Source organism: Hipposideros armiger, unplaced genomic scaffold (genome assembly GCF_001890085.2).
Source record: "Hipposideros armiger isolate ML-2016 unplaced genomic scaffold, ASM189008v1 scaffold_304, whole genome shotgun sequence".
In the NCBI taxonomy this organism is placed as follows: Eukaryota; Metazoa; Chordata; class Mammalia; order Chiroptera; family Hipposideridae; genus Hipposideros; species Hipposideros armiger.
This window is the reverse complement of record NW_017731654.1, coordinates 1655060-1719016: the sequence shown is the minus strand read 5'-3', so window position 1 is coordinate 1719016 and position 63957 is coordinate 1655060. Positions and strand designations below refer to the sequence as shown.

At 54.8% G+C, this 63957-nt stretch overlaps 2 protein-coding genes across 3 annotated transcripts in view; both read right to left on the bottom strand.

Annotated features, from left to right (window-relative positions):
• Positions 1 to 8679, bottom strand: part of P2RX1 (purinergic receptor P2X 1) — a 15672-nt gene extending 6993 nt beyond the window's left edge. Inside the window, exon 1 of the mRNA XM_019659831.1 lies at positions 8305 to 8679. Within this exon, the coding sequence (XP_019515376.1) occupies positions 8305 to 8441 (137 nt within the window). The 5' untranslated portion in view covers positions 8442 to 8679. The remainder of the gene's footprint in view (positions 1 to 8304) is intronic.
• Positions 8680 to 14173: 5494 nt separating this feature from the next.
• ATP2A3 (ATPase sarcoplasmic/endoplasmic reticulum Ca2+ transporting 3) lies at positions 14174 to 48533 on the bottom strand. 2 transcript variants are annotated; one of them, XM_019659880.1, is made up of 21 exons: positions 48228 to 48533; positions 38416 to 38433; positions 38065 to 38147; positions 36446 to 36550; positions 36125 to 36263; positions 35754 to 35834; positions 35578 to 35663; positions 33534 to 33998; positions 31815 to 31903; positions 31532 to 31634; positions 30149 to 30280; positions 29623 to 29748; positions 28272 to 28490; positions 27826 to 28161; positions 25421 to 25641; positions 24239 to 24441; positions 23542 to 23627; positions 19766 to 19899; positions 19147 to 19264; positions 18524 to 18641; positions 14174 to 15696 (listed from the first exon to the last, which is right to left on the bottom strand). In XM_019659880.1, the coding sequence occupies exons 1-21, from the start codon at positions 48343 to 48345 to the stop codon at positions 15677 to 15679; spliced, it is 3000 nt and encodes a 999-aa protein (XP_019515425.1). In that variant the 5' UTR covers positions 48346 to 48533; the 3' UTR covers positions 14174 to 15676. The 2 variants fall into 2 exon arrangements, with proteins under 2 accessions (XP_019515425.1, XP_019515426.1); XM_019659881.1 differs by having other exon boundaries at positions 14174 to 15693.
• Positions 48534 to 63957: the final 15424 nt, after the last annotated feature.

Below are 63957 nucleotides of genomic sequence, written 5' to 3'. Positions count from 1 at the left end.
CCACCCCCACCCCACGTGCATCTCGAGGCAACTCTCTGCTCCTAAAGCTACATCTTGGGCTGGAGGCAGGAGAGCTTCACCTGCAGCCCCCAGCTGGCCTGTGCCTGAAGTGCCATTTTTTTCACTATGAAAATACTAATTCCCAGGGAGGAGACCCACGGAAGGACGCCTTCAGATCCTTTTCCAAGAGCAGGATTTTCTGGGTTCTGGAGGCCAAGCTTCTTGAACCCCAATCCTCATTCCAAGAGCACTCCTTCCTTCCTGAGGTCCTCCCACTGAGAAACGATAGGGCATGATGGTTGAGAGCCTGGCAGCGTCTGGCCCCCAGTTGAGGCCATTGTGGGAGTGGCTCAGGCTGGAGGCCTCCCAGCTTTCCTGGGAAATTCTGGCCTCCCCTGCCCAGCATTCAGAACACCTGTTCCTTTGGGGTCTCCATTTTCAATCTGGGAAGTTCAGCGGGGCTCACCTCCCTCCTAGCTGCAGGGGAGGGCACATGACCTAGGCTTGCCAATCAATGTTCCATCACCCTAGCAACGGTGATGGGTCTAAGAAGGGGCACATGCCCTGGGAGGTAGATTTTTCTTGGAACTACTGGGAAAGAGACATCCTCTCTGCTGAGTGGCTAAGGAAGGTGGCTACAAGACCAAAACTACCGTTAATCATCTTTGCTACCTCACGGAGAGAACAAGAATGAAGCCAACTCAGAGGGAAGCCAGGCCAGGACATGGAGAGGGGTGGGCGCCTACAATGTCTGAGCTCCTGGATCCCGCCTACAGGATGAAAAAGCGACTTCTGGACTTTTCAGTTACATGAGCTAATAAATTCCCTTCCTTTATTTAAGCCAGTTTGGGTGTGGTTTCTGTTGCTTACAACCGAGAGTCCTGGACAACACTTTTCCCCAGGGAGTGGTTCTCTTCCTCAAAGACTCTTTCATGGAGATTCATGTAACTCTGTGCGTGCGTGTGTCCATGGTTTCCACCAGAATATGTAGCTATGCATCTCCAGGGCAAAGCTGTGAGCGCACCTGTGGCTGCGCCTGACGGTGGGCAGGTATATTTATGCCCCCTTCACCCCTCACTCTACCCCCAGTCCACCTCTCCAAGCAGACCTCAAAGCCCCTCAGCTGTGCCTGGTAACAGACCTTAGTCTCAGAGTCACTGCCAGCTCTCTAGGGGCTGTCTCTCTGCTCCAGAGCCCAGGAAGGCAGCCCACCAATGTCCACCTCTCACCTCATATAGTCCACCTTTCTCTTTCTCCAAGCCCCTCCCCCAGCTCAGCACTAGAGCCAAGCCACCTCCACCCCCAAGCCTGTCACCTCCACCCACAAGCCCAAGCATGGTCACTGCTGCCCCCTGCAGGTCCCAAATGGCAACAGATGAGGCACGACAAAGGCCCCCAATTCTGTGTCCGGAGCCTGTCTCACTGCCTGCAGCCCCATCCCCCCCACCCTCCTTACGTTCCTTCCTCCAGGATGGCCTCTGACTTCATGCCCAAGCTCTAAGGAACCGCTGGGGAGTGATGTGGGATCTGCTCCATACTCCGAACCCCCCTGCAGGAGAGGCCACTGGCCTCTCTCATGGCACCCCCGACCCCTGATGTCTGGCAGCATTTCTTTCTCTCTTCGCCCATACCAACTCCTCACACTATAGATGGGGAAACCGAGGCCTGGGGAGCGTCTCTCCCCAGAGTCAGAGACAGACCCCAGGCTCAGGGCCCTCAGCCCAGGACTCTGCCCCCCTCCACTGAGCAGCCAGGCATCAGCAAGTCTACCAGGAACCAGGAGCACATGGGGCGGGGGGAGCAGAGGCACACGGAGGCTGCACAGTGGGGCTGATGCAGCCACTCCAGGGTGTCTGCCCCCCCTGGCTGTCAGTTCTGGGGGTCAAAGGGAGAAGTCAAAACTGGCATCAATGACCTCAGTTCTGGTAATAATAGAATGACCATGGCACCAGTCCGCCCTCCCCCCTAGCCCAAAGCCATGCTCATCTTGACCCAGGCTTGCGGTTCCCATCCTGGGGAGATCACCAAGTGGATCTGATACCAAAGACACTGGCATCTTCAGCAGTCCCTCCTCTTCCAGAAATTCTCTTTCCCAGTTTTTCCACCTTGTCCTCAGCAATGCCCTACCCCGAGTCTCTCTTCTCTAGCGGACCCTCATGGAAGGGGCCACATGGTGGAATAGCCAAGAAGGTGGCCTCTGGGTGGCACAGAGGCCACACGGTTCAGGTATCAGCACTGCCACTCACCAGCTGTGTGGCTTTGAGCTAAAGACTAAACCTCTCTGAGCCCTGGCTTTCTCAGTAAAACATAAGTGATGGCACCTATCTCAGAAACACTGCTCATTCAACAAATATAAGCAAGGCCCTACCGTGCACAAGTGGTGGGCTGGGTCCCAGGAAGAAAAAGACTCCAGGTGATTGAGGGATGCTCCCATGAGCTCTCTATAAAGAAGTTAGCATGCAGTAGGCACATAAATAATCCTCCTATGTTCCCTGTCTCCACTCCTCCTTTACTAATTCTTCTTTAAATGCCCATCTGCCCCCATCGCCCTGTCCTCCATTCTCGGCCCGGGCAGACCCTCATGTGAGCTGTCACCGACACACTGCTTTCCCCAGATTTCTATTTCCACTTCTGTACTCTCCCCCAAAATTCAATTCCACACATTCATTTAGTCATTCAACAAATATTTATTTATTGAGCCCCTATTATGTGCCAAGCACTGTTCTGGGCACTAAAAATACAGATATGAACAAAACAAACCAAAATTCTGCACTCAAGGAACTTATGCAAATGTCTACATCTCCCACTGCTTGGTGATACACATTCTTTCCCCCACCCTGGCCCCCCACCCCAGATATCTCACAGGTACCTCAAACTCCACTCGATCCCTTAGAAAACAGTCTGGCAGTTTCTCAAAAAGTTAAACATGGGAATAACCTTTTGACCCAGCAATTCCACTCTTAGACGTAGACCCAAGAGAACTGAAAACACATGTCTACACAAAAACTTATGCACAACTGTTCACAGCAACATTATTCATAAGAAGCAGAAGTGGAAACAACCCAAACGTCTATCTACCAATGAATGGATAAACAAAACGTGGCGTATCCACACAATGGAATATTATCCAGCCATAAAGAGGAGTGAGATACTGATACATGCTACAACGAATATGGATGAACCTTACAAACATTATGCTAAGTGAAAGAAGCCAGACACAAAAGGCCACACAGTGTATGATTTTATTTATATAAAATGTCCAGCGTAGGCAAAGTAGGATGTATGGAGGGGGAGTAGGGAGTGATTGTTAAGGGGTACAGGACTTCTTTTTGGAGTAGTGAAAAATGTCTGAAATTAGATAGTGATGCCAGTTGCACAAATGTGTGATTATACTTAAACCCACCAAACTATATATTTTTAAATGGTGAATGTTATGGCATGTGAATTATATCTCAAAGCAAAAATTCAGTGGGACCAAACTGAATGCCTCATCTCCCCATAGAACTTGCTCCTCGGGTGTCTTTATCTAGGCGGATGGTGCCGGACCTACCCCATTCTTAGGCTCAAAGCTTGTGCATCATCCTCACGCCCTCTCTGTCCTACATGTCCACATTTTTTGGGCCCCTCCATCCTTCCTGTCCTACCATGGCTTTCATCTAAAGACCCAGAGGGGTTTGTTGTGGGGAGGCTGAGAGGAGCTGGGGCAGATGCTGGGGCAGCTCCAGCGTAGGGCTGGGAAGACAGGTCACGTGACTGGTGGACCACAGCGTGTAACACAGGCCACTAGCAGGAAGTGACCAGACCTGGCACGTGCTATGGGACAGAGCAGCCTGGAGGTGGCGGGCAAGACCAGATTTCAGGCCTGGGAGGGACTAAGTTCAGAGCCAGGGCCCAGTTCAGAGGGTAGTCCACACACAGTCTACAGACAAGTCAGGCTGACAATTTGTGTTTTAAAATTTTTGAATGAGTCACCCCCCTCTGAAAACCAAGAGGCTCCTTTCAATTCAAAATAAATTCCAATTTCCCATGGCTCGTGAGAAGTCAGGAACTCTGACCATGCTGGGCACATGTGCCCCTGCAGCAATGATGGGCAGAAGCTGAGCAGCGGCACCCCTGGTGCAGGGTCTGCCAGGGTCATGACCTCTGCGTTCCATGCCCACTGCTTCTGCCTTGGCCTCATCCTCTCCTCTCACCGTTGCTGCTTCCTCACAGCTGCCCTGCCTTTGGCCTCCACCCCCACCCCAGCACCTGCCTGCCCCGGGGCCTTTCCCTGTTAGACACCCTTCCATGTCTCCCGTTGCCTGGAGAAGAAAACCCTATATTCGGAGGCCTGAGCCACTTGCCCGGGCTTACCCCTCCACCCCCTCTCCCGTGGCTCCTTTCATGCTTCCCCAGCCTAGTCCTACTGACCCTTTTGCTGTTCCTTTCCTGCCCCAGGACCTTTGCTCACACTCTGCTCTCTTGCAGGGGTGCCTGAACCAGGTGGGCATCATACAACCAGGCTGCACTAATCAGAGCATTCGTTTCTTTGGCCACAATGATTGGTTCTGAGATGGGCACTTGACCCAACCTGGGCCAGTGAGAGCTGGACCTGGGACTTTTGCTGGAACTCTGGAGAAAGAAACACTCTTGTGCCCTGGGGGTGACTGAGCGGGTGGGATGTCAGCCTGTCGTTGCCGGTGGCCATTTTGCCACCATGAGGACACAGAGCCTGCCTGAGAATGAAGCCTCCACAGAGGAAAATAGAGTCAAGAAGAAGAGAAAATCCTGGCTACTAGCTTCATTGGAGAACCCACGGGACCAACTTGAATGCCTCGTCTCCCAGACGACACTTAGAACTTGCTCCTCCTGTGCTCTCATCGGGGAAGATCCAGCCAGGCCTGAAGTCCGCATTGATTTTTCAGTTACATAAACCAATCGATATTCCCTGCTCTTCCTTTTAAACCTACTTTGATCAGGTTTCCATCACTAGGAACCAAAGGAGTTCTGGCTAATTCATCCTCATCTTCTCGCTCTCCTTCTGTCCACCCTCTGTCCCACCTCTGTACCATGGAGCCCGACACAGCACTAGGTATGGAGAAGATGCTGTAGAAATGTCCCCAGATGTGTTTCCCAACAGTCATTTGTAGCTGCCCTGATCCCTGGTTGTTGTGCTCCAAGATCCGTTTGAAGATCTCAGAAGCACGTGGTTTCAAGAACGCCACTGGGGCTCAGGGAAGGGGTGAGGACTGGGGTGAGAAGAGGCCCGGGGTGGGGGGTGCTGAAATGAAAGCCTCCAGGCCTTGGTTCAAGATTGGTTCCATCACAGTGTCACCTCCTCTGGGAAGCCTCCCAGGCTCTCCTTTCCAAGCTGCATTCACAAGTCCCCTTAGGACTTTCCTGTGTGCTGCAGCTAGACTTTTCTCTTCCCCTGGCCAGGGCTCCCCAGGCAGGGACATGTCTCAGCACACCCCTTGTATAGGCCTGCTAGATCATGGATGACAGTCCCACTGCCTGCACACCTTCAGTTATGGAGAGCTCATCACTGCCCAGGAGACAGCTCTAACTACAAATTAACCACCATAGTTTGAGCCAAAAAGAGTCTTTGCTCAGCCTGCCAGGGCCACCTGCTCCCTCTACTTGCCCTGGACTTCCTGCAAGAGTGTGACAGATAGAAAACGCAACCTGAGTCCCCCTCCTCAGAGACTGTGCAGGTTCTCAGCATCTAAGCCTCTTTGCCTCTGTCTCAGTAACTCTCTCTCCATTTCTAAGTCTCAAAGCCGCTGAGGGGTTGTGCTTCAATGTCTGCCCCTCTGTCCAGGTCTATCGTTGTGACTGCCCATCCCCTACCTGAGCTGTGCCTGGGGTGCGGGAGTGTGACTCTTCTCCTATGCTCCCCTCTGACCCCTGCAACACTCACGGTACCAGACATTGTGCTAGACAGGGGCCTTGGAAAGAGGTGTGTGTGGGGAGGGTGCGGGGAGAGGGGTAAACAAAGAAAGACTGTCCTTCCTCAGGAAAGAGAAATTGTTGAGCCTTTGTGCAATGTCTTTAGAGGAGTTCCCCCCACCCCTGCTCCATGGAACAGCTGGGAAACAGGCCTGAGAGTAAGACCAAGTCCAGGATGGTTTCATTCTGCTGCTGTGGGCACCTAGCCGAGCTGTCAGTGCAGCTGTGGCCAGTGGCCAGACGAGGGCGCCAGAGACAGCAGGAGTCAGAACCTAAGCAGGAGTGGAAGCCTGGGCTTTGGGGTGGAGTTGGGAGGTGTTTGGAGGGACTATGCCTTCCGTTCTCTGCTATGTGACATGGACAGTCAGTCCCTCCCTGAGTATGTTTCCCTTCCAGGGTATCAAGGCACACAGCTGGATTCAAATCTTGGTTCAGCCTCTTTCTGGCTGTGAGATCCAGGCTAAATCACTCAACGTCTCGGATTCTCACGGATGCTGAGGAGGCCACATCCATTTGGAAACTGAGTAGACTGTCTTGGGAGGGAGGGAGGTAGTGAGGTCCCTGTCACTGGAAGTATGTGTTCAGGACTGGATATGCTGCAGCTAGGGGTGGGGTGGCAGGACTGTCCCTTTCCCTCTGACAGTCTGTGACCAACACACAAGAGGGCGCTGGTGCTGCTGTCAGTGCTGACCTGAACGGAGACGTAGGGAGCCTTAGAGGACACAGTGAGGACAACATTCTCCCAGCCGCTTCAGGTGAAGGGTGAGCAGGCAACCTCTCTCTCCCTTAGAGGATCAGGAGAATGGGTAATGGTGGGCTTTTAGGCCTGTCCTGTGCCTGGCATCACACCATCAGTGCCCCATTCGGAAGGTTCTCAGAGCCCTTGTGAGGTGGGAAAGGAAAAGGCAGAGTCGAGGCCTGGGGGTCAGGAAGCCTCAGTTCTAACCAGGACTCAGGGCAGACTTGCCGTGTGACCTGGAAACCCCACTGCTCCTCTCTGAACCTCAGTTTCCCTCACAAACTCAAATGACATTGCAGATGTCAAACTGGTTTGTGAAGACGAGGAAGGCAGAGGCCAAAATGTGTGAGAGGGCTGGTTCTGGCACTGGCTCCACCTGACCAGCTCTGAGGCCTTGGGGGCCAGGTGAGGCAGAGGGAAGGCAGTTTTGGGGAACCCTGGGGGGACCAGGACTCTATTCAGCCTGCCTGGACTCCAGTCAGCAGTCCTGGTTTGGTCCCTCTGCAAAAATGGGAACATGGAGACCAGAAGGGCAGGGCCCTCAGATTCACACAACAAAGTCAGGCCGGGGCTGCTGGGTGCCCCCAGACCCCTCATCGGGGGCTGAGCCCCTCTCAGTGGCCCTAGGGCCTCCAGGAGTTCCCTGCAGAGTCACTGTGAGTGGACATAATACTCCACACACACACACATACACACACACAGGGGCACGTGCATCAGACACCCAGCCATCTCAGCCACAGGGCATGCACATGGGGGCACTCAGCCCCAGGACGCACCCAGCAGCCACACTCACTGGGCACACACGTAAAGACATGAGGGCACACATACCTACACAGAGCTCTGGGTTTGACACACATGCATCCATATACCATACACACACACGTGTATTTGCACAAGCACACAAATGTGCAAGCCCCTGGCAGGCCTGTCTTGGCTCCCAGGACAGCCAGGCTGATTTCAGGAAGATGGCCTGAGCATGATCCCCCAGACAGCCAGGCTGCAGGGGAGTCCCGCCCTGCTTCTGCCCCTGCACTCCTGGGACAATGGGACAGGTCCCAAGATGCCCAGAAAGGAGCTGTCATCCCTGAGACCAGAATGACCTCCAACCTGTGCCTGACATGCCCCCATTAAGGCACTAAGTCTTCCCAATTTGAGGATTTCTCTGCTCCAGGGGTCTCAGATATCCCAGGATGCTTCTGATTTAGGCAGGGCAGGTGGGAGCAGGGCCTGTCAGATGGGGTGTGGCCTTTGTCTCTGGATACGGGCCTGGCTTGACTGGGAGGTCAGAGGTAGAGGGACTCTGACTGGGGCTTCCTGGGGCCCTGGCTTCTCAAGCCACTCACCACTTGAGGGGACCATTAACACTGAGTCAGTTCCTCAGAACCCAGTGGCTTTGCGGCTGGTTTACCAGATGACCCAGGACAGGGCTTCCCCTCTCCGCCTCAGTGTCTCCATCTTGACAGCAAGTTCCCAGGCTTCCATTCCTTCTTAATAGCACCATGGGTTGTCAGGAAGGATGACAACGAATGGAGAGAAAGAGGGGCTCCTTGGGGCCATGGGAGGCATGCCAGAGCCTGGGGGACAGGCCCAGCCTGGGGGCTGGTGTTAGAGGACAGCAGGGAGGGTCCCAGACTCACCCGACAACGTAGATCAGAACAACGAGCTGGATCAGTCTGAAGATGATGCCCACTTTCTTGTTGCGCACGAGCACCATTCGGGGAGTGTCGTATTCAAAGAAGAAGGCAGCCAGCTCATCCTGGAGCCGCCGCGCCATGGTGGGCCAGGCTGGGGGCCGAGAGCTGAGCCCCGGCACAGCGTTTGCTCTCTAGGTGAGCCAGGCGTCAACACCCACGTCTACGGCCGAACTTCCAGGGGCTTCCCAGGCCCTTAGGTAGGGCAGGGCAGGGCAGGGCCAGAGGTCAGGAGTCAGAGGTCAGTTGGAGGCACTTGGGTTGGGAGGGAGAGTCCTTGGGTGGTCAGAGCAGCTCTTGGCCCCTGGCAGGCAATGGACTGTGGGCCAGCTGAGCCTGTGGACAAATAAATTCCCAAAGATAGATGGGGGTGTGGCTGGCTGGGCCACCCAGGCCCAGCCCCTCTGCCCCTCCTGGCTCCGCCTGAGCCCTGCTGGGCCTCCGGAAACGGGAGCTGTTGGCAGGAAACCACGGGCCACCATCACAAGGCAAAGATAAAGCTGTCAGCCCCCCACCCCCATGAACCTGGCGGAACAGGGCTGGGGGCTCAGGCCAGGGCCTGGGTGGAGTGGCCTCAGGCCGGAGCCCTCCCCAAACCAGGGACCCATCCCCGTATCCAAACATCCTCCCCATCCTACCTCTGCCCCCAGGTGGGGAGCTCAGCCTTGGCGGCCTACAGCCAGGAAGGCAGAGGAAAAATGGCCACTTCTGGTCCAGCCGCCTGACACTTTCCGAGCCTATCGCAGGACACCCCCACCCCTGTCCTTGTAGGCCATCTTCCATCCACCCCCACCCCCTCACCACCCCTTAGTCCAAACCTGACCTATGCACAATCAACCTCAGTGTCAGGCTGGCATCTCCATCCCCTGATCTCTCCTCTCCCGCCATCCGTCCTGTCCCAGCCACACCTCCACCAAAACAAGCAGAGGGAGGCAGGTGCCCATACAAGGCAAGGGCCACACCTGTACACACCACCATCGGGCTCCCTGAGGCACAACTGGGACAGCCTGACATCAGACAGCCTCGGTTACCCTCCCTGGTTCTGCCACTTGCTTCCTGTGGGGGCTTGGGTAAGTTGCCTGCCCCCTTATCTGTGAAATGGGGATGGTAATGGAATTTTCCTCCTAGGTAGAGGCCCCGTGGGGATATGTCCTGACAACACCAAGAACAGAGAGCTTGAGACCACTAATGAGCTTGGGATACAGCCCCTCTACAGCCCTCAAACCCAACCCTGGCTTTCAATGCAGGGGCCCCCAGGATAGGGTCCCTGTTAGCTCTCAGAACTCTTAGAGCTAGAGGCCTCTCTCAACCGTCAGCCTGTTTTTTTGCAGATGAAGAAATTTGAGCTCAGAGAGGAGCAATGAGTTGCCCAAGCTCACCCTAGGATACACTGAAGGCCCCAACTTAAAGCAGGAAGAGCACCCTGGCCAGCCCTCAACCCAGGCTGAGTGTCTTCAGGGCTCCCTCTGAAGATGGAAAGTGAGGCTGGGTGTCCTCAGAGTCCACACTTCCCCCCAGTCCAAGCTGCCCCACCCTGAAGGCTGATAGGAGTCTTCTTCCTGGCAGGCCTTTAGCTGGGAAATTGCTCTGGGCAGGGAGCCAGGCCCCCGGTTGGGAACCCCAACTGCCTGTCTGAGCAGAGCTGCTTTCTGGACAGCAAAGGGCCCCACAGAGGGCAGGCGTGCACAGCCTCATCCAGCACCCCAGGCCAGTCACCCCCCCACACACACACACACTCCGTCAAACAGATCAGCCTCATTCCACGCAGAGTTCCTGCCAAGCTCAACAGTCTGTCTGACGCCACCTTCAATGGGGATAGGGAGAACCACATCCTGGGCTTTTCTAAGGAAAAAATCCAGAGATGCTGGGAGCCAGAGCTGTGGTGGCCACATCTCCTTGGCCCAGGCTTGACCCTAGACAAAAGGGCCTGTCCCCTTCCCAACTGACCCCATGGCACTTGGAATAGCAGGCCTCAGGACATGAACTGTTTGCAGTGGGGAGCAGGGTGGGTGCTGGCACTGTGTCTGAGCCATTTCTGTGTCCCAGTCCACCCACACTCTCCTGACATGCACACCACACTCACGAGGTCAGCAGGTGCTAAGTGAGGGCAGGAGACGGGAGAAAGGGAAGGCGGGGAGGGAGGGAGGAAGTCAGGCAATCATTCTCCAGTCTGTGTCTGTCCCCTTCATACCATCACCATGACTTTCTCCTCCTCTTCCTCCTCCTCCTCTTCCTCCAAGGAGCCAGGCTTACTGACAGACAGAGGCACCCATGGACAGATGGCTTCCCCTGCCTGACTAAATGTAGCAGCACTGTGGAGAATGGAGGGGACCCATGTGCATTCTGGAGGCCAGCCCAGGCCTGCAAGGGGGTCCTCAAGGGGGTGGGCACAGGCTCCAATGGGTCTCCTTAGCCACTCAGACAGACTTGCTTAGCGGACACACACGTGCTCCTGTTACAGCCTTGGTTCTGACCCTGACACTCAGAAAACAGACTGGCAAGGAGGACTGTCTCATTCCAGGTTGTCGTCACATCCAAAGCATGCCCCAAAGGAAAAGGAATAAAAGCAACTGCATTTCTCTTCCGAAACGTCTTTTCTTGCTAATAACTCCATGGGAGTAAGACAGGTCCTGGTTGGGTCAATGTCTCTTTCACTGGTTCTAAGAAGCATCTTTCCATCTGAGCCTGTGCTTTTCCAACACTGGCCCCAACTCCAGCATCCCAGGGACAGACACTTGTATTTGTTCTAGGCATTGTGAGGAGCAGGGGTGGCCAGGGAAGGGGTCAGAGTTTACAGGGACACAGTGCTTTCACATTCAGCAGGTTTTCTTTAAAACAGCCCTATGAGGTAGGTACTAGAATCCCCATTTTGCAGATCAGAAAACCGAGGTTCTGGAAGTTGAGTGCCTTGCCCAAGGTCACTCGGCAAGTAGCTCTCATGTCTGTTGGTGGCTGGGAAGGAGGCTCCCCAAAGTCTGAGAGCCTGGCCCAGAGCCCACCCCAAGGCTCCAGCACTTGTGTGTCGCCAGATCTGCCTTATAAGCCCAAAGGCCGGGTGGCTGGCTTGGATGCTGGGCCGGGCCTTGTAGGGAGACAAGGCAGGGCTGCCAAGCTCTCGGCCCCAAGACAGCCTCCTCTGTCTGGCTAAATTTAGCGGCTCTGTGGCGTGTGGAGGCAGCTTGTGTCCATCCTGGGGGCCAGCCCAGGCCCTCAAGGGGGTCTGCACAGACTCCAATGGGTCTCCTTAGCCACTCAGAGTTCCAAGGTTACAAGGACCACACCTCTGCCCGTAGGGTTCAGTCCAACACCCCCAAACCATCTAGGTGTCCCTTGGTGTCCCAGGAACTCACTCAATGCCACACAGCCTCTCGGATACTGGCTGGAACAGGGCCCTGGGCCAGCATAACAGAGATTGTCCAGGGGAGGTTGGGGAGTAGGCCTCCACGGTGTGGCCACAGCAGGGACCCCGGGGTTGGCTTCTCCCCACTGCCGCATCTTGTCTTGCTTCTCTGGCCTTTTCTATCCCCCAACTATGAGCCAGGACCGGCTGGCGCTCCTCCTTAAGCATAGCCAAGGCATCCCATGCCCCTGGTTCTTCTCCTTTTGGGCTGTTTCTTCTTGGTCCCCAGCCTCTCACTGCCCCCAGAATGTGGGGACTCCTTGGGCTGGCCTAGGTCCCCACCCCTCAAGCAGTGAGCACCCCTTAGAAGGCTCATGTCCTCCCCTCCTCCTGAGGATGCTGACACCTCTATACCCACATGGCAGCAGCCTGCCCACCCACCTCCTCTGGCTCCTTTTTTTTTGTTTCCTTCTAAATCAAACTGTATTGAGGTATAATTTGCATACAATAAAATGTACACGTTTTAGGTAGTTTGACGCGCTTTGACAAATGCATGGAACTCTCCCCCCACCCCCCCTCAGTCACCCATGTTCCCTCCTGCCCCTCTGCTGTCAACCTTTCTTCAACCTCCAGCCCCTGGTGATCTGCTTTGTTGCTACAGATTTGTTTCGCCTTTTCTAGAACTTCATGGAGGTGGAATCACACAGTATGAGCACTCTTTGTCTGGCTTCTTTTACTCAGCCCCAGGCTTTTAAGCGTCATCCATGCTGCTGCATATATGGGCATGTTCCCTTTGATTGCCAAGGCGTATTCCGTTCTATGGACACTCCACTGTTTATTCATCCTTCCCGCTGATGGACATTTGGATTGTTTCCAGTTTGGGGCTACGATGAATAAAGCAGCAATGGATAGTTGGGTTCAGGTCTGTGTGGATGTTATGTCTTCATTTTCTGTTTTTGACCCTCCATTTTTCCCAATGTGGCCCCAACAGGGTCCCACCTACCGAAGGGGTGCTGCATGGGGGCCTGGGGAGTACAAAGTCCTGGCCTCAGGGGGAGGCCATGGGTGTTTTGGCAGCTGCCACCCCCGAGCCAGTGGGAAATGTGCCGGGGCTTGCCCTGGAATTCCCTCCAGCCCCTGGCGAGCGGCAGTGAGGTGGGAAACCTCTGTTTACCTTGGCCACTCCATCTTGGCCTGTCCGGCTCCACGCTGTGGGTGGACGAAGCTGGACTCGGGCAGGCCTGGCTGTGAGCCTCAGCGGCTGCTGGGAGCCCGAGACAGCCCGCCTTCCATGCAAACCCTTCGGGCCCACCTTAGCTCCACGCCCTGCCTGTCCACCATGATGAGGCCAGCCAGATGGTCAGACTCTCAGATGGCCTCGACTCTGTCTGCAGGATGGAGCCCTAGCACCTGCCTGGCTCACCTCACGGAGCTGGTTGAGGACCCTGGAGATGAGGATGAAAGGCTTTTGCAGTCTGACAGGTCTCATAGAAAAGAGAATCCTGCCCATCCCTGAACTATGCACCAAATCCTGACCCCACACCCCCAATAAAACCTGGGAGCTCCTAAGGGCGGCCCTGTCTCCTCTGGTCACAGCTGGCTTCACAGATGTGTGACCTATGCAGTCGCATGGGGCCCTGTGCTTAGAAAGGCCCTGCATTTGGTTTAATGCTCTGCTGTCATTGTTATAAAATTCTTAAGGTTTGAACGAGCGGCTCCACATTCTCATTTTGCATTGAGCCCTGCAAATTATGTGGTCAGTCCTGCCCCTAGCCCTGTGGGCGGGGCCCGCGTCCCCTTCCCTGGGTAGCTGGTTAGAGGACTAGGTACAAAACCTTCATGAGTCTTCCCTCCAGAGGGTAGCAGGGGGATGGGGGGACATGGCTAGTCCCTTCCCAGAGCCCCTGCTCCCAGGGGGCAGGGCCACCTGGGCGAGTCAGGGGTTCACATTAACCCTGGACAGTGTGAGCTGAAGGAAGCCTTGGGGAGGTACATTTGGGGCTGGGCAAAAAGTGGATGGCATATGGGGTTCAAGGAGGGGACAGGATCAGAGCAGGAGAGAAACCTCAGGGAGACACGAGACTCACAGAACAGCGAGGGATGGGGGGCTCCTCCATGGGTTGCAAAGGGCCCCCGATATTCAGGCTCCAGGCCAAGGCATGGCGCCCTCCCAGCCTGTTTCCTCAGTGGTGACGTGTGAATTGTAATATGTGTGAAGGGCTTTGAATAGATGCACAAACTGTCAAGTGCTGTCCCCGGAAGGCACTGGCAGTGGAGTCTGTCATTTGTGTGTGGCTCGGTAAGTCAGTGCCTCCTGCGCCTAGTCCCAGGGAACGACAATCTCTGGCTGGTGATGTGGGTGTCCCAGACCTTTGCTCACATTTCCTGGGGTGGGGATGAGTACAGGTGATGATGGGTCAGGTAGCCATCAGACGGGCAGAAGGTGGGACCACTCTCCAGGAACACAGACGCTGATGGTCCTCCAGTGCCCCAGGCACCCAGAAACTTTATTTCTTTACCAAACTGCATGTCAACAGGTGGGTACAGGGTCCTGCCCCCACCCCCTCCTGCTAAGACCTCCCTTTCCCCAGCAGGAAAGCAGAAAATGTCTGCAGGCACCAGGGGAACCCCACCCAACTCCGCTTCTCTCACAGCCCCTCCAGAACCTGCAAGCCAGAAGAGGGAGCAGGGGTCGGGGAGGGGGGCCACAGAACCTGGAGCCCATGTATCTGCAAAGCAGGCTGAGGGGCTTCGATTCTGGGGACCAGGGCAGGGGTGTGAGTCTTGATTTACATATAAAATACTTGCTTTGTACGATCTGTAGGAAGGGTGAGGACACAGTCATTTACTCACTGCTTTCTTCTACAACTAATTTTTGCCAAAGGGGCAAAAGCCGAGTTAAGAGAACATTTCTGTCCATCAAACGCTCTTTTCCTATCATCTCACATGACCCAAATGGACACACGTTCCTCCAGCAAGGAGGGAGGGAGAGGAAATGCGCTTGTGTAACTAGCCATGCTGGGTGACATCCTTTCAGCTCATGGGTGTGTGGGTTTGGGGGCAAAGAATGAGGCCAAGAGTCCAGGGACTCAGAATGACTCAGCTGGGCAGACCTCAGGATGACTGAGCATGGGGTTCAGGTGGGAGGGCACAGTGGTCAGGGACCCAAGGATGTCTAGGGTTCCAGGCGCCAGGCACACGGAGGGCAAATCTGGCTCCTCTGCCTGGCATACCAGGCAGCACTGAGGGGGCTTATCTGTCTCGTTTGCTTAGGACAGAAACAGTCCAGGAGTGAGCCAAGCAGAGGCAGGCGGGCAGGGAAAGGGGGTCCTTGCCCGGCCCCTTCCCCCACTCCTGTGTCCCTCTCCCTGACCCTTCAACTCCCTGCACACATAAACAGAAAGAGGCTCAAGCACTCATGAGCCAACTTTGTGGAAATAAGGGTGGGAGGGGGGGAGAGGGGGGACTGCCTGCCCTTGCTGTGCACAACTGGGCCCAGATGTCACCCCTTCCACTTCCAGCTGACCAGGCTCCAGACCAGGCTCTAAGCAAGAGATCAGAGCTGGAGAGTGCGGTCTCCAAGAGACTTCCGTCCGTAAGGAAGCACTGGTTACCAAGGAAATACCCGGCCTGCAATTAAGTGGGAGCAGGCTCCAGAGTGTGCTCATGGGTTTGAGGGCATCGGGCTCTGCATCTCTAGATGGGCTGCCAACTCTGGCTTCTGGGCAGGCCCCTCCCAGACCAGAGCTTCAGACATGAATTTCCCACGAGAGTCCCAGAGACATGAAGTACAGAGCCCCTAGACAGATGGAAGTGGGGACAGAGACCTCGGGACCGGGCCTGAGGGTGGCCATTCCAACCTCAGTAGGGCCCGGTTGAGCAAGCAGGTGAGCGTGGTAGCAGGGTGAGGAGTGGGGCAAATGCTTGGGCTCCGTCAGTCTGAGGCACACGCCGGAGATTCCACTCTGTTCCCAGCACTCACTTGCGGTCCTTTTCTTCTGGAAGAAAAACCGAGAGTATATAATGATGTATGAGGGGAACATACATCCAGGCTGGCTCCTTCTGGCCCTTCTATCTTTCATGTCTCCCAGGACAGCCCAGTCTCCCACGGTTACACTCAGTCGATCCCCAGCCTCTCTGCATCTCCCGAGCTGCAGTCCCACGTAGTCAGCTGCTACCTGGACACATTCCCCTGGATGTTCCCTGGGCCTCCTGTACTCCATGTGTTCCATCAACCCCCCAGCCCACCCCAATGCATAGTCTACTCTTGTTTTTAGTTTGAAGAACCACCATGAGATCCAGAAATCATGGCATCCTTGACCCCTCCCCATCTCACATACCCAAGCCTGCGGATTTCACCACTTACATCTCCTGAGCTCGTCTGTTTTTCCGCTGCCCCCAGGTCCCAAGGCCTCTCAGCCCTGCCCTCGGCCTCCATCTTACCTCACCAGCGCCCTTCCTTCCGGCATTACACTACAAAACCAGCACATCATCCCCTTTGATGGCTCCCCACTCCACTCAGAATGAAGCGAAAGCCTGCCTGGTATCCTGGGCCCTCCCAGATCTGTCCCCACTCCGCTTCTCCAGGACTTCTCTCCTCTCCCTCAGCGCAGCTCACAGGTCTCTGCCTGACAGCTGCTCAGTCACACCTGGGAGAGCCAAGAGGTGGGACAAGAGGATCCCCCTAAGCCCCCGGTACTGACCCAGCATCCACAATTCTCGCCAGGACACATCCCTCATAAATCACAGGGAAGCCACGAGCATCAGGCCTCAGCAAAACTTCCCTAAAAGGCCACCAAACTGGCTTGGGAACATAACAGGGTCCCTTCTCTCACCCCCGCCCCGTCTGGCTTTAGGAGGCCCGAGGGACTGCAGCCGCACAGGGCAGAGTTGTCTGGGCTTCCAGCGACAGCAGGGCACCACCCTTTAAAGTCAAATCTCTCTGGGACCATGGTCAACATCTCAGGTTAATGGCAGAAGTGGAGATGTTGCCTGGGACTAGCTCACGCTGGGCCAGGACTCAGTGGCTCCGCCCCTCACCAGCTCAACGCAGCTCGCCAGCCTCTCTGCCTCCGGTCTCACCTCATCCTATCTGTCCTCTATGGTCACCCCAGTCCCTCCCATGCTTCCAGCATTCTGGGGCTCCCGCTGCTCTGAGGATAATGTCCAGGGTCCTTACCTTGGCATTTGAGGCCCTTGCCTCACCTCTCTACCCTGCACACCAAGTCCTGGCCCCACTGGAGATGCCAAGCCACACTCATTCTCCCTTCTCAAACCTCCACTCAAACCCCGCCTCTTCTAGAAACCACCCTCTCCCCAGCCCTAGCCCTTACAACCTGCCCCATCTTGCTAGGGGCCCGCTCCCTCCGCCCAGGCCTGGAATCCTCTACTGTCCAGCAGCCAGTGCTGGACAGTGCCCAAGACACAGGCTCTCCTCATCGGATGAGAAATTTTCTCACTTTCAAGTTTTCTCAAGAAAATGTGCTGAACCCCTTGGCAGCTGTGGCCACTTAGGGAAGGCTCTTGAAGGAGACAGAGAAGCTGCCCATGTCCCCAGGAGGCCTGGCTTCACAGGTGGGTCAGTGTGGTCAAGGCTGGCCAGGGCGTTTCCTGGTAGACCACTCCTGTGCTTCAGCCAGAGCTGCGGATTCCTTGGGCTCCCATGGGTGGACTTTCAGTAAACAGACCCATTTCTCTGTCGTCACCTCCCCAGGAGAGTCCACAGAGGGTGGGCCAGAAAGAATCACAAAGCGGGGTGAACGCCTTCTCTGGCTCCCCCTATCGCACCCGTGGGCTCCAACAGGCTTTGCTTTGGCTGAGCACCATCATCATGGACCCCTCACTCCCACATGCCAGGTCACCCTCCGGACAGACCTGTGGTGGACCAGCTTCTCCAGAGAGAGAGAAGACAACTTGTTTTGGCCTTTTTAATAAAATATTTGCAGCACCCAGGAGGGCTGGCTAGCGTGGGAGATGGGGGACGATTGACTGCCTTGGTCCCTGTGGAATTACAGGCATGGGATCTATTTATAGCACCGAGGCACCCTCCCCTGGGACCGAGACACATTCTTGCCAGAGGTGGCTCTCAGGGACCCAGCTACCCCAGCACAGGCCTCAGCCATTGCTGGGCCGAACCTGGGCTTCTGTAGTGGCCTGAGCACAGGGCGACTGCCTTGGCTCCGATGCCCAGGAACCAGAGTTTCTCGTCCCCGCTTCCTCCCTCTCCGGGCAGCTCTCACAGTGAGAACGACACTGCACGGCGGAATCGCCCACCTTCTGAGGCCCCCCTGACAAAGGCAGGGAGATGGACGCCATGCCCCGGGCTGCTCCTCTACACGCCGCCCCCCACCCCAACCCCTGCCATTTTGGCCTCCGTTCTGGGTTAAGGCAGACCCAGAGCTGTGAACTCAGAAACAGAGAACCGCCCCTCCACTCTCCCACAAGGTGACACGAGAGGCCAACCGGGTATGGTCTGGGGTCTAGGAGGCCTGGGAGGCTGTCCTGAGGATGCCTGGATAAAGACAGGCCAAGTTCAGAGAAATCAGAGGGCAGGGCCCAGTGAGCCTGGCTGTGCAGAGCTGGTGGCAGTGAGGACATCGAGGCAGAGTGGCTCTGAGCAGCGCTCCTGCTGGCTGACCAGTGAGCCCAGGGCCCCGACCCTTGCAGACACCTCAGGTCCCAGGCACCAGAGCCCCTTCACGCCCTCCACTTGATGACCCAAGAGCACCTCCCCACATACAGATGGGGGTACTGACACTGGCCCGGCCCTCTGCAGCCTGGGAGCAGAGGCAGGCAGGGCAGGAGGGGCTGGGGCCTCCCACTCACCATCTATGTGGTTCCGGGATAGGTACTTGAGGGCCTCATCAAGCAGGATGACAGGCAGAGATATCTGGAGCACCACCACCCACTGGTGCCCGCTCAGTGGAGTCACCTGGAAGATGAGCTGGTGGGGGAGGTTTGGTTAAAGGAAGGACTGCCCAGGCTTCAATGGACTCTTCATGAACACGTCCAAGAAGCCCCTTTAGGTCCCACCTCTAGATCTTTATCCACCCCCTTTCCTCTGCCTGAAGTGCCCTCCCCAGCCCTAACTCACGGGACCAAATCCCATCTGTCCTGTTGGGAAGTGGGAGGGGTTCTGCACCGGGAAAGAACATAATCGCCTCCTGCCCCAGCCTTGGGAGATGTCCCCACTTCTTCTGTTCCCCAAGTCTGGGGGCTCCCAAAGGTGGGAACACATCTGGCGGATGGTTGCTGCCCCAGGTCCGTGCACAGGCTGCGTGAAGTCAGCACCTCAGCACCCCCGCCTGCCTCTCCCAGTCCTCCAGGGGTTCCTATTGCAGGGGGGACTCAGAAAGGCCCGGCAACCAGCCCTGGGACATACGCCAGAGGATTTGGACCCTGTCATCCTAGGAGCCAGAGAAGGTGAGTGTGGCGGGCAGGAGACTCACAGGCAGCGGTGGCACCAGCAGGATGAAGAAGTGCAGAGCCATGGACATGGCCACGGCCGCCAGCAGCCAGGGGTTCAGCCAGGGCGGCATCCGCAGCAGGGACTGGTTCTCCGAGACACTGCCAAGGGCACAGGGCACTCACCTTGGGCCAGGATGCAGACAGGCCCTGCTGTAGGCACCCATCCACCCTCCATACGGAGGTGCAGGTGGTGGCCTGAGCCTCAGAATTTCCCTAATTGGACCTACGGGCTGGAGCACTTCTGGGAGGCCAGAGCACCCAGAAGGGGCGTGTCACTGCTGCCCACTCAGCCCCCAGGGGCCTGTCCTGGGTCTTAGCCCCATTTCTGTCCCTCAGTCCTGATCCTGGCCCCTCTATTTTATCAGACCCCAATCTTGGCCCCGTTTGGTCCCCTGGATCCCAATTCTGGCCCCACTGACTCTCAGATCTCAAGCCAGGACCCCTGATCCTCAGACCCCAATCCTGGACCCCTTGACCCCAATCCTGGATATCTGACTCTCAGATCACAATTCTGGACACCTATGACCCAAATTCTGCAGCCCACCTGACTCTCAGCCCCACCCCGTCACCCCCAGCTCCAGGCCCTTTTGCCCAGCCCACCTGTTGAGGGCGTTGCACATTTCGATGGTCACCAGCACAGACAAGGCCATGGTCGTGGGGAAGCGTGACTCGAAAACCTCACAATCAATGCCGGCAAAGAGTGGGTTGTCCTCGGAGCACTTCAGGAAGTTCCTCTGAGGGCACCGTGGTAGGGTCAGGTGGGGTCAGGGAGAACAGCGGTCAGAGGAGCGACTGGTGTGTGGGAAAAGGGAAACCTCACTCCGCCCTTGGCCCACATCTGAGGACCCAATATAAATAGTGAGCAAAGCACTGCCATGGGGTGGGCGGAGGGAGGGGTGCTCACCCAGGATTGGGGGCAGGTGGCCTGCACTGTGCCAGGGAGAAGGGAAGACCGTTCAGGGGCAGGGTTATGGTGGGATAGGAGAGCAGCTGGTATTAGGCTGGGGAGGACGGCCGGGAGCCCTGGGATCAAGGGGAGGGTCCAGGATTTATCCTAAAGGTGCACAGGGGTGGGGGTGGGGGTAGGCTAAGTATTGGAGGTGCAGGGGTAGGGATGGTGATTAACTGAGATCACTGAAAGAGTAAATGCATATGAAAACCAATAAGCAAAATTATGCTTGAATACAATTCACCTTTGGTGGGCAGAAGATGAAGGCTACAGCTGCCCTACTCAGTTATTAAATTAGTTTCTATTCATGCCTCCTTCCATTTCTGCACTGAAATTGAACTCTGCCAGTACCGTCTTTTGCTTATGACATGAGCTAATGAATTGCCAGGCACAGGCGTGCTACACAACTTCTTCACAACTAACCAGAAGCTCTCGTGGTTGGCTTGCTAAGGAAGTGGCTCCCGCTCCGGCAGCCCCAGGGGAATTTCCTTCTTGCTCCCAAACCTCGCTCCCAGAGTTGGCTGTGACAAGATGCTGACCAGAGGCCATGCATGAGAACTTCTGTCTGGTTCTCTTCCACATCACAGGAGGAGTGTGTGAACACGCATAACCGTTCCACAGCTCTGTTGTCCCGGGACATAAATCTGAACTCTGGAGTCTCATCTGAACTCAGAGATCTTTAAAGCTAAGGGTTTAGAAACTGGAACCACATGTTGTGAAAATAACCCTCAAAGAGAAATCTGTCAAACGGCTGTCTGTCTGGTAAATACCTTCATTTTCCCACACTGCGTCACTGTGGGTGACTGTCAGCCAGGAGGGGCTGTTGGCACTTTCCTCTTCTCTCTCATGCAGGATGGAAAATTATTTTAAAAAACTACAGCTTGGCTAGATTTCTTATTTTAACAGAAAGATGGGATTTAAATCAACAGTGAGATTTTTCTCCCAAAACCAAGCTCTAGGATTTGGGACAAGTGCACATGTTTTTATTGGGCACTGATCATAGAGCAAAGAAAATGTCCTAAACTTTGAACCCACTCAGTGTTCCTGGTAGTTGTGCCACTGCCGTTGGGCCCCACGTCCCAGATCTCAATGGCCTATGCATCCACGTACACACACAGGCAGTGCACACACGTCCCACTCGGGCACGTGCTTGTTTAGGTCCTCGTGCCTGGGCACAGGGAAGAAATCTGAACCGGACTCCATCAAGATGTTTCAACAGATCTGTTGCTCTTCCCATAAATACCCTGCCCTGTTCAGACCTTCTGGGTTTCACCAGTGAGTACCTGCCACGCAGGCATTATATCCCATGTCAGGGGTCACCGTGAGGCCTCCAAAAATATTAGAAGGTGCTCAGGGCTGGAACTTCTGTCTCATGGGTTCGTGAGCCCCTGTGGAAGTGGGGGCCTGTTTCTTTGGGTGAAGCCATTGTTCTGCCTACTCTTTCCCTTTGCCTCCCCTGCGATTTCCGATTTACCTTATCCTGCAAGGCCCCTCTGGGTTTTATAAACGTAATCGATACTTATGTATAGCTCATGCTATGTGCCAGGTGTTGGCCTAAGCAAGGACTCAGTTAACCCTCTTAGCTCTATGCGGTAGGGGCCATGACCCATTTTACAGATGAGGAAACCAACAGAGAGGTTAAGTAACCTGTCTAAAGTCACACAGCTAGCACGTGGCAGAACGAGGGTATGAACCTGGGCAGTTTGGATCCAGGCTCTGTGCTCCTAACCACCCTGCTGCTTTTTGGCAGCTTATTCCAGGAACCATGGGGCTCTGGGCTCCTCTCCTGAAATTCCAACTGGAGCTGAAAGTTCTACTTCCAGTCTAAGCCCTGACCACCCTGAGTCCCACGGCCTTTTTTCTGCTGAAGCACTTCTCCCCATGATATGTGGATGCCCATGTCCATGGCTCTCCCCCACCAGACTGGAAGCTCTCTGCCTGCTCAGTCACTGCCAGAGCCCTAGTGATTTGTGCCTGGTACACAGTCGGTGCCTGATAGCCATTTACTTGGCCAAGTGAATAAATGAGAAATGGGATGACCTGAGGACCTTTGGGAAGGTGGCAACAAGAAGACGGGACTGAATGGTAGTGGGCATGGGGTATGTGCCTGGCATGACCCCCAGGTGTCTGGCTTAGGTAACAGGCAGGCAGTGGGACTGAGATGGGGACGGAGGAGAGGGGTTATCTGGGGGAAGGTGATAGATTTGACTTTGGACTTGGTGAGTGCAATGGGCCTGTGGGACATCCCAGAGAAGGTGGCCAGCTGCATATGTGGGGCTGGGCTCAGAAGAAGGGTCGGGGGGTGGGGGGAGGTTGGTGGTGAGGGTAGGTCCTTGGAGATTTGGGATCCGCAGTATAAAGGACGGCAATAGAGATGAGGCTGGTAGAAGGCAGCTGCGGGATGGTCAGCACAGCCGCATCTCTACCCTGTGGCTCCCACCAGCACTAAATGAGCAGAGGTGCCTGAGGCTGGCCTGAGCCTTCTGCCCAGGGCTAGGGGCACCAGCCTCTGGAATGAGCTGGGGCCATGCTCTGCAGTGCTGCCAGAAAGGACAGCCCCCTGTGCTTGAGGGCTGGTAGGTACTAGGAAAGCATCCCTGGGCTGCCTCGACCAAGATGTGAATAATGCTGCAGAGCCCCTAAAATCACAGCCTCCCCAGGGAGGATGGCCAGTGGCGGTAGCCTAGCCCTCACGCTGCCCTCACGGTGGTCCCCCGACACTCCCTGGGATGGGGCAGGAAGTCAGGGCCCCTCCGTGGAGCTCTCCTATCTAATAGCAAAGGCAGGCACACTCAGAGGAAGAAGACCTTGCGTCCCTGTAGCTCTTGGCTCTAAACGAGAAAACCACAACTGGCTTTGCCAGAAGTGTCATGAAGGTTCTTTTAAGCAGAGGAAATGCGCTGGCTGCTCAGACAGAGGGGCAGGCTGACAGGCAGTGGCTGAGGGGTCTCCTTGCTTGCTTCCAGAGCTGTGCTAAGCTAAGATGGTCCCATGGTGGGCACCTGTCAGCCAGGTGACTTCAAGAGGTCAGTTGGTCTGTGGGGCGCCTGGCAAATCCGATTTCCTCAGTATGACCCTCTGCCTCAAGTTCTACCATTTAGGGCTTCCTATCTCTGAGTCTTCAACATTGTGGGGGGTTCCCCAGTAAAGATAAGACACTTGTGGGCAGTTATGCCCCATGGTCCCCCCTAATTAAATGACTGGGAGAGGGAACAGCCTCTTCTCTGGCTCGGGGGCTATGCTGCTCTCTCTAGGTTTCCTGTGGCTTCTGAGCTTGGCTCCTTAGGTGGGGGATGTCTACATATGTGAACGGGGGCGGGGAGGGATAGCCGCTAGCCAACCGTGGGATTCTGGGCCCCTTTCCCCTGGAACTCTAACAACCAGCTGAGTTCTACCCCAATAGGCTCCCTGGCTGTCACTTGCTCACCAGCTGGTAGAAGGTGATGTGCGGTCCCTCGGCGTCGTACAGGAACCACCAGGTGGCGGCAGCCACTGTGGCCAGGCCAACGTACACTGCAGGGAGGGCAGAAGGAAACCAGCTATAGTGGACGACTGTGGTTTTCTAGTATCCATTTCCTCTTCCTAATAACTCCCTGAATTTTTGTCAGGGAACCATCCTCTCCCTCTCTGAGTCATGTGGTTTGCAGGCACCAACCCTCAGTGCCAGTGGTGGGCCCTGCCTGGCAACCAGCATCTGTCACACCCCTGGTCACAGTGATTGGCTAGGGAGAAAAGCAGGTAACCCAATCTGGGCCAATGAGAAGCGGCCTGAGACTTTTATCAAGCTATGGAAGGAGTAGTGTGATAAAAGGCTCTCTCTTCTGTTGAATCTGGGGTTGTAATGGAGTAAACACGAGGGCTGCAGCCGCAACAGCCACCCCAAGAGGCACCAGCCTGAGAATGGAGCTGAGGCAGAGCCAAAATATGCCTATGATACTGTCTGAGGCTCTATCTAGCCATGCCTGAGGCATGCGCTAATCTCTTCAGTGAGATAAGCCACACAGTTTCTTTTGGCATAAGCCAGGCTGAGTCATACTATCTGTAGTTTGCAAGCCTAACTGATACAGAGTCTTAGGAAACTACTGGAACCCAGCTGAGGGCTGGAGCCCCGCCCCCCCACTTACCTCCAATAGCCAGATATCGGAAAAAGAGCCAACCACTGATGAGGGCCTCACGAGGGTTCCGAGGCAGCTTCTCCATGATGTCCAGGTCTGGCGGGTTGAAGCCCAGGGCCGTGGCAGGTAGGCCATCTGTCACCAGGTTCACCCAGAGCAGCTGCACGGGGATCAGGGCTTCTGGCAGGCCCAGAATGGCCGTGAGGAAGATGCTGGAACCAGAATCAAAGGCTCCAGCTCCTGCAAACGCAGGGTCCGGCTCCTGCTCATATGTCAAACCGGGGAGCCCACCCATTGCCTCCTCAGCAGCTCCACCTTGCTCTGCTAGTTCTGATGTGTGAGCATGAGTGAGAGGTGTGTGTACACAGCTCTGCCTCACACTGGGCGACCCCTATCTCCCTCAGTGTCAGCTCTCGAGCCCGGACCTATCTGCTCTTTAGGCCTCTCCTGTTTAGGACATAGTCCTCTTTAAGGCACACACATATGTGGACACATATGCCTGAATATACACTGTGAACAGACATGAGCAAAAACCTAGCACAGGCCACACAATCCCACAAACACCTACACGTTTGCCCTGAGGTATAGAGATGCAGAATTCACATGTGTCTAGGCAAACATGTGCTCACCATTCCCCCCAGGCATCTCTCACATGCAAACCGAAGTGTGTACACAATTGCACACCTCCACAAATCCTGCGCCTGTACTCATGCCCATAGTTGCACGAGAGCACAATGCATGCATGCACACACACACACGCGCGCGTGCGCACACACGTGCGCGCGCACACACACACACACACACACAAACACACAGAGTCTTGCTCAGGCACACACACCATGTGCACACATAACTGTGTGCACATGACATGGACACACACGAACACATTGCTGCCCAAAGGTGGGGCTAGTTCTCCCATCTTGCGTGAATCTAAAATGGGAAGGTTACGGCTGGAGAGATAACAGGAGACTTTTCAGGTACCTCCTTGGGGGCTGGGGTGCCCCAGGGCCCCTGGAAAATGACAAGGTATCCTGTCCTAGCCCATCTGAGGTAGGACCCTGGAAGGTCTCCGCCAGGGCAGGGCACATGTCCCTTCATCCCTGCAGCCCCATCCCAGGAACAGGCATTTCCCTGGTCTCAAGGACACAGAGCTGGTCCAGAGGACCAGGAGGAGAGAACGCAGGGCCTCACCACACGACTTCGCCGACATTGGAGGAGATGAGGTAGCGGATGAATTGCTTCATGTTGCTGTAGATGGCCCGGCCCTCCTCCACCGCAGCCACAATGGAGGCAAAGTTGTCATCTGACAGTACCATCTCTGCTGCTGACTTGGCCACGGCTGTGCCGGAGCCCATGGCAATGCCAATTTCTGCTTTCTTCAGGGCCGGAGCATCGTTCACCCCGTCTCCAGTCTGGAGGCCAGGTTAGGGAGGTTCACACCTGAGAAACATCCCTTCCACCTCCCCGACTCCCCTCAACTCAGCCTATTCCCAAGTTTAGGGGATGTCCCCGAGGAAGCAGACAGTTGGACAGAACAAATAGTGAGGCCATGAGCTTAGAAACTGTAGGGATGAGGCTAAAGAGAAGGCAAGAAGTGCAAACAAGGACAGAGTTGGGGAAAAGATCTGGTCTTCTCTAAGGTCAGAGAAGATGGTGAAGTGGGAGTGGGTATAAGAGTGGGTCAATGATGAGGGTGGGGATGAAATTCATGTTGGATGTGAATTGATGTTAAGGACAAAGTTAAGGTTAAGTCAGGAATGAGGTCAAGGTTGTGGCCCAGGTCAATCAACAGCCAGGTTAGGTGTTGTAGTCAAGGTGAAGGCTGGAGCCAAGGTCAGGGTCAAGACTGGACTCAGGCTCAGCATTAAAAATCAAGGTCAAGTCAAAGTCAGAAGCCAAGTCAAGGCTATGGTCCATATCAGGAGTGATGTCATGGTTGAAGTTGGAGTTTAGTCAAGGTCAAGACTGGAAACCAGATCAAAGTTGAGGTAACAAAGTATTAGGCTAGAGGGATCAAGATCAATGTCAGGGATCAGGTCAGGGTCCAAGTCAAAACTAGAACCCATATCAAGGCTGAGCTCAAAGTAAAGAATCAGACTAAGATGCTCAAGATCAAGATCAGGGACCTTTTGTGTGAAGGTCAAAAAATAAGTTCAAGAACAAGGTTTTAGTTGTAGTCAAGTCAAGGTTGGTGCCTAGTTCATTATCTAGGTCAAGGCTGAGCCATAGGTCAGAATTAAGGTGAAGGTAAAGGATTGGGTTAGCTTGGAGGTCACATTAATAACAGAGGCCAGGTCAGGGTTGAGGTCTAGGTCAAAAATCAGATCAGTGTTGACGAACAGGTCAGCAATCAAGAATGAGACAGAACAAAAGCTGGGCCCAAACCAAATGTCCATCCACAGGTAAACAGATAAATAAACTGTGGCATATTCACACAATGGAATGTTACTCTACAATAAAAAAAGCAATCATCAACTGTTACCCACACAACATGGATAAATCTCCAAAGAAAGAAACCAGACATGAAAGAGTAGATAGCGTATGATTCCATTCATATGAAAATCTAGGACAGGCAAAAGTATCTTTGATGGAGAAAAACAGAACAGCAATTGCCTGTTGTGGGAGAGGGGCCTGATGGGACAGAAGCATGAGGGAACTTCATGGGTTGATGGTAAAGTTCCCTATCTTGATAAGGATTTGGGTGACACAGGTGTGTGCATTTATCAGAACTCATCAAATAAATGGCATGCTTGAAGCTTGTGCATTTCATTGCATGCAAGCTTTACCTCAAACAGGAAAAATAACAGAGCCACAGGGGCCAGCCGAGTGGCGAGATGGTTAAGAACTGGCTTGGGACGCCAGAGGGCCCCGGTTCGGATCCCACATATGAGGGCCAGTGACACTGCCCTCCACAGCTAAGATGGTGAACAACAGCTCAACCTGGAGCTGGGCTGCCATGAGTCGCCGGCGACGGCGTAGGCTGCAGCCCCTGCTGCAGTGGGTTGCCATGGGCTACCGTGTGTAGCCAGCAGCCGCTGTGAGCGGCCGTCCAGAAGCCGGCGACTGATCTGCCTCGCCTGGGGAAGAGCGCAATGATGGTGCCAACATGGGCCAGTGAAGCACCGTTCTCCACAACTAGACTGAAGAACAAAACGACAGCAACTTGTCTGTTCCCTTTCCCCCAATTCCCCAGCACTGTTCCCATCCCCCCAACTCCCCAATAAAAAAAAAACCTTTGAAAAAAAAAATAGAGCCACAAATACTGCTTTCTAGAGTACATGAAGTATACTGATATCTACAACTTACTTTGAAATGCATTTAAGAAAAGATGGAATGAGGATGGACAGATGGGATAGGTATGTGATAAAGAAAGTATAATAAAATGTTTGTAGAATCTAGATGGTGGACATACAAGCACTCACTCGAAAAGTATTTCAATTTCTCTTTGTGTTTGAATGTTTTTGTAACAGAATGCTGGAAAAAATAAGAATGAAGCAGAAGCCGGGGCTGCACAGGCTGCTCTTTCTTTCCAAGCCCTGTGGCAAGCGCTGCCCACACTCCTCACCACCTCCCCCAGGCTCGTCTTGTGGCCTCACCATGGCAGTGATCTCATTAAAGGATTGTAGGTTCTCCACAATTCGGGACTTGTGTGCAGGTTCCACACGGGCAAAGCAGCGCGCGGTGAGGCAGGCGTGGCGCTGCTGCTGGGGGCTGAGGTCATCGAACTCACGGCCCGTGTAGGCCTTGCCCGCCACATCCTCCGTGTCCTTGAAGATGCCAAGCCGACGGCAGATAGCCACGGCCGTGCCTTTGTTGTCCCCTGTGATCATGACCACACGGATGCCCGCCTGGTGGCAGCGTGCGATGCAGGCAGCCACCTCAGGCCTCGGAGGGTCCAACATGCCCACGCAGCCCACGAAAGTCAGGTCCGTCTGTAGGGAGGGGGCAGATGCACGTGGGGCCTGGGCCCATCCTCAACCTGCCACCTGCCCAGCTGCTGCAGGCAAACACACGGCTCCCAGACCTGGGGCCCTGCACCTACCTCATACTGCACAAACTTGCTGCAGTCGTCCAGCTGCATGTCTTCCTTCTTCGGGGGCACATCCCGGGTAGCCAGTGCCAGGCAGCGCAGCGTGTCTGAGCCTGAGCCCCAATCCCGGATCTTGGCCAGAATCTGCTCCCTGGAGGTGGTGTTCAGGGGTACTGTGCAGTTCCCCACGCGGACTGAGCTACAGCGCTCAATCACACTCTCAGGAGCCCCCTGCAATGTTGGGGAGGAGAGAGGCAACTGGTCACCCAGGACCCCTCCTCTCCCTCCTGCCCAATTGAGGAAACTGAGGCCCGGGTGTAGAGGAAGGCCACTGAAGGGGACGCACAGCAAGGCATGGGCCAGGATCCATTCTTTGAAAGCCCAGAGTCGGAACCAAGTGGGCCCCACTGTGAGAAAACCCAAAGGGAAAAGGGGAGCGGGTCCTGGCCACCCTGGGGGCGGCACCCTCCTCCCACCAGCCCGTCAGCAGCTGAGAAGGCCTGCTAGATTATTATGGGGGTGGGGTGGGAATGACAGCCCTCCTGCAGGCCCGGCCTCCCTGCCAGCCTGGTGCTACCAGGATCCCAATTCTGTAGAGGGATCAGCAGCGGAAGGCAGGCTGAGCCCTGCTTGCGGACCAGAAATAGAGCCATGCAGAGGGTGTGGTGGGCGTGGCTCTTGGGAAGGTGGTCTTGGGGGTGACAAACTCCTCAGTGGCCTCAAGGTCTCACCTCGGACCATCACCCCACGCCTGGGAATAGCCTCTGAACATATTCCATCAGTACCTTCTTTTTCTCCCCAAAGGGCATTGTTACATTTTCAAGCTTCCCAGACAGAAGCCTTTTCATTTCGAAAGGGGCCAAAACCTCCATTGCGGGGTGAAGTTAGGGCTGTGATTCCTACTTCCGGTTCCAAAGCAGCAGGAGGTGTTGTGGGCAGAGGTCTGGACGGGGCTGATTCCTTTCCTCTCTGGGAAGGAACACGAAGCACCAAAGACGGGTACCAACCACCTCAGCACCCCCAGTCAGAGGCTAAGGGCTTTTGAGACATTTTAGCCTGACCCTGCTGTTCAGATGGGGAGACCAAGCCGCATGGAGGATCATGGGTGACCCCAAGGTCATGGGGCAAGGCAGTGCCTGTCAGCCCAGAGCTGGGGCCGTGGCGAGGGGCAGGCCTCGGCCTCTGACCCTGGCTTGATCTCCACCAGCCCTGGGTCCTGCTCCCAGTTCCCCATGGCAGGCTGACCACCCTCCTTCTGGATGCATTGCTTTGACCGTGGGCCTCACACCTCCCTTTGTCTCCCACAGCCGCAGACTCTGGCTGGAGACCAGGTCCCCCAGGACCCTAGGTAGGCAGGTCCCACCTTCACAAACATCTTGCTGCCCTGGGCACCCAGGCCAGGGCGGGTAGGCGTGCAGTACACGGACATGGACTTCCGGTCTCGCGAGAACTCCAGGGTGAACTCCTTCCGCATCAGCTGCTTGATGACCTGCAGGGCCCAGGTGGGTTAGGGTGTGAGGGGCAGAGCCAGCAGCTCTCACGGCTTTCTCACCAGCCTCCCGGCCCCATGAAAAGACTCTTCCTCCCTGCAGAATGGTGTCTATCCTTCTCTGGCCCTGGCATCCGAGGCCTCTATCTCCCTCTCCAGTCCCCGAAATGCCAAAAAGTTGCCATTTCCTGACCATGCCGTGCATTTCCCAAATCCAAGTCACTGACCACACTCAGCCTTTTCCTTTCTTTTCTCTTCTCCCTAGCCAAGTCTTACTAGGGTCTGAGGTCCTTCCTCCTTCCAGAAGCCTCCCAAGGCTTCATTCTCCTCTCTCTCTTCTCCAGATGCCCCAGAAGGCCCAGCCACGCAGCCTGTGGCCTGAGCCCCTCACCCTACTCACCGAGTTGCAGGCACCAGCTCGCTCCACCCGGGACAGGGCCTGGAGGTCGGTGTTGAACACGTTCATCTTCTCCACCAGGCAAGTCAGGGCTGTCTCCGTGGCCTCTCCCACCTTCTCATACACACCCTTGGCCTGGTGGGGCCCAGAGTACAGGGAATGAGGGGCAAGGCAGCTTCCAGAAGGGCATGCAGCCTCACCTCCCACTCGTTCCCTGCCCCCTGGAGCTCCCTCTGCCAGTTCCCCGCAACCTCTTTTGCTCCAGGCCCGTGGGCCCTTCTCAGCCCAGCTGACCTGGGGTCTGGCTGGTGTCTGGCACTGATGCTTACCTTCCCCTCTGACCCTCCCTTCTCCCGACACCAATGGCTATGCGCTACCTGCCCTCTGCCTTGCTCTCTGCTGGCTCCTTGTCAGTCTTCCTTGCCAGGTTCCTCTTTCTAAACGCTGCTGTCAGGGCCTCACTCCTTCCCTCCCACCCTCTCTCCCCGAGGCCTCCTCTGCCCCCTGCCTCCGCCTTTCACAGGCTCATGACTGCCAGTGCCCAGACTAGCTGCAACCTCTCTCCTAGACTCCAAGCCCACATGTCCACTCGCTGCCTGTTGGACTTTTACCCCTGGGGACCCTCAGGCCACCTCTCTCCCTACATTTGCCACTTTAGTTAGTAATAGTCTCAGCCGGGCAGCAAACAGAAGCTACCCTGACCCTCACCCTCTCTCACCTAACCAGTCACCAAGTCCCAGGATTTGGGCTCCTAAGTCTTTCTTCAACCTATGCCTTATCCCAGCTCCCTGAGCAGGACTCAGCCAGCCTCTCTCTGGATGACCACACAGGGCTCCCTGGCTCCAGTCTTGCCCTGTCTGTTCTGTCCGTCACACAGAAGCCTGGGCGGTCTTTTGTAAATGTAAATCTGACCGTATCACTCACGGCTTAAAACCCTCCAGTGGCTGTCTACTGCCCTCAGTCTGGCATTGGGCCTGACTTGGTGTGGCCAGGTCAGTCCTTCCCCTCAGAGAGGAGCTTCCTCCTGCTTCAGCCACAGGGAAGAGCATTCAATGCCTAACTCACATCAGGCTGTTACAGCCGGTGGCCTTTTCTGGGCTGCGCCTTACGCTTTAAACCCCCTTGTGAGTCCTACACCGCACATCTCTTCCCTCAGGCCCTTGAGCCCCTTACATTACAGTCAAGAGCCCCAGTGCCCAGTTCAGACGCCAGTCAGATGAAAAAGGAGGAGTGGCAGCGGAGGGTGGGCAGGGGTGGCAGTGCTCCTGGGGTGTGGTACTCCAAGGGGCAGGAACCACCAACCCTGGGAGCTTTGAGGCTCTGAAAGAAGGGTCCGTCCTGGGAGCCTGGACACCAGAGAGGTCATGACAGGGAGCAGGGGCTCACCTCGTTGTAGTCCAGAGCTGAGTCGTTGCACAGAGCACAGATAGTCGCCAACTCCACCAGCCCATCGAACTGCCCGCAATGCACCAGCTGCTCTCCCTGCCGCCTGACCAACCAGGAGGTTAGTAAAAGGACCTTAGCCCCGCCCCTGGGAGGTGGCCAGCCTTTTGGTCCCGCCTCCAGGAGGACGCACTCATTGATAACTCCCAGAGCTGTCCTATGTAACCTGGTCCACCAGGAAACCACGACCACCCGCGCCCTCTTGCCCAGTATGCCCAGCACTCACACTTCGCCCTCTGGAGTGTATGTGGTGCCCGAGATGGTGAACTCGTGCAAACGGCAGGCGCCCGCTTTCACCTCGGCTACAATGAACATCTGGGGATGGGGAACACAGGGGCACGCTGAAGTGAGCCCTCACCTCCTTCCACCCTGGAGAGCCAATGTGAATAAAGCCTGACCCCAGGTTGGGGTCCTGTGGGCCCTCAGGGATGCCAGTGGCTTTCCCTCCTTGAGGGTCTCGGAGCTGCAGCGTAAGAGTACAGAGCTCAGGCTGAGTGGGGGCCTCTGCTCTGCCCCCGTGTGTCCAGCTCGGGTTTGTGCATTTGCTCTGGACCCCTGAGGGGTTTGTGACAGACTCTTCCCTGTTCTTGGGGCAGCTCCCAGCTTGACAGAACCCTGAGCTGGGGCAGGAGGCCTGGATCCTTGCCCATCTCGCTGTGCGACCCCTGGCTGAGCACCTGAGCCTGTTTCTCCACTGGTAACACGGGTAGAAAGTGGGAACAGAGTCCAGCTGCCCCTCCTTTCCCTTCAAGGGGATGAGTTCCTGGCCTCAAAGGGAGGAAACCCATCCCCCACTCTGGGGCAGACCCCTCCTGCCCAAAGGTGTCTACGGACAGTAAGGGCCTGCTGCGTCACCCAGCCCCTACCTGTGTACCCCCCAGATGGGGGCTCACCCTTCCCAGGGAAGACCGTTTCTTTGTCAGCCAGCTCTGCTAGGGAGAGAGTTCTTGCTTCCTGGAAACTGCCTCACTGCATATCCCCAAACCTATGGCCAGCCCAGAACCCAGTAGGTGCTCAAAAAATGTCCCTTCCTTCATGCTCTCTTCCCTGCTCCAGGAGGCAGCCCTCCCACCAGCATAGCCTCTGAGGAGTCAAGTTTTTCTCAGCCCTTCATTGAGCATGTACGGTCTCTACAACTTCCCTATACTGCGCTCTTCAAGTCTTTATTTCTGTCAAGGACCACACTGTTCAAATGAAGTCCTACTAGGGATTTTAGCAGCACAGTCTAGCTGCTGGTGCCCCCTCTCCTGCGGCAGCCTCTCATGGGTTTTGATGGGGCTTTAAGGTCTCAGATACACAGCCTGGGTTTCCAAGGCCTAGTGGGCAGACTATGGGAGCAGGATTGGGGGAGGAGTGATGGGAGAACCCGGGATGGATAGGAAACCCACAACCTTCACCATCACCCCACCTACTGTCTGCCCCATGGGTCTGCTGGAGTCTCAGCCAGGATCCCTGGAGCATGTGGGCAGTGGGCCCAGGATCTGGGATCAAGTACCAGGGAATGAATAATTCCTGCCCTGGCTCTTCCCGGGTCATTGGAGCTGGCATATCTGGTGACGGGTGCTGACTGCCGAGTCATGGTGGAGCAGGATAGAACCTGGGTTCAGGCCCAGCTTGGTTCAGATGCTAAGGCTGCACTTGACCCTCTCCCGTGTTCTCTCTGGTTAACTGGCAGGGCTCGCACACCCCAACTTCAGATGAGGAAACTGAAGTTCATAGATGGGCCCTACATTGACCCATGGGTGCTAGTGACACATGTCCCACCAGGCTTTGCTGCGCTGCCCCATGAAATCCTGGATCTGTTCCCCACCATGGGACAGTGCACAGGTTCTGGCCTTCATCCCCGGCCAAAAAGGAGTCAGGGAACAGCCCAGAAAGGGAGCCCAGCCTGCTGGGCATCACACAGCAACACCAGCAGGACTCCCAGCTGGCTGTAGACACTCACCCGGCAGACAGACATCTGATTGGTGGTGAGTGTGCCCGTCTTGTCAGAGCAGATGACTGAGGTGCAGCCCAGGGTCTCCACAGAGGGCAGACTCCGCACAATGGCATTCTTGCGTGCCATGCGCCGTGTGCCCAGCGCCAGGCATGTAGTGATGACGGCCGGGAGGCCCTCGGGGATGGCGGCCACGGCCAGGGCTACAGCAATCTTGAAGTAGTACACCGCGCCGCGGAGCCAGGAGCCGCCGTGGGCCGGGTCAGCAAAGTGACCAATGTTGATAACCCACACAGCCACACAGGTCACAGAGATGGCATGAGAAAGCTGTCGCCCAAACTCGTCCAGCTTCTGCTGCAGCGGCGTCCGCTCGGGCTCCACAGCCGCCATCTGGCTCCGAATCTTCCCCAGCTCTGTGTTCAGGCCTGTGGCCACTGCCACACCCACTGCCTTGCCTGATGCGATGTTGGTGCCCTGGCCGAGGGAGGAATGAGGGAAGGGCCACTTAGCACCCCAGCCAGGGCCCAGGACCCCTGACCCCTGCAGGCCAGACCAGGGCTCTTACTCCCCTGCTTGGCTCGCTTTTTCTCCATGTCACTTAGGGCTCCTAGACTTACGCAGCTATGTGGTACTGAGTGATTGCTGTCATCCCCATGACAGTGTCAGCTCTATGAAGGCAGGGACTTGGTTCAGCACCGCATTCCCAGTGCCTAGCATAGGACCTGGCACAGAGGAAGCACCGGGCCAATACTGACAGGATGATCAGCTAGCACAGCACAGCACCAAGCCATCAAAACACGATTCAGAAACAACCAATGTGGCCATACAGGAGTGCAGCTGACTGCGATCCCAGGTAAACAGTCCGTAAATATTTACTGAAGAATCCGGAAGACCTGAGCTGAAGCCCATCCATTCCCTAAATCCTGTTGTAAGGGCCGGCCAGCCTTGAGCCTCTATGTCCTCTTTTGGAAAGTGGTCCAACAGAGGCCCAAGACGCAGCTGCTCTGAGGAGGCTAATAATTCAGTACCGTTGCAGACACGTGCACTGTGCCTGGCTGGAGAGAGGGTGGGTGCTGGTGGCAGCCGCAGCTTCTCTTTGGCCCTGAGTAATGCAGATCCCGGCTCCCACTTGCAGGGCCCTCAGCTAAGGAAATGACCAGCAGTTAGCCAGAGCGTCCTCCTTACAAAGCTCCTTAGTGACAGCTGCTGACGCCTAAGCATGCCCCTTGGGGTCCCCTCTCCACCCCAAGGCTCCCCTGCATCTAGGCAGGGTGCTCTCCTCAGGAAGAGCTCTGGATGAAATTCACTTTCTCCATTTCTGTTCACTTACGGGGAGGTTCTCTGTCAAGTTATAACTTGGTGCCCTGCGCCACTGCCGACTGGGCTGGGCCATCCTTGTGACCTCCATGCTTGGCCTCAGGCTGCTTCTGGGCAGCCTGTGAGCATCACTGGTTAAGTCCCTTTGAGGCCACTGGGGCAGATCACTCCCACCAAAGCCGAACCCATCACTCTCCCTAAAATGAGCCAGGAGGGCCTGGTGTCTGGCCTTGGGGGTTGGTTTTCCCATTGGAGAAATGGACTGTTCCTGCCATCCTCCACCACTTTGGCAACCCTCTTCCCTCTAGAAGATTCTCTGTTGCGTGATTACAGGCAAACGCCACCCCTCTCCAGATTAAGGCAGGATAAGCCTAGCAGGTGAGAGGCAGAGCTCTGGAGTCAGAATGTCTGAATTCACATCCCAGCTCTGCCATTCACTGGCTGTGTGACCTTGGGCAACGTACTTAACCTCTCTGTACCTGTTTCCTTCCTGGAAAATACACTTAACGAGAGCACTTATTTCAAAGGCGCTGTGAGGATTAAATAAATGAATACATGTAAAGGGTTTAGAACAGTGCCAGGCACAGGCTTCAGTAAACACAAGCTAGTATTTTACTACAAATTTATATGCATTGTCAGCAATCGATGAGGTTTTTTTCCCTGTAGGGCTTTAACTGATTCATCTGAATGAATCATTTTTATTATCATTTTCCAAGCAAAGGCCCCAGGGACTTACAGAAAATAACATGTTCTTCTTGTCCTGGTTCACAGCTCTGGGATCTGGGATGGCATCTGTGTGCTTGGTCACAGACACGGATTCACCTGGTTGTAGAATGAGAAATGAGACGCCCCACGTGAAGATACCCCCATCCCTGGACCCAGCCCCTGCTCAGCCCGGCCTCCAGGCCTCACCCGTCAGGATGGACTGGTCGACTCTCAGAGTAGTGGACTTGATCTCGATGAGACGAAGGTCAGCAGGCACTTTGTCTCCCACTGCAGGGAGAACATGGCTTGGCTGAGTGTGGCTTTGGGCACCACCCCCCGAGAAAGCCAGGCAGGCTCCTAGGAACCAAGGCTAGGGCTGAGAGGCGGAGGCTTAAACGGTGATCCCTCAGGTGGACCCCACTCCTTGGCCTACGGTCTCATCTGTCCAGCAGGCATTGGGCCAAAGAGCTTTGGAGGAATCTGACAATTACCCCTCTGCATATACAGCCACAAAGACAGGAGCGTAGAGAGGGACAGGCTCACCAGTGCGACATAATGCAAGGAGGCCCCCAGCATACCAGCCACTTCCACGATGTCTCCAGGGACGATGTCCCGGGCGCGGATCCTCTGCACGCCCAATCGGTCCGAGCGGGTCACCTTGCCCATCTCGGGCTCATACTCCTTCAAGGCCTCGATGGCACTCTCAGCATTGCGTTCCTGCAGAACACGAGGCAGGCAGTGGTCTGTCCCTGCTGGTCCCAGCAGGCCACCCCCTTGGAGCGACATCCCTGGGGCTTGGGATGGAGATGGAAGCAGGACTTGGAGGACTCGTACTAGGTAGAGGTCACACCCAGCAGCCACGAGAACCCAGGGCCCAGCCCCACCCCTGTGCCTCCCACCTGCCACACGCCCACGACGGCATTGGCCACGAGAATCAGCATGATGACCAGGGGCTCCACAAAGGCTGTCGTGGTCTCCTCGCCCTCCTCGAACCAGGCCAGGACCTGCGGGATCAGAGCTGGTGAGTCTGGGCCAGGCTGTGAGCCAGGGTCTGCTCACCACTTCCTTTGTACTCTGGGTCTCCTGTCTGCTCCCCTGCTTTGGGGGAGATGCCCCGAGGGAGCCCTGGGCTTGGAGAGGGCTGTTCTGAGAAGGCCTTGGCTCAGGACACCCAGCCCCTAACAGTAGTGGCCGCCACACTTCAAGTGCCACCTGCCAACTTTCAGTGATGTGGGGCAACTGTACAGCTGCCAGCTGGAGGTCTCACTGTCTGCCTAGCTATGGTTATCCAGGTGTGGTGTCCAGACCAGCAGCAGCAGCAGCTGGGAACTTGTTACACACATGCATCACCTCCTGAGTCAGAAACTCTGGGGTGGCGCCCAGCAGTCTGTTTTAACAAGCCCAGGTGGTCCTGCTTCAGGCTCATACTCAAAATCCACGGCCAGAGGAGCAAGATTCCAGCCAGAGCCCCGGCCCGGAGGTGGGAGACCAGGTTCAAGTCTCGTTCCCACCTCTTGGCCCAAGTGGATACTTGTCTCTCCCCTCCATGGGCCTCAGTGTGTCCATCTGTACTGTGGAGGTCTACCAGCACCCTTTCAGCTCAGCTTCAGCTGCATAGACTTTTTTGTCTCTGTTAAGAGTCCTTGGTTTCCACAAGGAAAGTGAGTGGACAGGAGGGACAGACACAGCTGCCTGCAGGGGAAGAACTGGTCCCAGCCAGGGTCCTGCTGCTCCTACACTCCACGTCAGTCACCAAGATGAGGTCTCCTCCCCCGGCCCTCCTGGGCATGGGGTCAGGAGCAGGAATCACGGCCGCCCTCAGGGCAGCCATTCCTCTGTATTACCCTTTGGGTCTCTGTTGCTAATGACAACCGCTGCCCCCTCCCCCACTCATGGCACCCACTGTCCCCTCCTCCACTGCTCCAGCCTGGCCCCACGGCCATGGGCAGCAGGAGTGGGGCAAGCGCAACGGGGAGCAGTACCCCAGGAGGCTGCAAGAGGTTAAGGCCTAAAGTCTTCTGAGAGGCAGCGGGGGCCACGGAAGGGGCTCTCAACCAGGGTGATCTTGTCCCCCCCTCCCCACGGGACATTTGGCAACTTCTGAAGACTTGACCGTCACAACTGGGGAGTGCCGCTGGCATCTGGTGGGTGGAGGCCAGGGATACTGCTAAATAGTCTAGTGATTAGGACAGGCCCACAACAAAGAATCATCTGGTCCAAAATGTCAGTAGTGCTGAGGGTGAGAAACCCTGCGCTAAGACAGGAGGCGCAGGCTCAGGCGTCCTGACAGACAGGATGGAGGGGCAGGTAGGAGGAGGGTCCAGTGGAGGACTGCAAAGGTTCACAGGGAAGCGGACGCCTGAGCAGGGCAGGGGTGCGGAGGGGCCCAGGGGTGCCCCCAGCTGAGAGGACAGCCCTGTGTCCGGACCCTGGGCCTCGGAGCCACGCCCTGCCCTGCCCTGGCCCTCCCCACTTCTCCTCAGGCTGCCTGATGGAGCAGGACGGGGACCCTACTTACAAAGGAGACCACGGCAGCCAGCAGCAGGATGCGCACCAAGAGGTCCTCGAATTGCTCTAGCACCAGCTCCCACAGGGACTTCCCTGGGAAAGGGAACACTGTGTGAGGCCTGCACCCCAGACGGACGGGCCTGCCCCCCCCACTCCGAGCTGGGTCAGCCTTGGGGCCCACCCGGCCCACTCCCTCTACTGTTCAAAGAGGGAGAGCCCAAGGCCCTGAGAGGCACAGGTGGGCGATGCTGGGGGCTCAGCAGGTCCTCACTCTGTCCCAGAGGGGAGGATACAATCTGACAGTGACTGGCCCGAGGATGTCACCCCCTGGCCTCGCAGCCCGCCCTGGCCCAAGCCTCACCTTCCTCGGTTGGGAGTTCTGCGGGATCCATCAGTCACAGGAGCCATGAGGAGACAAGAGACGCCTGGGTTATGCGATGGGCCTTGGAGGAGTCTGGGCAGCCCCTCCCCACTGTGCCCACCCACGCTACCACAGTGGCCTAGGTATGTCCCTACAGCTTTCTGAGGTCACAGAATGGATGGTCTGAGCCCGGATGCTTCCACCCCCACAGCAAGGCAGTCTCTCTCTCAAGTTGCAAACATCAGCTCGGGCTGCATGTGACATGGGACCGAGTCAAGGTCTGCATTACAGCCAGCCCTCTGAGCCCCACCTCACCGGGGGGCTTTCCCTGGACACAACCCCAGCCCCCAGCATCCCAGGCAATGAGGAACCCTGTACAGTTCAGCTCCTAGAGGCTGAATCTCAGCTTGTCCCCTCCCAGGCCCTGCATTCCAGGCTAACTCGGTGAAGACCCACCCCACATGCCCAATCCCACTCAGACCCACAGAACATTTTGAAGAACAATGTTTTCAAACACCACCGGGACCTGCTGTCAGTTCGTGGGCTCCATTTTTATCTCCTACATTTCCTGAAGCACCTTTTGTTCTAGGCGGAGCTGGCTGCCTTGGTCCCTGAAGTCTTTGACTCTTCCTAACAGCCTATTGGGGAGGCACTGGTGCAAGAACTGAGGTTCAGAGTGGAGAAGTGGCTTGAACAGGGTCACACAGCAAGTAGGTGTGTTTATGTGGGTCTGCCGGAAGGGACGGGAGCTGAGCTGAAGAGGGTGGCCTCCGATAGGCTTCTCCCTCCAAAGGGCGGGCTCAGGCCCTGCTGAGGTCTGGGGTTCCACCCAGACCAACCTAACGAAGCCCTGCTTCCTGTCCCCTGTTCCTCAGAGGACAGACTCCAGGCTAGCAGCATTGGCATCACTCAGGAGCTTGTTCAGACTCTGAGGCCGCACGCCAGGCTGGCTCTCTCTTCCTTCTCCTGCTTGACACAGGTACTTGCACTGTCCACCTGGTTTTGGCTTGAGTGCCTGCAATCAGTTTTGTCCTGTGGGAGACCTCTCCCAGACCATCTGTTTGGAAGGTCTGGGCTCCGCACCTGGTAGCTGAACTGTGGAGAGTGTCAAGCAGCCCGCTGGACTGCAGGACTCCAGGAGGGAAACATAGAACCTAAAAATACACTTTCTAGCATTTTCTCCAAAGTCCTATTTTAGGCAATGGCTGACATTTTCCGTGGAAAATGTAATCTCCAGTGTCCTGCGTTGAGATTAAAATCAAACAGACTTTTTCCTTCTGATCTATTTAGCTGTAGCGAACAGGAAAGGTGGGGGGAGGGCCAGGCCTGGTTTCTGGGCCAATTCTCCAATGGAGTAGGGTCCTTTCGAGGTCATCTTGGCCATGCCCCAGCCTCAGCACAGAACTGTGTCAACCTCGTGGCGCATTTCAGCCTGCTTGTGCTGTGCTCTATCCACAAGATGCCTAAAACCCTCACTTCCGTGGTATCTTCAAGATTCCTGACCAAAGGAAGAGTATCTGTAAGACTTCCTGAACTGTGTCCCTGCTGTCTCCCTCACCCCTCCCTCTGTCAGGCATGTGGCCCGTAGGCTATCATATTACTTAGGGCATTTTTCTGGGCAAGGGTGAGGTCTGGGGTTGGGACATGTCATGGGACACACATACCAGCTCTAGTCCCCTCCCAAGCCACCTGGCTCTGCCTGCCTCAGTCAGTCTCTCAAATACTTCTATCTCTACCCTTCCACCTGGGTCTCCCCTTTTGCTCTATGACCCACAAGCTGACTTGGATCCACTATTTGGTGGTCATTATGCTGATCCCCCAAAACAGCAGGTCCTTGAATAACATCATTTTGTTCAGTGTCGTTTCTTTATAACACTGATGAATGGCACAAGAACTTAACTCTTATTTTTATCAATTAGCCTATGGTTAAATTGGTTTTGTTATACATTGTTTTGCTGCAGTTCCAAGAACCTATCAGTGACGTCAACTAAGAACTTGCTGTACTTCTGTTTCTCCCCACGTTGGGGGAACATATTAGGACTGCACTTCCCAGCCCCTGTATGTGAGTCATGAAAGGAAGGACATGTGTTAGTTCTGGACAGGAGCATTGAACTGCCGGTGGGAGACTCTCTAGAAGGGTGCCATCCAACAGAACTTTCCGGGTGATGGAAGTACCCTATAGCTGCACTGTCTGATACAGTAGCCACCAGCCCCATGAAGCTACTGAGCACTGGGAATGTGGCTAGTGTGACCGAATAGCTACATTTTACTTAATTTTACTTAATTTTCATTCATTTAAATATAAATAGCCCCATAAGGCTAGTGGCTGCCATACTGGACCGCGCAGATTTGGGGCTCTTTGTCCCTCTGCTGCAGCAACCAGCAACCTGTGAGATGGTGTCTGCTCTGCAAACCTGAGTCAGAGTGCAGGAGACACAGAGCCCCCAGGTGACCTGCATCTGATATATACAGCATGAGCAAGAAATGACCTCTATAGTTTTAAGCCATTGAGATTTGGGAGTTGTTACTGCAGCAGCAGCACCTAGTCAGTCCTGGCTAACACACCTTTCTCCCCACACCTGGCTTCTACCACAAGGCTCCCCTTCCACCCAGCCAGCCATGATGTCACAGCAGATGCCCTGCCCATCCTACACACGCACACACCAGAGGTGCCAATAAAAGGTATACAAGTGGACACTTTGGTCAATGTTGCTCAAGCAGTAGTTCGCCGTAATCAGAAGTGTCTGGATGCTGACGGTAACCACTTTGAGCACCTCTTGTAACTGCACAAGTCAAACGTGACTTGTATTTCTTGTATTTATCTTTCATTATCGGTATACATTGAGTATTACAATTTTGAAGTTTTTTCCTTTCTTAGAATATGTATATATTTTTTTGGCACCCTGTGTACATGTGCTTCTAGTTCTGCCTGAGCAGCTGGCTCCCTGGGGGGCTCTGAGTCTCATTTGGAAGATGTGGTACTCAGCTCCCACTCTGAAGGGCTGCTGTGAGGATTATCATTACTATTAATAAAAGCCCCATTTACTGAGCACCTACTACGTACCAAGCTGTGTGCCAGGTGCTTTACCTCCATTATGTCCAAAGATAAACGGGAAGGCATTGTGCCGAGCACGTGAGAATAATTACAGTGGAATGACTGGTGTGGGGTGTGCCAGGTGCCATGCTAACGCCTCGTGGGCATTACTCTCTTGTGACTCTCAGACAACTTGAGAAGGATACAATTATTATCCCTACGTTACAAAGTAGACAACTGAAGCCCAGAGAGGTTGGGTGACTAGGTCATGTTCACACAGCTGGGAAGTGGAAGTGGCCAGAAAGGGTTTCGAGCTCAGACAGCCTAATTCTCAACTCCCTGCTCAGGACCTCCTGCGCTAACTCCTAGACTGTCCTGCCTTCCCTACCCTGGTTCCTCTACCTCCCCTAGCCAGGGTCACCTGACAAAACTTGGTGTCCCATGTCCTGATTGTTGGGCTAGATACCCTCATCCCATCAATCAACTCATCCTTCTATTGTGGCCCCAGAGCCACCAGCCAAAATCATCCCGGTCCAAAAGGCTCTGCTGTTCTCACAGGGGGTGTTTTGGGGGTTACGAGGCCCTGCCTGCTTGGGCCTGGTCTGCTTCAAACTCCAATCCTGCCCAAACCCCAAACAACCCAATTTTCCTCTCATAAGACCGAGTCCCAGGGCCACAGAAGTCCAGCCCCTCCCCCAGGCACCCCTGCAAGATTCTGGTTCCCCCTTGATATCCCCAGGCTATATGTTGGGGGCTAAGTCAGTTCCCCTTGACATGGTGGCATCGGGCCCTCAGCAGTGCCAGATGCCCACCTCTTGGTGCCGTCTGCTCTGCCAGGCTGCCCAGACAAAGGCAGTCACCGGAGGTGCTGCTCCCTCCAATGTCCCGGCTGGGCCAGTCCAGGGCATGTAGCCCCCGCTGTTCTGGAATAGCAGACCTTTGGGCCTCTCATATAATGGCCTCTTCCAGCCGACCCTTGCTCTGGGTCACTGCTGCCAAACTGAGCTGGCCCATACCCACAGATGGCTGATGTGGGGCTGGTCTAGGGGGCCTGATATCATCAGAGACGCTTCATGGCTTAGAGCAACGAGTCTGGTGCAGAGGGCTTGAGTTCAAATCCTGCTCTAGCTCTTGGTAGTTCTGTCATCCTCTCTGTGCCTCAGTTTCCCCATATGCAAAATGGGGATAATCGTCGTAACTACCTCATAAGGTTCGTGTGGAGATTAAATGATATGCTATGAGTAAAACACTCAGAATATGCACAGCACATGGTAAATGCTCCAAAAAAATTAGCCATAATGATAGTTATAGAATGTAAGCTCCATGACAGCAGGACTTTCTTAAGTGCAATGACCCCAGCATCTGCAACAATATCTGGCACACAGTAGATGCTCAATAAAAACCTATGAATGAATGAAGGACCTTGCCTCTGCTGGGCTCATAGACTTTCAGCGGCTCTCCTTGGCCTGCAGAATAAAGACCAACCTTAGCATGGCCTTCAAGGCCTTCCTGGATCTGCCCCAGGTTATCCTTCCAGAACCACTCCCATATCTTAGACATACCTCTGTCCATCTGACAGTCAAGTGAGATGCTTCAGGATTGCCACCACCTCCCCTGATTCTGCTGAAGCTTTTCCCCTTCCAAGATTTTATTTGGGCCATTCCTTCTGTGCAGGGTACCCTTCTCCAACTCCTCATTTAAACCCCAGCTTCCCAGGAAGGCTTCCCAGAAAAGCCCGGTCCCCTGAGCACCCTGTCCCTCTCTCACCAGTTATCAGCATGGGGGCTGCCCTCCCCGACTGGAGTGCCTCCAGGGTGGGGAGGGGCTGGGTTACCCTTGCGTCCACACACAGCTTTGCAGAATTGTTTACTCAGTTGTCCCACGATTAGGGCCAGTGCCCTGGGCCCACAGCCCAGAGCCCCTGAGGCCCAGGGCTGCCCCCAGGCTCCAAGCACCACCTGCTCCCCTAATTCACCCTTCTTGATTCTTTCCTTCTCCCAACATTGAAAACTGGTATTTCGGCTTCTAAATGTCAGTTCCAGCTGGGAGAGGCAAGTGCTTACCAAGGTCTTCCTCAAAGGTAAATTTACAGAGCAATTAAATTGTCACTTGCAGAATAAGGGAGAGGCCCTTGCTGGGCAGCCTCACCCAACCCACCTGGCCCTGCCCAGGTCTCCAGGGCCCACCTAGAGTGGATAACCTGGCCCCACGCTGCAGGGGGCCTTGGGGTACGTGTCCTGCTCTGCAGGGCCCGCAGCCTACCTGGCAGATTTGGCACTAAAACACCCTAGCAAAGGTTTGGCTCAGCATCTGTGTACCGGCTGTGCTGTGGGCAGACCTTGCCCTGCCTCAGGGAATTTCTGGTACAAGGCGATGGGGGGTTCCGAGAGGACAGGCCTGATACTGTCCCTGGGAGAGGGCTCTAAGGCTGCCCAACAAGAGTGTGAAAACCAGAGTGAAGCTTGAATGACCTGGAACTTCCAAATCTCTGCAGACAAGCCTCCCCCCTCTCAGATCCAAGAGCCATTGCACATCCAAAAAGCCCTGAGGGGGCCTCGAGGTCCAATCTCTGCTCTATTGAGGACACGGAGGTCAAGGAAGGGCAACTATGCCCCAGGCCACCCAGCCAGTGGGCCACTCAGATCTCACTCCCTCCTCCTTCCTGACGGGCCCCCCTCCTCTTGGCCTGGTTTCTGTGGGCTTCCCCAGAGTTCCAGCAGCCACCTGGGGCCTGTGTTAAGGGCAGGAGATAAGGCCACAGCTGACATCCCTGGCAGGAATCTAAATCCAAACCATCCCTCCCACCTGGCAGCTCAGGGGCTGTCATACCCACTGCATAGATCGGCAGCGAGAAGCCCGGGAAAGGAGGCTCGGCCAGCCCATCAAGTCCCCTCCCCCAGCTACCCTGAAAAGAGACCACCCCTGGAGACCTCCTGGAATCTCTCCTGACTCTCACATCACTGAGCTCTCCAGGGCCCTTGGGTGTTGGCCCAATTGGCAGGACATGCCCAACCCAGTTCTGCCTCCTACCTTGGCTTACACCCAGCAAAAGTGATGGGCAGCCCGTTCACCGACACAAGAAAATCAAATGATTCCTAAATATATGAAAAAATGCCCAACCTGACTTGTAAGCAGAGAAATGCAAAGTAAAACCATGAGAGGACACTTTTCTATCAGATTGAAACAGATCAAAATGCCCAATAAATCCACTGCGTTGGAGGTGGGAAACAGGCAGGTCCATTGGTGCAACTTGATGGAAAACAATTTAGCAACAGCTGTCAAGCTAAATTACACACGTCCTTTGACCCAGCAAATCCACTTCTAGGAATTTATCCGTTGAGGATATTCACAAGTGTGTGAAATGACGTAGGGACTAGGATATGCCTTGTAACATGTGTGATAGCGGAGGCTGCGAACAACCAGAGCACCCATCAACAGCCGGGGTGGACGCGCTGGGACAGCCACACAATGAAACCCTGCGTCACCACTAGGAAGCCCAAGGATGCTGGACATGGCGCCATCTCCAAGAGTGCTTGTCACGTGAGAAGCAGGGGCAAACAGCTCGCAATACACTCCCTTGTGTGTAAAAAAGATCATAGATCACAGATCCAGATGTGTATGTGCGCAGAATATCTTGGGAAGGGGACACGGGGGACAAATGCGAGTGGGTGATTGGGGACAGGGGTGGGGAGACTTTACTGTGTATACCCTTTGAACCCTTTGAATGTTGTACTGTGTGTATATTTTTATTCAAATGATAAATTGAAAAGATGTAGGAAGCCCCCACCCCCATCCCCACCCCCACCCCCCAAGGAAACTGAGTCCTGAGCGTGTCTGGGACCTGCAGAGAAAGGCAGGCTTACAAGAGGTGCTGGGCCGGAAGCATCCCACTCACTGCCCCGTTCTGGCCTCAGAGGACACATCTCTAGGCCTGGGTTCTGTGAGTATGGGGGACTCCCAGGTGGCTGGCATCCTCACTGACAGCAGTGCTGAGGGCCCCCTCCCCCACTTCCAAGGAGGGAGGAAGGGGGGAAGGGGGGAGGGCGGGAGCCCAGCCCGGCTTCCCTTCCTCCCTCCTGCTGGCATAATTTGCAAACTTCAGGACTTAAGCAAATAACTTCCTTGTGGTTTCCAGCCCTAACGACCTTGCAGGTGCATAGACTCCTGGGGTGAGGGGGACACTAGTCTCTGGGGTGTTCCCCTCCATCTGCAGGTCCCGCCCACCCTGCCACCCAGCTTCTGGCTGGGAGCCAGGCCCAGCCTCTTCTGCTACAAGGAAGGGATGGTCTGGTGAACACGAACATTCACAAACAACCCTATGACATGGGTCCTATTGTAGCCTCGCTTGCGATAAAGAAACCGAGGCAGAGAGACGAAGTGGCTTATCCAGGATTGCACGGTTCAAAACCTCGTCAGCCTCACCCTAGAGGCTGTGCAGGTAGAGACTAGAGGACATCCATGCCGCCTTCTCAGGCTCAGGCTGGATGGGGAGAGTATGAGGCAGAAAGGGGCAGCTGGCACCCCTCTCCTCACCTGACCACTTCCAGAGCCCTGGAATGCTCCCTGAGGAAAAGCCATCAGTGACCCAAGGGAAGCGCCCCCTGGGGCCCCGTGGGGGCTGGGGGCAAAGCTGGATTAGCTCCTGCCTAGCTGACCCCAGCTCCTCCTAGCACAGGCACCAACACCAGGACCCCAGAGCCTGGAGAACCTGGGACCCCCTTGTACAGACAGAGAAAATGAGGCCCAGAGAGGGGCAGGCACCCAGAACCAGCACTACCACTTGCTGTGTGACCTTGGGCAAGCTGTCCAACCTCCTGATGCCTCAGTTTACCTCCTCTGTAAAATGGGGATGACAATAGTTGTTTATCATAGAGTTGTTTTGGAGAAGAAATGAGATAAAAGATGAAAAGTGCCCAACACATAGTAAGTGCTCAGTGAACATTAGCTTTTATTACTACTAGCACAGAGGAATCAGGGGAGCCTATCAATGGCCTCCAAAATTTTCCTAATGCACACCTTCTGATGTACCCCCTCCTCATGCTCATCTACCTTTCTGTGGTCCTACACACCACACCAACATCCTTGTCCATCATCTCACACAGGTGCTTAGTGGCCAAGGCACCCCCAAATTCCTTCGCCCAGATAAAACAGCATGGAGAGAACTAGGGGCTCTCTTTGCCTCAGTCAGCCCCTCTTCTGCTCAACTGATGAAGACACTGGGGCCAGAAAGGAGCGGGGTGTTGCCTAGGGCCACACAGGGCAGAATCTGTGTGATTCTGGAGGCAGAACTAAGGGCTGGGTCTCCAGTCTCCCCTGGGAATCGGGACTCCCAAGCTGGAGGCCGCAGCGGCACAGAAGAGGCTGGGCAACCCCAGACCTGCTGCCTGACCCCCACCACCCCCACAGGGTCGGGCACAGGCCCTGTTGTCCCATTCTCCTGCGACAACGACACCCTCCCTGCCAAGTCACTAATGGGGGATATTAAATAATATTTATCTCCCTAGTTCCTCCCACAGCGCAACTAAATATAGAAACTAATTTTTTTGAAAAAGGATTTCTGCTCCAGAAAGATAATATTTATATAAGAGGTGGTTTTTATAAACCAACACAAAACCCAAAGCTCCCTTTCTGACAGCTCTTTGTAATTTTCAGCCAGCCCAGCGCAGTGAGACACTCAGGCCAGAGCACTGACCCCTCTGGTTAGCTGGGAACTCTGAAAGGGTGAGGCCCCAGATCCTGAAAGGACACAGGTCCAGGCTGCACTTTGGGGATAGTGGAGACATTTCTCTCTGGACCCCTAACACACTGGGGATGTAGGAAGCGGGTGGCAAGTCCTGCCTGGAAGCGACTTGGGGAGGGGACCTCGACATCTTCCACCCTCACAGGGCCTCCAAATGTGCCAGGGCCACATCTGGACGGTACCTGCAGTTACTGTGCCTTTTGGCAGGTGGAGAATCCCATACTCCTTTAAAGATGGTGAAGAAATATTACCGCTCCCACCCAGACAGCAAAAGCGTGAAGGCTCCCTCCCTGCCCAGAGATGGGCAGGCACCACTCCGGGTTACCCAAGAAGGAAAGGCCTCCCCAGGCACCTCCCAGAGTGAGACCTTGAATCTGCTACCCCCAGGAAGGCGGGTCTCCAGCCCCAGCAGTTCAAAACCCCACCGACTCCCGCCAGCCACATCCGCCTCGGGTTGCAGAAAAGAGGAAGATCTGGGGGTGGGGGTGGGGGCACCAAGGCTACCAGCTGACAGGCTGCAGCTTCTGGGTCTTTTACTGAGCCCTGGGGGAGACGCTAGGGGCCAGCTGGGAGGTTGGGCCTTAGAGTCCCTGGCTGGTCCATCGCCAGCTGATCTCAGTGTGTGCACCTGCACGCTGCGGGCGGGTTGCAGTGCGGCTCAGGGATCCATCTCTGACCGCCGATGGGGATGGGCTAAGGCTTGCACGAGTGGATGGGGTCTGTGGAGGTGTTCAGCCTGTAAGGACCGTGCAGGTCCCTGGGCCTGGAGGTAGGGGGAGAGGGAGGGGGAGCCAGGCGTCCGGCCTCCGAACCCGGAACCCATTCCCCACCGCACCCCCCCTCGAAAAGGTGGCCACGCAGCCTCGCCGGGTGCCCCAAGAGCATCTGCAGAGGTTTCCGGAGCCCTCGCTTCCTGCCCGCCCGCGGAGGCAGAGAGCTGGATGTGGGGGTGGACCGCTCCGCGGCCGCGGTGCTGGGGGGAAACTGAGACTGCGGCACGCGCGGCCCCCGCTGCCCCGGCCCGGCCCACGCTCTCACCGTTGGGGCCGTAGCGCTCCCGCGCGCTGGTCACCTGCGCCGGGCTCAGGCCGCCCTCGGCGGTCACAGAGAAGTGGCGCAGCACGTCGGCGGCGGAGAGCAGGTGCGCGGCCTCCATGCCTCCCGCCCGACTGTGTGCACCGTCGAGGCCGCCTCTTCGCGGAGCTACTGCGCAAGGCGCGGGGGACTCGGGCGCGAGCGGGCGCCGCACAACGCCATGTCCGCGCTGGGACCTTCCCCGACGGCACTGGTAGCGGGGGCCAAGGCTCGCGCCAGGATGCTGCGCCCCGGGCTCCCTCCCCGGGGCGGGGCGGCGCGGGGCCCGCCCCCGCACTCACACTCCTTCCGGCCGCCCTGGGAACCCGCCGCCCCGCCCCCGCAGCGCCCCCGGACGCTGAGGCCCGGCCACCCGCCCATTCTGCAGAAGAGGGAACTGAGGCAGCTGGCGTAGAGCGCGCCGAGCTTGGGGGAGCCGAGTGCCGGTAACCCGGAGGGGCCTCGGCTCCTGTCCGCAGAGCTCGGGGAGCCCCCAAGGGCCAAGAGCCGGGGCGGGCTGCGGAGCACCGGTTTCTGAGTTGCCTTCTTTTGAGCCCTCCTGGGTCTTGGGAGGTGGAAAAATGGAGGTGTCCACTGAGGGGCTTCCTACCCCCAACTCGAATTCTGCAGACCCTGGGTCTAGAGGGAACTCAGAAGCCTGTGAATAAGCCCTTCTCCTTCGGGGATTACTTGATGTTTTCTTCTCTTGATGTTTGTGCTTTCTTCATTCTTTTCCAAATGTCCAGAAAATTAGTGGTTATTCCTCATACAAGCAGAACTTCTAACAATAAACCAGTACATACGAACGTAAAACTGTCTTAGACGCACACCCTCACCCCAGCAGGAAATGTAACTGCTGTGGTGGGGGTGGGGCTCCCTAGAGAGGCCTGAGGGGTGGGGTGGAGGCCTCCAGCCAGGGCTAGGGCCCCCAGAGAGAGTGGCCTTGGCCCAAGGAAGGGAGTGTCTGAGGAACCCCCACCTCCAGGGCTCCCTGAGCTCCAGCCACTCCAGGGGAACCAGAAGAGGGCTACAGGTCAGGGAAGCACTCTGTGGGGAGGCAGAACCACTCACCCTGCCAACAGGAGGAGCAAAGAGAAGTCTGCTTGGCACCCCCTCCAGCTTGAGTGACCTAGCCAGTCTCACCCAATCCGCCATCTTACCCCCTGCCCCCCAAGCTGGCCTCTGCTGTCCAGAGATTCAGCCTCTGGGATCCACCTTGGCTGCACAGGGTCATAGATTCCAGGATTGAGCCCATGCCCTATCTGCTGACCCCCTACCCAAATCATGTATATATGTATACCCCCACCTCCTGATCTCTTCCTTCCAGGGCCCTGGCACTCCTTCTCTGTCTCCCGTTTGCTGTGCCTCCTTGAGCACAGAGACACTCAGTGATGACTGCGTGGACCAAATAGTCCAGCCCTTTGCTACCTTGGGTGGGTCGTCTAGCCTGACTCCCAGGGCCTCAGTTAGGTCTCAGCCTGTGGCTACAAAGGTAGGGTAATACTAGTTTTTTGGCTGTGGCTCCTTAGATCTCGAGTGTAATATCCCTGGTATTTTCACCCTGTCTCTTTCTTCTCCCACCAGTACAGTCCATAAAGGTAGCCTCACCTGTATTCCTAAGTTGCCAGGAAAAGTGTTAGCCAGGGCTAGGTGTGGACAGAGCCCCACAACCCCCTACTAGAGACCTCTCACTCAGAGACAGGAAGCCCTAGGCATTCAAGCAGCTGGGAACCCTTATACCCCTCCTCCACATATACATCCTGGGGTCTGACTCCCCTTTGCCGGTCCCAGGGGCCTTAACCCTAAGCCTCACCTGCTGCACCTCACCCTCAGCTGTCAGTTGGTATTTGCTAGAAGGTAGGGCTAGAAGGCCTGCCTGTTTGCTCTGGCAGGCTGGCCTATGTTCCCTTTCTCCAACCCACCCCACCCCACTCTGCCTCCAAACCACCACAGGCAGGGCGAACAGCTGCCAGCAACTGTGGCCCCCCACCTGGCAGGTTCACACACCTGTAAGCATGCCCACCTTCTTGGCTGCCCCCATGATGACTTCTGGGCGTTCCTCCAAGCTCCCACAGAATCACACAGAGTCATTTCGCACTCCAACTACCTGTCCAGTTGCTGGTGTGTCCCCCATTATGCCCTCTGTCTGAATCTGGACAAACGGCTGATGGCCAGGGTGACATGGTCACAGGCATGCTGTCCAAAGGACAGGTCTATCCTCCCTACCTCCCCGCTGCCATGTACTGAGAGCTCCAGGTCTGGTACCCAGCCCCGGCTCTTTCTAACTCCTCCACAGGACAGATGGTGGCAGAACTTACCACCTCTCTGGCTTAGGGCATTCCTAACCACCTCACCTGATAGGGCCAAAGTAGAACATGGGGGGAAAGGTAGGTGTTCCCTGCAAAGCTTTGGACACATGAAAAAGAGGGTGTTGTGGTCAGGAAAAAGTGTGAGCTGAAGATGGGAAACCTCAGCTGTGTGCCAGAGATAGCAGTTCAGTCCCTCAGCATGGCTGGATCATAAGGAGCATGAGCACAATCATTAGGAGGATAGATTAGAGAATCAGGGCTAGAACACTGAGAACCTTGATTGCCCAGTGATAGCCTGGATTTTGGACTGAAGACTTTTCAAGCAATGAAGAGATGGGGTCAGATTTGCCTTCTAGAAAGCCTTGTGCTGGAAGCTGGTGTGGGGAGGGAATTGAAGGGGTGAACAGAGGCTAAAAAGACCCTATGACCAACTGATTGTTCTGAAGAAAAGTAAGGAGGTCTGGACCAAGGCAGAGTGGAGCTGTGATAGACAAGACCTGGTAATGGATTAGATTCAGGGATGAGTTTCTAGCTTCAGTAGCTGGATAGGTGAGGGGTTCTGCTGTGAGGTAGGGAATAGCAGGTTGAGATGGGGAGAAGAGTCAAGGAGTGCATATGTGAAAAGTGGAGTGTGAGGGGCCTAGGAGAGGTTTCTAAGGGCAGCTGTGTGTTTGGGGCTAAAGAGGAAACGCCGGGGAGCAGCCTGAGCTGCCCATGGAATCCTCCACCCCCGCTGAATGGAGAGGGGAGGGCCCTCACACAGGAGCTGCTCAGCCATAGACAGGGGAGCTGAGCCAATCAAACTCTCTCTTGAGAGTTTAAACATTGAGGCAGAGATAATATCTGGAGGGCCACGGGGCCTTAGACCAGAGTTAGAGCACCAGCGTGAACGCCATGTGAAGTACGGCGATGGGAGCGCAGAGAGGAAAACCGAGTCCATGTGAAACACGGACAAGATAAAATTGAGACGAGATACCATACAGTGTCAGAGAGAGGCAGAGAAAGCAACTCCCTAATGACGCCCAAGTGCCTTAAGAGCCTCTGCTGTACTTCTGCCCTTGGCTCCCCCAGATTCCATAGGGTATAATTCTGTGCCTTTCCCAGAGATCTGCCTTTATGTGTTACAGTTCGAACAGGTTTCTGTCTTTTGCAGCCAAAGGGTTGTGACTGGAAAGACTCAGACAGACCTAGCGTTGAATCTGGGCTTGACCTCTTAGAGGCTGAGTGGCCTTGGGCACGCCGCATAGCCCCTCTGAGCTTCACCTTGCTCATCTGTGATGATTAGTTAGGGGAAGCCAACTGCTGTAACAAGGTCACCCAAAAATTTATAAGGACTGGAGCATCCTAGACGTTTATGTTTCAGTCGCAAAAAGTCCAAAGCAGGAGTTTTGTTTGGTGGAGTGGTAATACCTCTGAGACCCAGGCTCCATTGATTTTGTGGCTCTGCCATCTTCAGCACGGTTCCACGTTCATCATACCTGTATGCATCAAGCCAGTGAAAGTAGAAAGAGGATGTGAGGGCGACACGGCCGCGACATCTGTCACCCCAGTGATCGCCAGGGTGGATTCGGCTGAGCTGGCTGGCTAGGCGGGTGTCCCCGTCCTCCCTCACCGCTCCACGTGCGTCCCTTCTGGAGCTGCACGCTCGGTTGAAGAGGACGACCTTTCCCGATAGAGGAGAGGACCGTTCTTCAGTCAAGGGTATACGAGTAGCTGCGCTCTCCTGCTAGAACCTCCAAACAAGCTCTCAAGAAGAAAGAGCTTGGAGGGTAGCAATTGCTATATGAACCAGGCCAGGAGGTGATGACATCATTTCTTCTCAAATTCCATTGGTTAGAATTTAGTCACATGGCCACCTCTAACTGCAACGGAAGCTGGAAAATGTAGTCTGGCTGTGCTGAAGAGGAAAAGGAATCAGGCTTGGTGAATAGGTAGTCTTAGCCATAAATGGAGATGATAGCCCTTTCCAAGGGTTGATGAAGCTGGTCTCACAGCCAGTATCCATCCTCCTTGCTTGGTTTTCTTTATGAGAAACTTCCCTGCCCTTCCCTCAATCCTTATTGTTACCATAGAATTGATACCATCTCCTAGATCCAGCTGGTGAGCCTATGACTCGTTCCTAGCCAATGATGGGCATAAAACTCCCTGGCCATAGAGAGTGATTGGTTCAAGATAAGTACGTTGCCAGAAGTCAGCCAGTCAGAGCTATCAACTTGGATTTGAGTTAGATTATTGGGGAAAATATTCTTATTCTATTCCTACAGTGGTGGTGAAGCTGGTGCAATGTAAGGTTAATGCCACTGTCAGCCATCTTGCCACTATGAGGGTAGAATTTGGCTGCCAATGATGCTACCACAAAGAAAAGCGGAGAGATGGAGAAATGTAGATTTCTGACAACATCTACCTTATAGAGTTTTGTTCCTGGTTTTTTCAGTTATGTAAGTCACAAAATCCCTTTTTAGTTGGGTTTCTGCCATTTCAAAATGAAATAGTTGGCCCTTAAGTGTTGTGAGAACTAACTGATGAATGTTAGTAAAGCAAAGTGTCTAGAAATAGTACATGTTCAATAAATGGTTTCTGGCATTATTATTATTATTATAGGAATGGGGGAGGGACCTGCTGTGCAGATTGAGAAAAAGCAGACAGCGAAGAAGATGGAGAACATGGGGCCAAGAGAGGAAGGTTTCCCAGAAGTCCCTGCTCTGGGCCTTGTCCTACCACCCCATTGACTGGCCGAAGGCCCCAGCACCTTGATTGGCCTCAGGCCACCTGAGTTGACTACTCACCATGTGCCAGGCCTGTGCTAAGCTCTTTTCATGCATCATTTCATTGAATCCTCAGAACAAAGCTGGGATAAGTTCTAGCAGGGCCAGCTTCATGGGCATGCAAACTGTGTAGTCACACAGGGCCCAGAGGTCAAAAAGGCCCTACGTTTGGTTTAATGCTCTGCTATCACTGTTTTGAAATTCTTAATAATTTTCTCTCTGAACCTGGACTTTGTAAATAAAATCAATGGAACATGCGTGTAAGCAGGGAGGACATGCATAATACGCTGTCACATTCAAACAGAGCATTTGTGATGCTTCGTGAGCACAGAATTCTGCTGGACTCATGATGTGTGGGAGCTCAGTGAGACTCAAATCGCGTATAAGGGAAAGCGTGTTACAGCTACAGCTGAGTAAGTGGGGGTGCTGACAGCCCTGGGAGGCCATGCTTTCCCCTTGAACCAGAGCTTGCTTCAGATGCAGAAAAAAGGCAGCAGTGTTCTAAGAAACACAAAGGATCGTGGAACCCTATACCATACCTTTCTTACATTATTTCCCTACGTTCACTAACCACTTACATTAAAAATGATGCCCAGAAAGAAAGGGACAGATAGGGCCGCCCAGAGCACCCTTTCCTTTCAGTCCTCCCCAACTCCTCAGTGAGTGAGCCCACAGTAGAGAGTAGGGGTAGGATGTGTGCATATCAAGAAGTGAAATAAAAACAGTTCACGGGCTGGCCGGGTGGCACATTGGTTGAGAGCTGGCTTGGGACGCCAGAGGGCCCTGGTTCGGATCCCACATATGAGGGCCAGTGACACTGCCCTCCACAGCTAAGATGCTGAACAACAGCTCAACCTGGAGCTGGGCTGCCGTGAGTTGCCGGTGACGGCGTAGGCTGCAGCCCCTGTGGCAGTGGGTTGACATGGGCTACCGTGTGTAGCCAGCAGCCCGCGTGAGCGGCCAGCAGCCGCAGTGAGCGGCCGTCCAGAAGATGGCGACTGATCTGCCTTGCCTGGGAAGAGCGCAATGATGGTGCCAACTTGGGCCAGTGAAGCAACATCCTCCACAACTAGACTGAAAAACAAAAGGACAGCAACTTGTCTGTTCCCCTTCCCCCAATTCCCCAGCACTGTTCCCATCACCCAATTCCCCAATAAAAATCTTTAAAAAAAAAACCCCAAAAAACAGTTAAGTACATTTTGTGTAGCATCCCCAGTGTTCTGGTAAAAACTAAATATACATGCATGCACAAGCTATGAAATAAAATTTGTGTAATTTTAGCAACTACACAGATGAGTGAAGTGCTCTTAATTTTGCATTTAAAACGGGCATGGCACAAAAATAAAGATGAGTGGTAAAATTCATGCTAATAATTTAAATTTTGAATTTTTCTTTACTTAGGAGATTAAATAACAAATTCAAACAAACAAACAAAAACACCATTACCAATAAAGGAGAGACTGCAGAAGAAAGAAAAAGCTTTGTATTTTAGTACCTTTAATGGCACTTTCCCTCCCTTTTTTGGACATTTTCATTTTGCCTTGGGGCCTGCAAATTATGTAGCCAGGCCTGTTCTCATTTCATAGAAGAAGAAAGGCTCTGAGAGGCAACAGGAGCTGAGGTGACTTGCCTGAGGGCACTCACCTGGGATTCGAACCCAGGCTAGTCTGACTCCAAAACTCAAGCTCCTAGATACCCCAGCAGCTTGACGTCTGGGTGCCCCTCCCAAAGTATAAGGTCAATGGAGCGCTGCCTGAGTGGAGAAGGGTGTTTGCCTGCCTGCTGCATTACCCCCACCCCCCACTTTAATGTCACTGCCTGAGCTCAGGCCCGACCTTCTCTCTCAAGCTGAACCTTTCCAACGGCCTCCTCCCTGGCCTCCCGGCCTCCAGACTTACCTCTGTATATCAAGATTGCCTGACGGAGCTGGTGCTTTCTTTACTTCACTCCTCTGCTCAAGAACCTACCTTAGCTCCCTATTATCAGCAGAATAAAGTCCAAACTCTTCAATCCAGCAATCACAGCCCTTTATCAGTCGGCTCCTACTCATATCCAGGCAAAATTGTCTCAAAACTCTCCAAACTGGCTTTGCACATTCTAGCTTCACCCCTTTGTTCCTGCTCTTCCCCTGGCCTAGACTGGTCTCCCAATTCCTCTACCTAGAATTTCTCCCTACTTGGGAAATTCATTTCCTTGGCCACCCCAGCCCTGTGTATCCAAAGTTCTTCCCTGAGTACTTTTGACTGGCTCTGAGCAAAGCCCCATAGATCAAGGCCTACCTTCCCATTGTACACAAGAGAAAACTGAGGACCAGAGACAGGATGGGACTCCAACAGGGAGGCCAAGGCAAAGCTTCAGCTGGAACTCCCAGGCCAGGCATCCTGTCCACGTGCTGATGGCTTTCCTCAGTGGCGTTCAGCTAACGGGATGCCTCTCCTGGGTCAGGGCCAGGGAGGTCTCCTCCAAAGTCAGGGAGTGACCTTAGGGCAGCCTGGCCTCATGGGGGCTCCACCCCTACCCTGAGAAAGGGTCTTGAGCAATAGTTAAGGGGCAGGTGCTAGGCCAGAGTTTGGGAGAGTTGGAAGCAGGACTGGGTTCTGACCTTGTTGTCACAGCTTGCTTCCTCCCTCCCGCCTTCCTTCCTTCCTTCCTTCCTTCCTTCCTTCCTTCCTTCCTTCCTTCCTTCCTTCCTTCCTTTCCTTCCTTCCTTCTTTCCTTCCTTCCTTCCTTCCTTCCTTCCTTCCTTCCTTCCTTCCTTCCTTCCTTCCTCCCTCCCTCCCTCCCTCACTCCTCCCTCCTTCCCTCCCTTCCTTCTCTCTTGCCTTTCCAAATACTTATCAAGGACCCAGGATAACCAGGCATCATGTCAAGCCCTGGAGAGATGCTCCTTGCTCTCCCTGAGCTCACACCCAAGAAGGGAGCAGGTCACTGACCCCAAATAAGCACACACAGAAGCAGACTGCAGGGTGGCCAGTGGTGCTTTGAACACATGGCAGGGAGGGGGGTTTCTCTCAGTCAGGGAGATCAGGGGAGATCTCCTGGAGGAAGTGACACTTCTGCTGAAATCTGAAGAAACGGGAGGGAAAGAAAGACGTTACAGGCTGAGGGTACAGCCTGTGCAAAGCCAACTTGACCTTGAGGCCTTGGAGGTGCCTGCCCATCTCTGGGCCTCAGTTTCCCTGTCTATCAGGTCAGTGGGAGTGGCTGAAGCAGTGGCCATCCTTAGACAGAAAGGTTGGGGTTGCCCTCTCACCACCCCACTTTGATTTGTAAATAGGTTTGACTTGAAATGCAAATAGCCCTGTAGACCTGGGAATCTCCCTTCCTCTTCCCCAAGGTCATGGGTGCTCAGAGGGCAGGTGTGCCAGGCTCCCTAAGACCCTGTGGTCCACTGTCTCAGCCCCCACCTCTGCCCATTTTGACAGCCCCCTCCGGAGGGGACCAGGGAAGCCTGGCTCCCAGCTGTTCAGAGTGGGAGACCCTCCTGCCTGCTACCTCCCCTCACCAAGTTCTTCATTTCAATCTTACGGGCTTGGGGACTACTATGCAAGTCCCTCATGCACCTCTATCGTCCTCCTGGACCTGGGGCCCCACCTGGCCTGGAGCCACCCTCCATCTCTGTGCCCCCAGCTTCTCCCTGTCCTCTAAGATAGGGACCCACACCCTCTTACCTCCTGTCAGAAATGCCCCTCAGGGGGCGACCAGCTCCTCAGCCCACCATTCATCCTCACAACTTCCTGCCTCCATGTTGCCATACTGGGGCCATGGCTAGTTCCCTGCACACAAGGGGAAGATCTCCGCTCATGCTGCCCCTCAGAACACCCCTCTGTCTTTCAGTGCTCATCCCTACTAGTCTTTAAGGTCTGGACGCCACCCCTCGGCCCTAAAGCCATCTTTACAGGTCTCCTGTAGCCCGCATGACCCCATGAAGCCCACAGCACCCTGGCTGGTGTTCATTGTTTGCTTGCTCCCCTGTCTGTAGATACCCTTGAGAGCAGGCACCTGGCCCCACTCACCTTGGTTCCCAGGAGGTTTCAGGGAGGGTGTTTGACTGAGTTAAGACAGGAAAACCCCAGAACTCTTCCTGGGAAGTGAGCACACTGGCCTGTAAGAGCCTGGGGAAGTAGAGGCTTGCCAGCAGCAGGACAGAGCAGGCATCGGGGGCCTCTTTGCTGGCCCAAGACACCTGGACCATTGCATTTTGGCCCGAGGGGCCTGGCCTCCTTGCCGTAGTATCTACTTCTACAGGAACGCCCTGCACGGGGTGGCGGGTGGGGCCTTAGGCCAGGCTGCTCACTCCTCAGCTCCTTGAGGCAACTTCCTGTCCTTGCCCCCTTATCTCCCCGGCCAGGCTGAAGAGAGGAAGTTGTCCTCTCCCTCCCAATGGGGGACAGAGACAACCCCTGGACTTCAGGAAGTGGGGTACGCATCATGGGAGGGTGTGCCTGCTCCGTCCAGGTCTGCCTCCTCTTGCAGCTGCCACCAGATCCTCTTCCTAAAGCAACCCTGCTGCTACTCTCCAGCTCAAGTGCCTTCCATGGCTCCTTGTGGTCTTCCCAATTAAGATCAACTGCTTAGCTGGCGAGCCTTATGTGGTGCTCCTGCCCGCTCAGCATCTTAGACTTCAGTCACTTTGACCTGTTTTCTCCATCCTCTCTCCAAGTTTTCCTTCCTCCCTGTCTTTACCCATGCTGTTACCTGTACTGGAAAACTTGTTCTCATCGTTACCTGTCTAAACTCTCCTCACTCTTCAAAGTCAGGCTCAAATGCAACGCTGCCTTCTCCAAGAAGTCCTCTTTAACCCCTCAGGGGCCAGTGACCTTGTGCCTCCCGAGTGACCCTGTGTTTATGTGTCTCTCCACATTTGCCTGAATTCCCATCTGCAGCATCCAGTCTGTGTGTCCCTCCAGGACAGGAGCTGTGTCTGAATGACAGCCGAGTCTCTGCAGGGCAGCCCAGGGCATGAAGGTCATTATAAAGTTGCTCTTTAGATTGGGAATCTCCTGAGGCCCAAACTGTGTCTGTAACATTCATCATTGCATCTTGGTGCCTAGCACCTGGTGTGGCACTTACTAGACTCTCAAAGATATTGGTTAAATGAAGAAGATTATAGCCAATGCAATAAGAGAAGAAAAAGAAATGAGGTACAAATACTGGAAAGTGAAAGAATAAATGAGTATTAATCACATCTAGGGGCTGTGACATTCTCACCATGGATATATCAGCATTAGCACTCCCATTGTATGGACAGGGGTTTAAGGCCCAGCAAGGGGCTGGAATTTACCCAGGGTCACACAGCCTGTAGAGTTCCTCCCTAGCTCTATGCTGCTTTCTCTGCCCTGATGTCTGGCACAAATGCATCGTCTATCTACTAGGCGAGGGCTGTGCCTATCAGCACCTCGGCCAATGAGGCCACAGGCCTTGCCTGGCAGGAAGGCAGCTCCAGTTCAAGGCCATGCCTGACCTGTCTGCCTCTAGGGCCTCAGCTGATAGTGGTTTGTAAGAAGATAAAACGCAAAACCCCTATTTACCTTGTAAATTGTTACACCTGACCAGGCTTAGAAGCCTCAGGCACAGTTTGAAAAAGAATTTGAGACCTGGGACTTGCTCTTTAGGACGGGGAAAGGTCTTTGGCCTGGGGGCACCTGGGGGCAAGGCTTATCTTGGTCAGTCTCTCAGCCTGGAAGGCCATCCCTGCCACCTGTGTGCCAGAGCAGGGACAGCTGGTTCAGCCTCACCCAGAGGGTGCCCCCAGGCCTGGCACTGGGCGAGGGGAACCGGTCAAGTCCTTGAGCAAGGCTGGGCCCTTCTGGGCACCACCCTGTCCCTGTTAGTCTGAGACAGCCTCCACCCCTCTGGACCCAGGGTCTCTGTGCAGTGGGGGTGAGGTAGATGGTATCGGGGGCTCCCAGGATCCCTGGAAGGAGCTTGCCCACACTGCTCACACAGGAAAAAAATCAGGATGAAGTGGCAGAAGACCCGGGCCTGCCCTTGGCTCCTGGGCTGGGGGCAGAGGAAAACCTCAGGTCTCTATTTGTGGGCCCCCTTATTGCCTGTAGCCGTGGTTTCCAGGACAACCCTGGCCTGTTCTTTATCCTCTCAGTGCCCAGCTGTCCCGACTTTCCCTCCTCAGTGCCCTTCTGGGCCTCTCATCAGCGGTGCCAGGTCTCCGCCCCGGTGTTCCCTACGTGGCGGCCAGCCCAACTCCCTGGGGATATCCTGTCATTGTGGCCCAGAGCCTAGGCGCTGCCTCTTGCCGGGTCAGCCCCAGGACTCTAGGTCCCTTCCACATCTCCAGGTGGGGCAAAGAGAGGTTAGGGAAGTGGCAAAGGCACCCAGATCCCCAGTGTGGCAGAGCTGGGCACTGTGCCCAAGCCACCTGACGCCTGGGCCATGGTCAGCCCCTGAGTAGACACACAGGCGGGGCTCTCTGCCCTCTCTCCAGCCCTGTGGTGACCTTGGCATGTCCTATATTTCTCTGGGCTCTCTCCCTGAGACCATGATTTACTGCAGTCCCAGCCCAGGCCCAGCAGACCCAGGGAACATGTGTGACTGATGAATATGGTCGTTCCCTCCCAGCGTAGCTGGGTCTGCTGGGCTGGCCCTCTAGTACCATGGGGGGTGGGGGTGGGGGGGAAGGGGAGCTTCAGCTGGGCCTCATCCCCTGGCCTCAACAACTGCACTCCATGAAAATGCCCAAATTTGCAAGTTGGGTTCTATTTGCCTTTAATTCCCTGGAGTCATCCCCGCCTCATTTGCATACCCAAATCAGCTCAGACCCTCCTGGGTCTTTCATTCACCAAGCCATCTGCTGGAGTGAAGGGGAGGATTGCATCCTGAAGGGGGGTCTGTCTTAGGCGTCTCACAGCATTATCTGCTCTGAGGGTATAAAATCACAATAGCTACTGAGAATTGAGTGCCTGCTCAGTGTCAGGTATAGGGCTGAGTGCACTATTTATTTAATCTTTACAAGCAGCCTTTCGCGCAGCTTCTCTTATGCTCCTACTTTATATAGAGTTGCGCAGTGAGGTAAGGGCCACACAATTGCTACCTGGAGAAAGCAGGGCTTTGAACGCAGGCCCTCTGGCCCCAGAGCCCAGGCTTTTAACCACTGTGGTGTGGACAGAAAGAAGAGGGTTATGTCACTTGTCCCAGCTCCCTAAACGGTGCAGGGCTGGGCTCCTAACTTGGCTCTGGCTCAAAGCCCCTGCTCATGGCTACTGAGTTAAACAGGCTGGTGACAGCTCTTGGCCCCCAACATGCCCTCAGCACCCTCTTCAAGGTCCCTGAGATCGTAATCATCCTTGACTGGGAAAAGAACCCCACCTGAGAAGTCCATGGGCTTTAGTTTTGAATCTTAACTCTGCTGCGTTACCTTGGACAAGTGACTTCACCTCTCTGAGCCCCAGTTTTCTCAGGTGTAAAATGGAAAACATAGTAGTCCCAATCCCACAGGTCATTATGAGTGCTAAGTGAGCTAGTAGTGTATGCGGAGTGGTAAGCATGGGCCCACTAGGCCGCATATGCTCAGGCGCCATTCCCAGGGACCCAGCCTGGTTATGCCCTTGATCCTCAGACACACCCCCCTCTGATCAGCCTGTCTGTGACCTGACCAGGAAGCTGGCCAAGGGCAATACCCACCCAGATCCTGGAGGCAAGGAGCCAACAGGCGGGAACAAAGAATTTTCCATGGCTCCACAGTTATTGAGGAACTGACACTCTTTGGGGCCTCAACCAGTCTTTCACCCTCCTCTCCTTCCCCCCACATTTCCATCACTGGTGATATTTACATTGGAATTCTTCCCAGGACTTTAGGAAACCAGCATGGGTAAGTGGAAAACAATACAAAAGAAGAGGTAGGTGTATTTTTTAAAGGTAGTGTTGGTAAGTTTGCACTCTTGGTTTTAAAACATATTACAAAGCAGCAAATATCAAAACGGAATGATTTTGTGTTCAAATCAATTCAGCTGGGCTTCTTTTATTGGAAGACACACTGCTGAAATAGAAAGATGAAGACATGGTCCCTTCTCCCAAGAGGCTCATGGCCTGGGATGTTAGGAGGACACTCAGGGGGTGACCGGTTAGCTCAGCTGGTTAGAGTGGTGCTGATAACACCAAGGTTGCCGGTTTGATCCCTGCATGGGCCACTGTGAGCTGTGCTCTCCTTAAAAGAGTCAACTATGCCATTGTAGCATGAAAGCAATGTGTAACCAATGACCATGGCTGTTCTCCAATAAAGTTTAAAAAAAAAAAAAAAGAGGACACTCAGGAGACTGACCTGGGATTAAACCCATACTATAAGCAGTCATGTGATCTTGGGCAAATTACTAAACAAGTCTGAGTCTCAGTTTCATCATATATAAAATGGGAATAATAAGAAGCCCCACCTCAGTGGACCGTTGTAAATTTAATTGAGAAAATACGTGGCATTGTTAGCTGGCTACCCCACATAGGTGCCCCCTTTTTGCTAAGTCAGGAGACTTTGCTCTCGGTAACAACGTGCCCCAGCCCAATACATGAAGCAGGAAAAGTTTAAACCAATCACAGCAACGCCTGCCTTCTCTCCCAGTGTCGTGGCTGCTGAGGACAGCAATGTGACCCAATGTGACCCACGTATGGCCAGTGAGGTGTACGAGGAAGTCTGCTGGGAGCTTCCTGAGTAAAAGACAGAGGACGGAGCCTCTGCTTTCCCTGCTTCCTGCTTGTGAAGAGTTATGATACTTGGAGCTGCAGCCGCCATTCCGCGGCCATGAAGCATCGGGCCTGAGGACGTGAAGCCCACGTACGGAGGATGGCCAAGTAGAAGGAGGGCAGCAGAGGAGGCTCGTTGACCTACAGAACAGCCTGAGATTAGCTAGATCCGGACTTCGTGTTCTGAGAGATGATTTTGAAGTTTTTATTCCAAGCAACTAGGAGAAGGGTTGTCTGCTCTTTTCGGCTGCATGAGCCCTGTGATACAAGTCCTTAGCACCATGCTTAGCACATGGCAAATGCTCAATAAAGGCCAGCTGTGACCTTACAGGGAAGTCACAGCACATTCCACATTCATCTACATGTGCTGTGTTGTCAGAAAGAGGAAGGAAGGGTGGAAACACTTGCCATTTTACTCAATGGGTGCATCTGCCGTCCCTGGGAGCATCTGTCAGAGCCTCAGGGTGTAAAAGATGGCCTTGGGTGTGGGCTTCACTGGAGAAACCCAGACTACCCCAGGACCGCAGGGAAAGCCGGTGGTCAGGACCCACCGACAAGTGATGGCATCAGACTCCCCACCCCTTCCTGGAGGGTTCCAAGGGTAATTTCGCTCGGTTTTGCCTTATGCTCTTTGGAATGGTGGTGGAAGAAACAAACCTGGGTGTTGTGTTTGAATCAGAACTGCTGAAGGTACCCAGCTGGATGGAACAGCTGGATGGAAGCCGGCAGACCCAGGGGCTGACCCCCACCCCACGCCCTCAGGTTTCCCAGGGAGAACAAAGAGAGGAAAAGGGAGCGAAGCACAGCGCACTTAGAACCTCAGTGATTCATTACAGTCTTAATTTATGAACAACTCTGTTCCCTGCAACAGGCCCTCCTGTGACTTCATGCGTCTCAGCCGGAGTTCACACAGGCTGTGGGGTGCAACAGCTTAACACCTCAAGAGATGGCTGAATTTTACATTCAATGTCAGTGCAGACGGGGAGGGTCTGGGGCAGCGATGAAGGGAAGCACCCAATCAGGATAAATCCCATTTGAAATCTTGGTCCCCAAGGCTTTCTGGTGCGGTCTGGGTTGTAAATATTCCTCTTTTTTTTTCTTCTTTTTTTTAATAGGAGACAGTGTGGTATGGAGATTAAGAGCACAGCCTGATGAACTGCTGCCCTGGGGAGCTGTAGGGAAAGAGGCTGTGATTCTGTCCCTCACCCTATAAATGATAATACAGTAGAACCCCAGGTATCTGATCTGGAAAGGGCCTCCGAGTCGCCCCCTCCCACTTCCCCCTTGCACAGGTGGGACTCGAAGCCCCAGAGGCCAGGGACTTTTCCCAGGACAAAACAGCAAGGCTCCGCAGAGAGGAGAGGGATCTGGGTATGAGTATTGACCAAACAGGGAATGTTGTCAGCGAGAAGATAAGTGAGGGCAAATGAAACAATACCTGTTTGTGTGATGACATTTTCTGCCGTAAATGCCAAGGGAACAGCCACAGAATGGGAACCACGCGGGAGGGGGTTGCTGTTGGCAGCAGCCACACACTCCCACTCCCGTATTGGGACGTGGCACCAGCTCGCCCAGCGCCCATGGTGGAGGGAAAACTCTTCCCCCTAGATGTTCACACAGCGGGTTGTTGCTGGGGCAAGTAGAGGATCTACCTGGCAATAAAACAAAAGCAAACGCCTACAGCCTGAGGGTTCCCTTACAGGCCTCTTAAACAAACAAAAATCAGAAGAGAATAATAAAATGTAATCTTGTTAGGGCTGGGAGGAAACAGGTGTACTGCTAGGGTCTTAGATTGCTCATTAAACCTGGGCTTGTTTTTCTAGACAGCAGTCTAGCCCCATGCAGCATGGTCTATGCCCTTTGACCTGATCTTTCTAACCTGAAAAAATATAACCTTTCCCACCTCTTTCCCCAACCCCCTCTCCCGCC

What these genes read in the sequence shown, in the direction of transcription:
- ATP2A3 (XM_019659880.1), bottom strand. Translation starts at nt 48,345, where the DNA reads ATGGAGGCCGCGCACCTGCTCTCCGCCGCCGACGTGCTGCGCCACTTC. An exon ending in TACACTCCAGAGGGCGAAGT is followed by an intron (nt 31,635 to 31,814) that starts GTGAGTGCTGGG and finishes CTGGTTGGTCAG; the next exon opens with GCGGCAGGGAGAGCAGCTGG. An exon ending in GCAGCAAGATGTTTGTGAAG is followed by an intron (nt 28,491 to 29,622) that starts GTGGGACCTGCC and finishes CCAACATTGCAG; the next exon opens with GGGGCTCCTGAGAGTGTGAT.